The sequence below is a fragment of the Primulina tabacum genome, chromosome 9 (genome assembly GCF_025594145.1).
Source record: "Primulina tabacum isolate GXHZ01 chromosome 9, ASM2559414v2, whole genome shotgun sequence".
NCBI classification, from domain to species: domain Eukaryota; kingdom Viridiplantae; phylum Streptophyta; class Magnoliopsida; order Lamiales; family Gesneriaceae; genus Primulina; species Primulina tabacum.
The window spans coordinates 33,235,330-33,296,277 of NC_134558.1; the positions used below are offsets into that span (position 1 = coordinate 33,235,330).

Below are 60,948 nucleotides of genomic sequence, written 5' to 3' on the forward strand. Positions count from 1 at the left end.
TTGCCAAGCTTTGATTTTTCATTTGTTTGGTGGTGTAAATCAATTCGTATTGAAGTGTGTTCGAAATTACATTTTTTATAATAAAATTCTTAGATGCATCATGCCGCAGCTCCAGTTTTGTTGCTCCTCAGCATATTACTGTAGCTGAAGTTAATGATGTTCCTCCAAAGTAGCGATTTATGGTTGTAATAGTAAAGTTTATGCAGACCAAACCAGCTGTTGGTTACGACAATAAGTATGTAGGGTTCTTGAGATCTTGCAATAGAGATCTGGTAGGCCATGTATGTTTACAGTTTGACAGTGTATTCATTCGGTGTTATATTGTGTCTCACTTGGGTTCTAGTTGCATATTTGTTTGTTTCCTCAAAATTGCAAGGGAAAAAAAGAACGAAAAGACAAGGATAAAAAACTATTAGATAATCGATGAAACTTGAATCTGGAGCATGTTATGCTTGCTTCTTATCGAAGTTATGTTGTGGATTTATTTAACGTTTCCATGAACTAGAACTTAACAGGAAGCTTATAACATTTTTCTTTGTGAGGCCTGAGGGAAGCTTTTGTTCTTTCATGTTTTTTTTATTGTTGAAATAAAAGGTGGCTGCCTTGAAATTTATGGTGATGGGGATGATTTTGATTTGGGTTTGTACTTTTAGTTCCCTGGAGTCCATAACGAAATATTGACAACTTTGGGTTCGACTGACCCTTCTGACGGAAAAACTGGAGAGCAGAAGGTTGATTTTTTACGTGCAGTTGTCTCATTTTCATTTGATATAGAATGTAACTTTGTAGTGATTGTTTTGTTTGTTTCTGTTGCTCTTTTTTTTCTAGGTACTTCGTAGGCTGGCTCAGAACCGGGAAGCTGCAAAGAAAAGTCGAATTAGGAAGAAAGTATACGTTAATCTATTGAATTTATTATCCTTTATGAACAAGAGTTCAATTAAGTAGGGAAAAGCTCGGGATCAGGTTTATTTCCCTGTCCTAATCTTTGTGTTTTAGGCTTATGTTCAACAACTGGAGAGTAGCCGACAAAAGCTTACCCAACTAGAGCAGGAGTTGAAACGAGCTCGACAGCAGGTGCTTTTCTCTGTCATATGCAATGTGTTGATACAAAATAAAATTGATTATACACAATGTTAGGATTATTTTGTCCGACAGACGATCGAAATAATAAGAATATCAGAATATGATTTAAAATAGTAAATTCGTGTTTTATCAGAATTAAATGTTGTGCCAGATGTTACAACATCTCGGACAACATGCAGCGGAATATTATATTTTGGAACACAAATTCACTTTAAATAAACAGATGGACGAGATTAAATATGTACAAGTATAAATACTTGTGCGGTGCCTTATGGCAAAAATTAATCACTAAAAAACTCTAATCGTTTACAAAAACCTAACACTAGTGATTATGACAAAAATCAATTTCCTCAACAAGTTGAGAAAACAAATGCTTTCTAAAACAAACAACCAGAATAAAACTATAACAAGAAAGCAAAAACGTGTTGCCAAACAATAGATCCACGAGAAGCAATCTTCGGTCAACTTCTTCTCAGATGTTGTCCGCAGATGTTCTCAACATTCACAGCAACACTCTATCACCCTCTTCACAGCACGTTTCTCGAATAAGGGTTTTCTCTGAATTTCTGAACGTGCACACAGAAGTGAATATTGACCGGGGGGAAGAAGCCGCAAGAAAAACTCACTAAAAACTCCAAGAAAATCTTCTCACGTGATAACTCTTCACGAAAACTTCCCACGAAAAACACTTCGACTTCACGAAAATTCTACACACAAACTCTCTGAATTTTTCCCACGAAAATTCTTTCTTTTAAGCTCCCAAGAAAATCATCTCCACGAAAATCCTACACGTGAACTCCTCCACTAAAACTCTCTCACTTCTTTTTAATCTTCATCTCTCTTATTTATAATTCACTTCATCTCACAAGGAAATCTACAAAATAAAGAAATCAAGAGTTAAATCAATAATATAATATCTTCAAGATCTTTATCATAAATATAATATCTAGAAAAGTAAAATCCAATATTCCACATAATCTTATCAAGAATGAAATTAGACATAAGGAAGATATTATATCACAATAAAATCTTAACATAATTATCTAGAAAAGCAAAACCATAATTAAATATTATACTCAATCAAATCAACCAGAAAAAGATTATATTTGGAAAATCAATTTAATATGGAAATTATATTTTCCATCACACAACGCCTTCATATTTAAATGCAGGGCATCTTTGCTACGGCTGGATTCACGGGAGATCATAGTCATTCTAACAGTGGAAATGGTTGGTAAAGTTGTGAAATGATATCATCTTTCAATCAATTATGAAAACAATTCCTTACTTTTTAGAAGCGATGCAATTATACTTTGTGTAGGGGCTTTGGCATTTGACATGGAATATGCTCGATGGCGCGAAGAACATCGAAACCTGATAGAGGATCTGAGATCGGCTGTGAATTCTCACGTGGGAGACAGTGAACTACGGCTTATTGTTGATGCGGTGATGTCCCATTATGATGAAGTGTTCAGATTGAAGAGTGTAGGTGCGAAATCCGATGTGTTTCACATGCTCTCTGGTATGTGGAAGGCTCCTACTGAAAGGTGTTTCATGTGGTTAGGAGGCTTCCGTTCCTCCGAAGTTCTCAAGGTGATTCAACTATTAGTTTATCTGTCTGGAATCTTATTTATTTTGTTCTGACATTCTTTTCCGACGAAATGTAAAGGGAGGTCGCAGTGGATATGTGGGGCGAAACATAATCTTACTTGTATGATTTATGATGTGTTCTAACTAGGATGAGTTGAAAAAACCTTTTTAATAGATGGCTTTAGGATCGTGGGAAAATATGCTCAAGAAAACTCCATAATTTTGTTGTGTGTACAAAGTGGCAAGTCTTGATTTGTTCTAACCCGTTCAGTTTTTGGAATTTTAGATACCTGAAATGCAAATTCAGCCATTAACCGAACAACAATTGATGGGAATCCGAAGTTTACAGCAATCTTCTCAACAAGCTGAGGATGCCTTATCCCAAGGAATGGAAGCTTTGCAACAAACACTCGTCGATACATTATCCTCCATCTCCTCAACACCTTGTGACTCTGGATATGTTTCTGATTACATGGAACAAATGTCTAATGCCATGAGCAAACTCGCTGCACTCGAAAATTTCCTCCATCAGGTACAATTAATCTATCCTACATATGGTTTTCCAATGATGCAGCAATCATGAATCTATGATCATGGATCCAGTAAGGGGGGTAAAACCCACTCGAACAAATTTTTTAAAAAATATTATGAGTAATATTTTTTAAAAGAGGCAAGTCTAACCCCAAACCCAATCCCAAATCAAGAATTATCACCCACCTTCATCATTACAAATCCTACGTCCAACGTTCGAACGCTTACTTGAGTACATTTTTGAACCTGTATTTCCGATTTATCAAACGTTAAGAGGTTATGTATTTGATACTTGACAGGCTGATATCTTGAGACAGCAAACTTTGCAACAATTGCAGCGAATCTTGACCACCCTTCAAGCTGCTCGTGCTCTTCTGGCCATCAATGATTACAAGTCAAGACTTCGGGCCCTGAGTTCTTTGTGGTGGGCACGCCCCAGGGAATGAACTCTTCCTTGTGTTCTTTTCACCAGATACGACTTATGTACGTTAATCTTTCTGTTTAGGATTTCTTGACTACAATGGAACCCCGGGTTGCTAGTGTACGTTTCTTTTTTATTTTTTTTAAAAAAACTATTTTTGGTTATGTCTAAGATGAGTTTCCTATGTGAAATTTTGTTATCTGGGATTATGTTGCCTATGATTTCATGCTAGTATAGTAAAATGTATCCTTATGTTATAGAACTACCCTCTTTCGGCATGCTAAGAGTAAAGTATAGTAGATGTGTAGTAATAAAAAGCTCGCAAGGCGTGCGTCTAGGCTCAAGACCAGTGGAGGGTCTGCGATTGTGTCTTGACACAAGGTATGCCGCAGTCTTCAACCAAGCCTGTGCCTTAACCATAAAGGCCCGGGGCCACTTGTAAGTGCACCTTCGATGTAGAGATGATAAATCAACAGTGAATTGCAAGATAACAAATATCCGATACTCCCGATGATATATTAAAAATATTTCTCTAACTCCTCTTTGATAATCTACAAAATATATATTGGGTTGTATCTTACTAAATTTTCTGAGAGGATATTTCGAGTTAATCATTCTAGGGTGGTGTTTCACTTCAATTGGATGCCCAACTCGCCTTGCGCCTTGGCTCTATGGCACTTATAAGCCATGCCTCGCGCTTCTATTAACACGTTTTCAACTCGGAATCTTTGAATTTGTCTATTGAAATTACCTACAATCACCCAGAATTTTTGGCTCGCTTGTATGTTCTTCCCTTGTGATTCTTCTTCCTTCCTGCAGTGGCCACATGACAATAGAGAATTTGTCAAGGGCTTAACAAAACATGAGCGCAGTGAGCTGAAGTAAAATTTTCTATGAACGATCATACTTGATTCGGTTTTCTTCTGGGGTGAGTGATTTGTGGTATAGAACCCCAGTCCCATTACCAGCTACTCCCCACAAGTTAATCATCCAAGAAGGAGAAGCACATTCCTCCTGGTTTCCAGGCCAATTATAAACACCATATTGGTTGCGAAACATGCGATGATGGCCCTGTGATTAGGGCTTTGTTTCCGGGCTCCGAGTATTTAGTCAACACCATCATCATATTCAGCTATCAAATTCCTGACTTGCCGCCTCAGCTCAGTATAGGAGACATCATATTGATTACAATGCTCCAAATTCCGATTGTCTTTACTGGTGGATATGTGACGTTCAGGGCCCAAGAGGACGGGGTGATCGCTGGTGCTATGAGGTTGCATAGACAATGAGCGACTCCTGGTAGATTTCTAGGGAAAAGAACATGAATGAACTGATCTCATACCAGAATGAGAGAGATTCCAAAACTATTTAGATATAGAACTCTGCTGTTGAGAAGTGTTTAAAAGATTTGATAGGTGCATTAATCATATCACAAGGTGCATTTTCTTTTTAGGAGTTCATCACATAAAAATTATAAAATTAAGCGTGCTTGACTTGGAGTAATTCTAGTATGAGTGACCTACTAGGAAGCTACCTAGTATACGTGTCTACGAGGATATAAACACGTCGGAAAGACTCGTTTTGGTACAGTGTAAACAATCAACGAATATGGGACGTCAATAATCCAATTCATTACACAAGTTGCCATGTGTTTCATGCATTTCTTGTTTGTGTTTGATGCTTTCAAATTCGGATCATTGGGGATTTATAATGTTAAGGGTCTTATGCGGAACTTACTTTGATGGTGGTCATTTTTCTCGAAGACAAGTGGAAAGTAGATATATAGTGTATTGTAAATTGTTTCCAATTGGCAGCAAATGCAAATATTCAGTTCATACAAATTTTCCCGTCAGTTTATCTTGAATTTAATTAAAGTTGGTATTGCATTTTCTCTTTCATTGGACTTTTCTACAAGATTGTCTAAAAAATTTGAGTTCAATTCTCAAATGCTAGCTTTTTTTATCAGTAAAGAAAATGTTGTTGCAAGATATATCGAATGGTATATTACAAAAATATATTGACAGAAAACCAGCGAAAAATATATTGAAGAAAAAAAGTAGAAAAAAACTTAAGATAAAACAAACCAAGGCCTGTATGAAATATAATGTCCTTAAAACAGATTCGTCACATCGGTATGTGCTTCAAGGATGTACTTGGACGTCTGTTTCCCAGGATATAACGGAACAACTAGCAGTAACCTAGCACGAGGCACCACTACAGCGAACTAAAAACGTACCTTTACTTTATCACCGAAATTTAACGGAGGCCAAATGAAAAGCTAAGGCATGCAAGAGAATACTTGAAAGAAATAAGATTTTTTCATATGTTTGAAATGAGGAAGGGTCATGCAAGATTAATTAACTCAATTAATCTTCCTATTAAATCAAGAATATGAAGAGCCAAAACTCTTCAATTAACTCAAGAATGTGGAAAGTCAAAATACACTTTCACAATAATGAGTCACAACTAACTCAAGAATGTGGGAGCTAAAAGACACTCCCACATTCATGAGACATAATTTTTATTCAAATTTCCAACAAATGTATTACTCAATCGAGCATATACAAATACACTAGGCATATCCAGACTAAATTGTACTCAACAATTATGTTGATATTCCAACCTTTAGTAATCGTAAACTCTCTCTCGAAAGTAAACTTTTATTTCATTCCCTGTCTCCATTGATTCCTCACAGAAATCGGCCTCCGGTTGATGTTCAGAGGTCCTGAACTCTCAGTTCTCGTCACAGATGCTGATGAATTTGGCTCGGTTTTAAATCCAGCTCTCCATTATGTTGCAAGAGTCCTGTAGTAAGAGGAGTAGTTGAATTGTTGCCACTCCCTTCGGTAACTTCATCGTTTTCATCATCACTTTGATCGAAAACTACCTCTGTTGCCAGTGGCTTGGAATCAATATTTCCCTCTTCAGACGAAGTTTCCATTTCCTTAATGTTTTCAGCTTCTAAATCCGCAGTTGTACCAGACAAGGACCTTTTATAGCCTGTTTTGTTCTCAGTTTCAGGTACCCAATCATGGCTTTGAATGGGGTGAACTTTTTCAAATTTCAGCTTATCTTCTAATGAATCCTTTTCATCTCGAGTAGGATGAAATGTGGCCGATGATAATTTTGTTGGCTGATGATTTGGAGGATCTTGGTCGTCAGTATGGGTTGATTCAGATCGAGAGAGCTTTACAGCAGCTCTGGCGGCAGCCGCTGCGTATGCTGCGGATTCGAATGCCGCTTGTGCTGCATGAGCGACATCTCTGTATTTTACCCTGAGTTTTGGCGATTCTGTGAAATCCATTGCTTCTTCTACATCATCATGTCTTTTTGAGTTGTTTTGCCGATTCCCTTTTCTTGAATCTTCATCTTTCTGATGGGGTGATAGACTCTGAAAATTCAGATTAAAGTTTCTTATTGAACTTGACGCTTTTTAATATGTAAACAGATGAAAAGAATTGTGTGAGACGCGACGTAATTGCATATATGATATACTAACACTTTGAAATTTCGAAATTGCAAAAAGCTCTCATTAAAAAAATAGTGTTTTTAAATCTTGAGCATGCATATTTTTGTCCGTATACACAGAATTAATGATTTCGAGTTTTCAGTAATATCGTAATTTCACAGTATATTTACTCAACTCATTTTTAAAAGATTTTACGCGCGTAATTTTGAGCGAATTATTGAGTTGAAAGATTAGCTAATTTACCAGTACGATCGGTGGAGCATTCGTCTCGTTTGGCATAACAATGTTCTTTTCTGTAGCAATATCTTGAAGCACCTTCATTTTACTCTCCAAGGTTGGCGTTTTTGTAGAAAACTTCTGTATTATCTGTTTGTAGGAAACAAATTATGTACGAACTAGAATATTAAATTGATTATTGTTTACGTTTAACTATAAGTACTTGTAACATGTGACAACGATACAACTCAAATTTTTATAATTCGGCCGAATATTTAGTATATATACCTTAGGATTCACACCACACTTGTTGCGTAATTCAACTGCCCGAGCCACGAAATCCTTCCCATAACGAGAGGAGAAAATCTTGCGAATTTCTTGAAGTTCTGGAAAATCACCACATCTTGAAGCAGCATAAATCAAGCTTGATGCAGCTTCCACAATTTCATCAGGACATTCTCTGCATGAAACGACAAAACTTGAAATATATATGAAGAATGGAAAAGAAAATTTGATTTCGAGCAACAAAATTCTCAATCGGCAGTTAAGAAATCAAGAAAACAGATGAGAGAAGAAAACTAACTTTTCTTGTTCGATGAGGCTGACTCTCTCAATCAACAAATGACAGTATCCTTCCAACATGGCATACACATCCAACATATTTTGCTCCTTAATCACTTGCTCAACCTGCATATCAATACATAAAAAAATAAAAACAATCAGACTATACAATTCCATAAAATATCAATAAACCACTCGTCTCAAAAGAATCCAAGACTCGAGTGTACATGCTGATTGAACATTAGGTAGAAACAGCTTAAAAAGTTATGCAGACAAGATCGGTTCGATGAACTAGACCACAAGTTATCAAATTATACCCCTGTTTTGATGCCATATTAGGACATAGTAATCCAAAAAATAAAAGTCCGTTGGTTCGTGAGATGAGACGATGAACGACGTGTAATCAGGAGATGATATATATAATAGAATGATACAAAAATCTAATCATTGTAGAATTTGAGTCCAGCAACAAGCTCAATTCTTCCATGAGATAACGGGTCATACGTCCGATGAAAGAAGAAAATATCAGCTATAAATGTCTTTTCATTCGCATCAAAAGGGTGTATCAAGAGTATAGGAAGACACTGAAAACTAATGTCATTTGCAAGCATTAGCAACACACTACAGAGTCGCAAAATAAACAAATATATTACCCTTAGAAGAGCTCTCTCATGGTAGCGGAGGTTAAGGAATTCAACGACGTCGGAACATGCGACGTTGCCCCGAGCTTGCGCGGGTTCTTTAACACTGCCAATCTAGTAATCACCAAATTCAGAGTCCCTTTGAATTTCGAAGTGTTGAAGCCTTTTCTCATTAAAGAATACAGTTTTCTTCTTATGCCCATAAGTAATATCTTTTCTTATTTTCTTTCCAAGAACTTGAGAGTATCTAGCTGTTGAAGAGCAGGGTCTTAGAGTACAAACAAGCGGTTGCCGATTTGCACCTTTTGCTGGTGACGAAGGGAAGAAGACTGATGGCACCTTAAACAAAATTTGGAGATTTTATATAATAACTGCCAAAGGACGTGTGGGGTTATTTAATTAATTATGAACCAATTTATTTATTTATTTATTTTATATTTGTATCGTAGTACCAAGAAAATACAAAATAATAAAAGAGATCTTTAGATTAAGTCTGAGATGTCACGCTTCGAGACCGGGTTAGTCGACACCGACGTTGTTTAGCAATCACACAGTCACGTCTCAGGGACGTGGTTAGTCGACACCGGCGTTGCTCTCAAATTTACATTTGAAAACAACGAGTCTAAGAAGTACAAAAGTTCATAAACCAGTCTTTTTATTCATAATACTGAAAATTTCATTGTCTGATACAAACTCAAGTAACTAATGTATTATGACGGAAATGTAAAAACAAGACAAAAAATGTATTAACAGATGCAGCGGAAAAACATAAATTAGAACTGAGAAACAACAGTCTTCTTCACCAGCCCCAAAACTGATTTTGATCTTCTTCTTCTAATGTTTCTTCTTTGTTCTTATCTGAGATGAGTTTGGTGGGTGAGTGATTTGGTCGTCACTCAATAAGCGGGGACAGGAATAATTCCCAGTTTTCAAAACAATTTTCAACAGAAACAGTAATACAAATAATATACAGAAACTCTTACTTTCAGAACATGAATCGATATTCAGGAATAACAGGTTTCAGAACATAAATCAGAACTTAAAATTTAGCAAGCAAGCACTGAGCATGTTTGTGAATTTCATGGCTAAAATGATATCAGTCCCCTATATGTTCTCTCCTCTAAAGGGTGAGGCCAGTAATCAGTAATCAGAATTCAGTAATCAGGAATGTTTCAGAATATATATTCCTACCATTAGTTCACTAGGTTTCAGTGCTTCAAAAATCAGATATCACAAATACATATACTTTGCTTCAAAACAGAATTATCAAACTGGTTTCAAGATATTTATACATAAGCTCACTTACCGTACTTTGCTAGAAATTTTCGGTTGAAGTCTGGAATCCGCTTGCTCTCTCTACTAGATTTTTATGCTCAAAAATAGCACTCTCTTAGCTCGAATTTCAAGTGATAACTCAAGATTTGTGTAACACCAATTCAGAGATTTGGGGGTGTTATTTATAGGCAAAATTCTGATTGTTAGCCTCCCAATTAATGACCATAATATGTCATTATGTGTCATTAACAGCCTTTATTCCATGTTAAATGCTTCAGTTACAAGTCATAACCAGAATCAGTAGTTGTGTGCTGGAATATCGCTCTACTGAATTCTTCTGCTGCTGAATTATATCTGCTGAAAAAATACCAGCTTCTGAAATATTAATTGCTGCTGGAATTGTTAGATTCTGCTGAAATTTTTGTATTACTGCTGAATATTGTTAGCTACTGCAAAATGCTAGCTACTGCTGAAAATTCGGGTTCTCACACACACAATTGAAAATAACCAACCTCGTAACACAGTATAAACCAAAATCAGTTTATATCATAATTTGAAATGAATAACAATGTCTTTACAATCCAATAACCGAAAAACGATCGAATTTAATGTGGAAACGTTACAAATAAAATAAAAGCTTAAACTTAAACTAAAATCTCGAAATTCACCAGCCCCAAAACTGCTCCGACTCGTCTTCCTCGAGTTGATCCTCAGGTTTATCTGGGAAAGGATTGTAGGAGGCGAGTGATATTGTATAATGCATTAGTCAATATATCCGAAATTATTATTACTTACATAATTCGAAAATAATATCAATACAAGTCTGTAAATAAAAATAAAATTTTAAAACTCCCAAAATATTTGGATTATCACATTAGACATCAAATATAATTTAGGATCAGTTTTCGTGTTGGAAAACTCAGTTTGAGCCTCTTGACCCCACATGTTATTATCATTTCAGTTTCATGGTATTTTTTGAGTCCAAATAGGTACATATAGTTGAAATTGTGACATAAATTCATGAGTTTTAATATCAGTAAGTTTTAATTTAATATAGTATCTATTTCATATGTAAGATAAGAAAACTAAAACCATAAACATAGATACAAAAAATTGAGATAGTAGCAAAAATGTACAAATTTTTAAGTATAACCTAAATCAAATTAGATATATAATTTTTAGATATGGAATGTTAACATTTTTTGGGACAATAAGATTCATAATGTCGAAAATAAGGTACAAATCTATGCATTTCAGATACAAAATGTTTGGATTTTTAAGTTCAAAGAATTTAAATGAAAAACATTTTCAGTGTGTTAAAATTAAATATTTCTGATACGATGACTGAATCATAACTTGAGTTTGGAGTGTAAAGACTAAAACCCAATTAACCCAAATAATAAGGTGATTACTGGAGAGGCGAAGAATGATTATTGAATTGAAATATCATATAATATAATCTAAAATAAGAGGAATAATTTCTATAGGAAAACAAATTCCAATATAAAGTATTTTTCAGTAGATCAATCCGAGGAAAGAATAATATTCATCTTAGTCCCTATAGTTTTGGGGTTTTCCCAATTCAGTTACTATTGTTTGCTTTTTTACCAAAATAGCTTCATATTGCGATTTCTTACCCGATTTAGTTTCGGACGTTATTATTCTATATTTGTATCTCATTGTTATTTCTGGCATTCACTTGTTGCATATGAATTGAAATAAATTGGGAATAAATACCCAATATGTGTCTCACAAATGACCAAAATCGTGATCTACTAGCAAATCAGAGGTAATTCCAGATTTGGTCCTTGATATTTAGACAATTCTCAGTTTAGCCTTCTTTTCTTTTCAGTGTCCTAATTTAATCTATTTTGTTTAGAAATTTTTTCCTATTCTATCATTATTCCTATTTTACCTTTATTTTCTATTTTTATTTAATTTTCCTATTTGGGCAAATTTTTAAAACATAAAGGACTAATTTGTGGCAGTTGCAAGAAAAAAGGATTGCGTTGGATTTTGTTAATCTTTAAGGATCGAATTGGGTTTTTTTTCCCAACAAATCAATAACAAAAAGGACTATATTGGGTAAAAAAATTGTAATACGAGACATTTTTTGGAACTATATTAAGAAAAAGAAGTAAACGGGAGAACTCCTACACTACATGGACTAACCCGAGCGAAATATAGCTTATAAACTCACACGGGTTGGTGCAAAACAAAGATTAAATAGAAATTTGAGTAGATCTTTGTGAGACAATCTTACGACTCTTTATCTGTGAGACAGGTCACCGATATCCACAATAAAATGTAATAATCTTAGTATAAAAAGTAATATTTTTTTCATGGATGACCCAAATAAGAAATTCGTCTCATGTAAGTTTTTGCCAATAAATTTTTGGGAGAAACTCAAGCAGTCAAGCTAGCGCATAGGTCGACTACTAGTCAATTTTATTTTATTTTATATAAAAAAAATATTCCTAATAGTGTTTGTTTGTATCATTCACAATCTTCAATTTAAATAATGTTTGCAAATATTTTGAAAAGTGATGATTGATTTTTTCTATAAAAAATTTGTAAATAAAATTCATAATCATTTTTTTAACATTTCCAAATACTACCTTAAGATCTCGTATTTCACACACTTGTATAAAAGTTAGTGTGTGTATAATATAGATGATAACCTAAAAGAAAAGAAATTGGGATGCCCACAAAAGTCAGAGAGTTTGTTGAGCTGCTAATATCAATATAAATATTATGTAAGAATAAAAATTAGATTTTCAAGTTGCAAGTAATTGTGTAGGAATGTAAGTGATACAAAAGCAGCAATAACTTGAGATGTCTGCATAAAATTTCTAAAGTCATAAAGAATATTTAATTGCTTTTAAGTAAGGATAAAATTGTTATTTTCTTGATTGAAATTCAGATCACCAATCGATCAAAATACTCACTTCGTCTCAATCGTATAGTTCGAGCTTCTTCTTTTTTGTCGAGTTTAGGCTTTTTTTTTCTTCGTTCGTCCCAAATATATAATTCAAGTTTTCACATTCAATAAACTGTTTTACTGATATACTCTTGTTCATTGTTTTTTAATTATATTCAATTTGAATAAGGTGTATAATAAAATTTACATGTACATAATGTTTTCCCCATAATTTTTTTAGTTTGTGTTAAAAAACAAAATGGATTATGTAATTGATACGGATAAATGTTATTTTGCATAATCAAGTATATGAAGTTTGGATTCGAGTTAATTCCAAAAAAAAAAAAATCGATATTATAATTATAATATAATAAATGTATATATTATATATTTTCTCCACTCCTAAGTAAATGGTTTCATTCGTATATGGCATACATTTTATATGGCTTTTTTTTAAAAAAATATATTAATTAATTTAACTTATTGATCAGTGCACTAATTGTACGTACATATAAACCCTCGAGATCTTTTATAATATTAATTAACTAATTAATAGTAATAACTCTTAAATCATTAATTCAACATTTCGTCAGAAGCGCTCAAAGTTAATTTATCAAAAGAAAATGAGCACCAAAGATATACCCAAAGTTGTGCTTACCAGCTCCAAAAAAGCATGAATAAATGTTTGATCAATAGTAAATATTTCGATTCTCCCTATCAACACTTTATAGTGAGTTTGTCAAACAAAATTTTCGCAGTTTGTTTTATCTGACTAGTGTGGTTTATAAATTATTAGTCCAGAGAGTTATCTAATGTGTATCGAAAAATAGCAACTGCGGGTTTTCAAGACATTAGAAAAAATTATGCACGTCAATCAAAAACAGAAACATTAACAAAATGAATGGAGTATGACACAAGATTTGTTTAAAATTGATGGATAGCAGCAACATTAGCATAAAAACACAAACAAATACAAACGAGACATGCGTTTCTAAAAAGTTTCGTACTTTCCTCACCACCATGTCAAAATTTTTATATCGATAGATTTTGAGGCCATTTTGAAAACTTACACTGCATTACAGATTTAATAACCTTCATATGTAATTATCAAGTTTTTTTATACTAACTACGTTCCCTCTAAATTAATTTTGAAAACGAAATCAAAGTCATTATGGAAAGGCCCTAAAATTAGAGTGCGAATGCAACAGAAATTCTTTCGTATACACGCGAAGTTTCCTAGCAATTTAATGCAAAAATTCAAGTTGTACAAGCAATCTTAAAATACTTACAAGTAGTCCATTCTGAGATCGACAAATTTCAACATCGTCTAGCAGATTAGAAGAAGCGTTCTAACAAGAAAGCAAAATCAAAGAATTTTATGAAAAAAGATCTGTGTTTTTTGCGTCTACATCATTGAATGCGCTTATAAATGTAATAACATACGGCTCGACATATCTAAGAATAGATCTCGTGTGAGACGATTTCACGAATCTTTATCTGTGAGACAAATCAACCCTACCGATATTCACAATAAAATCAATATTTTTTCATTGATGGCCCAAATAAAAGATCTGTCTCATAAAATACGACCCGTGAGACCGTCTCACACAAGTTTTTGCCATCTTAACACTTTTCAAACTACAATATTCATATTAGATTAGCCCACATGTTAAATCACTCGGACAACAGTCCGTCTTTCAAAACATTTAAAAATATATTAAATTTTCAACATTGATGATTGCCACATGGGCAAAATTTTGACAGAATTCTGTCAAAATTATACAAGGACGAGAATCGACCATCTCATCGTTTACCATTTCTTATTTATTTTGATTTCAACGACATACGACGTACGTTAAATATCATTCTAACTTACAGCAATCGTGTATCGTAGTTCAAATGGGAAGATTTCACTCTGTCGCAAATTAATCAAGATTTTCAGAGTTACTGAAAGCATTGTTTCTCAATCTGAGTCACCAGTGAGAAAAATTATCTAGACTCCTACTCGTTACACGCCACCCCAATTTCTTTAGTCCGCCACCAACTACTACTAAACCATCATACTAATAAGAAAAATTATATATACAACTTTCATATTAATTGCCATTATTTACTCGAGAGGGTGAAAATAAAATAATAAAGAATGTCTGTAGTCGTAAAAGGAAAGTGGGTTAAAATCTCTATTTCAAATTGCAGTTCATAACAAAGCCATAGGAAAGCCATTGGCGTAGAACCTCGTGAAAGGATAATTTAACTTCAAGAATACAAAAACACGACAAATCTATGGACTTCTCAAAAATTCATGCCAACCTCACTAACAATGAGGTGAAAGCACTCCACGAGGTCAATAATAAACAAGTATATTAGAGCCATTGATGAAAATCTTCCAACCTGCAGAGAACCCTCCCATTTCCAAAACACTAGCACTCCTAGCGTAATCAACATAGAAGGCAGGCAGGCAGGCAGGCAGGTAGGCTAAAAGATCTCATGAACCACCAAGAATTGCTCCTATGGGGGAATCGATAAGTAAAACGCTAACAAGGCACTCTCTTGCATGTCACATATACAATCTCTTTTTTGCAAAGGGCCATAACAAGGAAATGTGGTTAGTGTAATGTTTTAGCTAGCACACCGAGAACCACTATCAACCCTTCATTGGTAACGTAGTATGAGCAAATCAAATTCTTCCTTGTAAACTTAAAATAAATAATAAACAAACTGGTGGCATTTAATATTTAATAAAATCCAAATAAGTAAATTCTGTTATTAGAATTGAAATCGCACGATCACAAAAATGTTTTTACAATTTTTACGGGCAACAAAAAAACTACAGACACGAAAGTAGGACGGACAAACACATTAATTGATCAAAGACAAAAAATCGTTGCAAAGATAGAAGAAAAAATTAGGTCAAATTAATGGTTATCAAACATCAAGGTACTTGTTATAACTCAACACAAAAACTGGCTGTGAAAACCGTCTTCATTGATCCTTGCGGCTTAACTTGGCATGAAAATCAATCAAAGCCCGCCCACTAGATTGGTACAGGGACCGATAAACCGGAAAGGTTATTTAGGGAAAAGGTTGTATGACTTTTGGTCTTCCTTTGTTGTAAATGTTTTTACATTATATGCAATTTGTTTTCCTGAATGGCAATCAGCTTCTGCTCTACAAGTAACAAGATTATTTTAAAAATCAATCCTTATTACAGTACATTACACCACCTGTCTAGAAGACCCATCAAAGCATGCAGTTCTTCCCCAAACAGTAGGTAAAACTTGATTGAAGTCAAGATTTCATTCATAACCACATTTGTCCCTTCGGAGTACAGGTCTCGTGAAATGACACACATCTGTTTAACATGACGATAATTCCACATGCCTTTTCTAATAAGCATCATTTACAAGTAACAGCTATTCTCATGAAATGAGACACACCAATATACCTGTGTAAGACCAAAATAACCCCGCATCCAGTTCAAGTAACAACAGTTTGCAAACCTAGCAGATTTGTTTTTATATCTGGTCCTGGAAGAAACTAATCTACACTTTGAAAGTTAGAGAGGACAAGCCTTTCCTTCAACCTCCAAAACACCACATGACAACGAATTCATAGTCACTGAAAGCTACAAATATCCACACAACATTACGTGTTTCATCATTTGACTTCCTATATATGCACATGAAAAATTATAGACAAAAACTATTCGATGCATTCGACTTCATTGATTTCAAAATTTGGTGGTGGTGCCACATTAATTTTTGTCTACATCACTAATTGCTTATCTTCCGCAAATGAATACCACAGAAACGATAAGCAAATTCTTACGTGTCTAACATCCAAATGAAAAATATTGATACAAGAGAAGGGAGCAACAAAAAGTGTAACGAGGGAAATTGGAATTTTGAATTCCACCTGTCACAAGTTTAAATTATATGATGACTTGAAGAACTAAATTGCACTATTCAGTATGCAACTAGATTAAATCAGGAATGGCGACCTTTATTGCTTTTTCAAATTCAAAAATTTGTTGCTTTGGTATCACTAAATGATGGCCACTCATTTGAAAAGACCCACCCTACAATTGAACCAGTTCTGCAGTTCAGAGAGTAACCTCATTCATTGTATGATGCTCATAAACAAAGTTTGATTGTAAGTATTATATGGTGTGGTTGATAAGATAATTATAAATTGTTTAACCAACAACCATCTCACACACCAAACACCATATAATAAGTGATTACAAAAATAAACTTCTTTTACCATTCATTAAACATCAATAACATTTAATCATCATATATCACGAATCAAACGGTGTCTACGAGTTCCAATAGTCTATAAACCAAGGATAAACCAAAAAGATTGATGTACTGATAAGTGATAAGTGCTCCTGTGGCACAATATACATGGCCAAAAGATAAGCAGAAAACACAAAAACTAAGTTCCGACAAATCAAATGGTAACGACTTTGGATATTACATAAGGATTTGGAAGACAAACATCAAAAGACTCGCACAAACATGAGCACCTTAGTCTAACCACGCCAATTTATAAGATCATCATACGACGCAGGACAATATTCAAGATACAGGAGATACTTACCAGAGTTGTGAACGCACATGTGAGCTCAAATTCTATCAACAAAGAAATGCATGTCACAAACAATTGTTGCGATATCATTTGACAATGAATGCTCGAGAAAATAAAGTCAACAAAGTCACATGGTTTACCCACCAAAGAGTTTCACACTTTGAACCAGCATATGAACACCTCCTAGTCCAGGGCATAGAATCCTCCAGAACAACCAAACCATGGATCAGATGCATAGCAACTCAATAGAAACATACATACATAAATAGTCATAGTTCTAAAACCCAGCACCAAAAACCATGCATCTACTATCCAAGGAGAAAACAAAGAAGGAAAGAAAAATATAATAAGTCATGTTGAAAGTGTAGCCTATAATCATTATATAAGAACTAAGGACCAAAAAATGGCCAGGAAAAACACCAGGAGAGATTATTCTCGATAATATATTATGTAAGCTAACTACTGTGAATCAAAGAACGAAACTCTGGACCAAACATCCAAATACAGAATACCTAAAATCATGACTGATGAATTGAGAAACCAAACGATGGTCAATGAAGCAGCTTCTGGAACCAACTGATGTATTGTAAAAGGTTCCACACACAAACTCCTAATTAACAAACCAAGGTACCTTCTCCAGAGTGTCTTTTTAGCATCTAAAATCACTGAATGGTTTCCTCATAGCACAGGTAGATTTCCTGAATGAAAGGTTACATCAGAATCTCTAGGAACCAAAATAATCTACAGCAGGTTACAGACATAAAATAAACAATGAAATAATCCCGTGGAATTAATTATCATGGATTGAAAAAAAAATTAAAAACAAAAACCATTTCTTAAGCAGAATATCTGGGATGAGAATAGAATATGTGGGGGATGAAACCTAAAAAACATTTCCCAACTATCCCAGGAAATTCTGTAATGTATCATGACTATAATAACAGAACATGTGTGCACATGTATGAAGACAATAGTTCTATTCTCTCTTCAACAAGATAAACAACACCATTCTATTTAACCACATGGATCGGTTGCAGAATAGGAAAGTGATATAAGTAAAAATATGATATCATTATAAACTTTCTTAATTGTCCCCAATAATAAATAGTACAAACAGGCTGAGAAAAAAACCTTTGGCGGGGTTATCTTACAATAGACACTGTAAACAATCCAACGAAAGAACTCCTTGTTAAATGCATTTCCCAAGATCATCTCTAAGAACTTCTACCGTGCGCAGTGAAGGTCTCCCGAGTTCTTGCTCCCACAGAGAGAACAAAGACAAATAATGTCCCCATTAGACAATTGATTTAAGTGAGATCTCATGAAAATGTACAAGTATTGAATGCAACAGCAGTTCCGTAGTCAGAAGCAGCATCAGTGTTTCACTTGCCCGTGATGAAAGGATGGCTCAGGGCTTGAGATACACTCAACCTCTTGTCTGGATCCAACACAAAAATTTTTTCCATAAGGTCTTTAAAATTAGCTAACATTTTTGGATCCTCACCAGGAGATCCCAGAAGTAGTGTGCCAAAATCTTTTGGCTTCACGTTTACTATTAGTCTCCTAATCCCCTACAACAACAGAGCAAAAGCTCAACCAAACCGTAGGAATTCATAGTAATCACCTTGAGACAGGAATTTCAACTTTCTACATCTATAGAAATTAAAGTAATATTAACTTCCTACCTACCTTCTTCGTGACAGGGTCCTCCTCTGTAGCAAGAAAATTTAAATCCTGGTCAAAGTGTTGGTCAGCAAATGCTCCCTGCACAATATAGCTCTAAATCATAACCACTAATATCATAGCTGAAAAATAGAAGACATGCAGACTTAGAAGAAAAAAGTGGTACAACAAGGCCAAATCACGCCAACAGGTTTCTTACCTTTCGAAGCATCCTTTTGGGAAATGAACCTTTCAGTTCCATGTGAAGACGGAGCATGTCATTATTGGTAGGACCAGGAAATAAAACTTTCCCAGTGTAGAGCTCAAACAAACAGCAACCAACTGACCAGATGTCCATGGGGTGATCATAAGGCAGGCCCAAAACTACAGAAAAGGAAAGAGATAAGCTACACTATAACTTTCTGATACTGGACAAAAACAAATTCGAAAGAAATAAAAAGTAAAACCTACTTATCTCAGGGGAGCGATAAAAACGGCTGACAAGGTATGGGGTGATTTCATTTTTACCAGCAAACATGGCATTTCCAAAGTCACACAGCTTCAATATATTTTTAGCTTCATTCACCTAAGGAAGAAAATGCACAATATTAGGTATGGCAGAGAATGAACTCAGAAATAATTATGAGAACTGAAGAATGACTGGCATCATACCAACATGTTATCTGGCTTGATATCACAATGAAGAACACTGCAGTTTTTCAGATGTTTCAGCGCAATTAATAGTTGCTTCGCATACGTCCTCACAGCAGTAAGCTTCAGACCAATATTACGACCAAATTTCTTAAGAACCTCACGTAAGTTCATATGCAGAGATTCAAAAACTAAACATAGATGATTTCGATACTTGAAGGTGGAAAGAAAGCGAACGCAGTGGCGCTTGTTCTCGGGATCTGCTTTGACCAATTTCTTAAGAATTACCAACTCTTCCATACCTGCCTTATACCTACATGGCAACACCTGGACTTAATCACAGTTAACTATCATTTACTGCATTAAATGAGAGACTTGATATTTTACCCACATTGTTTCATTATTGCGGATAATCTTAATTGCTACTTCTTCAGGGTCACTGGAGTTAGCTTTGAGATCCTTTGCTCGAACAACAGTAGAAAAGACTCCTTTCCCATGAGCAGCAATTATTTCATATCGACCATCAAGTATTTCTCCAAATCGGTAGCCTGGATGTTGGGGAAAAAAGGAGCCTAGGTGAGTAACATAAAAACACAATTTGAAAATAGGAATAAAATGACAAAAATGTAGACTTTTATCAAACTTAACATTCTCCGTTCTTCAGTTGATGGCACCATTAAGCTATGTTGCAACCTCAAAGAGCTAGAGACACTGTATTGACACCTATGTATATACTACATGCTTTCGAGAAAGTGAAAAGAACAGATGGGCTCTTCAAGTCCAACTTGAGCTATCAATATCTGAAAGGATGCACATAGAAACAGATCATGATATTGATGGTGAGACACATACCGTAGTACCCTTCTGCATCATCCCAATTGTCATGAAGCTCACTTCTTTCAACAGCCACATTGTCTGCTTTTCCCTGATTAAGTGTTTAGTTCACAAACAAAATTTGATTAATAGAATTGTTACTCTCATTTAAAGTCAAGTGCAAACTGGCATGTAGGCAAAAACTTAACTGCTTAACCATAAGGTGAGCGTAATAACCAGCATGAAAAGCTTAATTTTTAAAAACAAATCATTGAACATTTCCCGCATGTTCTAATGTAGACATAGCTAATGAGAAGGCTGTGTTTTGCCAAAAGAGATGAAAAAATGTTAACTCATCCCAGTAGATGTTGAGAAGATGTGAAAGCGGTGGAGAAAAAGAAACCTCAAAGACAGAGAACAATGATATATAAAGCAACAATGAACTCCTAGGATGTTGAATCCAGATTGTTCTAACAGGAAATTAAAAGGTAAAAAATAATCGCATCAGATTTAGCACTGACCTTTTTCCAAGTAACAGCAGGTGACTCTCCAAATATATCATCACGGAACATATCAGCCGACCTTTCACTCTGCACAGTTTTATAAATAATTTCAATCATCTCCGCAAGCCAAATCAGAACAGAAAGAAGAAATTAGGAGAAATCTTAAGGTAATATCAACTTAAAAAGGTACATAAATATGCCATTTATCCAATTATGTCGTACTAATAAAAGACAATGTACACCATCGCGTGGTGTGAGAATCGAAATGTAGTGCATCAAGGGCAATTGAGGTTAGCTTACCTTGGGGGAACCATCACCTAGTCCACCAGTTCCAGTTCCAGTTCCAGCCGGCCTCTGAATAGCTAAAAGACCATTTTGCAATGGTGATTTCCCAACTGAAAAGTTTGACTCAGGGACGAAAATTTCTGAGCCTTCCACCTGATTGTCAATACAATCCACTGCAGCTTCTGAAGATACCACTTGTTCAGAAGACCGTCCATCTTGCTTAACTGGCCATGAGGCAAGTATTAGCCAAGAGGGGAAAATCAAAATAAGACATGAAATATTCAGTAGGTGCATTCAGGAGCGAGATTTGGTGATTGTTCCCATTACTTGTTTCTGCTTATTGAATATACGGCTTTTATAAGAAAAAATATACAGGTGTTGGTTTAGAAGTCAATATTTTTATTACCAACAAAAATAAATACTACTTGGAGATACTTTCTAAAAAGTTTATTAAGTAGTACTTTACTTTTTACTTACCTTATTTTAAAAGCAAAAAAATAATTAATAATGCAATTAAAAACTAAAGCAGTAAAATTTATGGTTATAAATATTCCATTAGAATATAAAAAATAAATAGGAAATAATTAAAAGAATATCTCAAATAAATTAATAACATGTTGGAGAAAAAAATTTAATTTATAAATTATATGAACATTGAAAAAATAGTTTGGATAATAAACCTGATAAAATAATATAAAAAAAGAATGGGAAATTACTAGAATAAGTAAAATGAGTGGACTATGGTAAAATCTGAAGAACCAGACAAATTTTTTATTTTGGAGAACGAATAGAAACAAGCCCATAAACATTTTGCGTGGTACTTCTATTTTTCCATTTCTACAAACACAGATGCTCCACAGAGGATATGTACCTGCTTATTGTTTCAGGAAAAACAAATAAACACAAGCAAGTTCATGATGCTCCAACAGGACCGATATCAATGAGAAGTTTAAATGATTCATCAAAATTATAAACAACGATAAAAACAAGCTTTTATCAGAGTACCTTTTAACCCATAATATACTAATTTTAATAATTTAAATTAATTGTGTTCAATTCTAAAATGATTACATTAAAATTTTATTTCCCCAATATTTCTCCAAAACTTCCAAAACAAGCCAAACAAGCTCTATAAGTTTCAACACCATTATATCAACGAGTAAGAAATCCCAGAGTACTTTATCACATGAGAACACCTCAACACTAAATTTTGTACTACAAAAAAAATGACAGATGATTTTGCAGAATTCATACAGGTAAATGAGTACCATAACTCTTACTTGTTTCTTCTGAATTCAGTTCATTTTTTTGCAAGAATTTATTTTTATGTTTTTCGAGGATAGCTTGCTTGCGCCTCCTACTTTCCTCAATTCTCTCAAGGTCATCTTCTTCTTGTTCAGCAAGTTGCATCACAATCTTATCTTGATAATCCTCTTGTATATCTTCCTCCCTGATACCAACAATAAACAATCAAAGAACAAGAACTCCTCAAATTTTAATATTTGCTCGAGGATAAATGTACCTCTTAATATTCTCACCATCCTTCTCCCCTGACTTACTGCCCATGTTCTCCAAATCACTTTCCCTTGATCTCTCTCTGGGATAATCTTCAACATTCCTTCTATGCCTGGATTCATTGTCCCTATTTCTGAAACTAACCTCATCATCATGCATCTGACGCCTTCTGAATCTATCACTCTCGTTATCCCTATCAACTTCTCTGCTTCTAGGCCTGTCACCATCTCTATCTGTTGTTCTACCTCGAGCAATATCCTTGTTCCTCCCCTCTCCCTTTCTCTCCCTGTCCCTGCCCCTCACCCTCACCCTCTCCCTCTCCCTCTCCTTGTCCATCCTAACTCTATCGTGATTTCTGGCCCTTTCCTTTTCTCTCTCCTTCTCTTGCTCGTTCTCTCTGGTTCTATCCGTATCCTTAACCGAGTCCCTCTCCATACTTCCCTTCCTGTGTTTGTCATGCTCATCTCTCTTATAATACCTCTCTGTTCCTTCCGAATATCTGCTAGAATGGTGTTTAATATCTTTCGACCTCATCCCATCCCTGCTACTATCACTATTGTTTCTGTCAGGGGCAATCACCCTTTCATCGCCAGGATTATTCCTGCGATTTACCTCTACAAGATAAGAGTCTTCCATAATTAAAGGCTCACGCAATATACTTCGGGACCGAGACCTTTCCCCAGTACTTACAGGCGACTTCGACAAGCTTCTAGAAGAACTCCCATTCAGATACTCTTCATGAGAGTGAAAGGACGAAACAACTCTTTGCCTTTTCTCAGATGACGAACTTTTCCACTGATCATTTGGATAAACCATATAATCCAATTTTCTAGTCCTCTTAAAATCCATACTAAAAACCATATGCACATCTTTGTGAATTTTGTGTGAATAATGCCTGTTTGCTCGATCATCCAAACTAGATGCTCTGTCCTTATCCAGATCACCATTCACTTTGATATCCTCGCCATCATTATTTTTCCTTGAATTTTTTTCTGCACTTTTCGCATTGTCTTCGCTAACTTCCTGAAAGATGAATTATAGAACACCATCAAAATCATAACGGCATCCATGTAACCTAAACAATATATGCAGAAACTTGTAATCAAGGGACCAAGTCCAACAAATCAACTGAAACCCACCATCTGTTCAGTCTATCAGAACCTTGAAATATTTGTGGCAACTTTTCTTGCAGCAGAAAAAAAGTGTGTCAAGTTACCTACTGATAATTGCCGTGACTCTCTAATGCAACTAAAACATTTGCAATAAGGCTCATCATTCACTTTTAGTTCAAGATGCCACCAAAAAATCAAGGCAGTAATCACTCAGAGCAACTCAAAGGACTAAGAGGTAAGTAGTCCAATTTCAGAATTTTTTCAAAAAGTTCCAAAATAATTTTTTTATCTGATAAATGGTACATAAAATCTCACGTGACCTAAGAATAATAAAAGGTTACAAATTTTTTTGGGAAAGTGGCTATCACAAACAAACAAAACGATTCGGCTAAGACCTCTAAGAAATTAAGTTTTCATATTCCATGTATTTAATTAGATTAACTTGTTGTCCAACAGTTCATTCACAGGGAGGCTGCAATAGCAATATGAGTAGACATTTGAAGAGTATAACCTTTATGCATGGTTTCAAGACATTTCCTTGAAGAGAATAAAAAATCCAAAATCCCGTAATTCATGAAATAATTTTTAAGAAATGGTTATTGTTATAAAAGGGAAGAATTAAAACACACCAGGTAAGAATCATTGTCCTGAAGATTTTTTATTTCTCCCGACTCCAAGTCGGAATCCAAATTCTTCTTCGACTTGTCAAACTCACCATCGACATAACGACCTAAGTCATCATCCTCAACAATCTCCCCTTCCTCCATTTCGTAATCTACCCCAGTAAATTGAAATCCGTTCGATACAACGACATCAGCGACCGCACCGCTCTCATCCTCACCATTTCCCAGTTTCCTATCTTCGACCTCATTATTTTCAATTCTTCCTACTTCCAGTTCATCACTCGGAACTTCCTCCTTGTCTTTCTTGCTCCTGTGGCGGTGGTGGCGATGGCGATGATCGCGGTGCTTGCGGCGCTTTGAGTGCTCGTCGGTATTGTCGAGGGAGGAAGACCGGTGGTGCACGCAGCGTGTGGGTTCGGAATCGGTAGCCATTTGGTACAAATTACAGCAAATTATAGTGGATATCGATTTAAGGTAGGGTTAGGGTTTCGACAAAATCAGTCGATTTGGTATTTCCAGGCACTTGCAACCAGGTACGTCAATTTCGATATGATGAAATTATCGATGGATCCCTCAAGGTTTGGATTATTCAATTAAGCCCCTTATCGTTTGACATATTTCAGAAGACTCCCTCATGAAAAGTGCTACTTAGCAGTTGACACCCTGTTTTATTTTTATTTTATGATATAATTAGTTTTCATTACTCAATGATATATATTTAACTTAAAACAATACCTAATTTCATTAGTTTTACAAATTTGAAACAATTTTACCCAATTTTCAAAATGATAATCTATTCTATCTATTATCTATACTATATTATTAAGTGTGAGGACATGATAATAACTACCTAGAGATGACACCATCTTTTACTTTCGATTTTACCCTTATATGATACTAATATTACATTTTTTTTTTGTTTTTTTTTCAATTTCAACACACAATCTTCCAATTTTACCCTTATATGATAATAATATTACACTTTTGTTTTAATTTTTTTCCAATTTCAACACACTTTTTATTTTTATTTTTTTTTATTTCAACAATTCAAATATCAATTTAGTCCCTCTATAATTTGTCAAGTTTCAATTTAGTCCATCGATAATGATAAAAAAAAAATTGTACACACACGCATAGCGTGTGCAAAGTAACTAGTATTTTATTAAGGGTGATGACATAATATTAAACACTTAGAGAACATCAACTTTTTCTTCCAACTTTACCCTTATATGATCTAATATTACACTTTTGTTTTTTTTTTTTAAATTTCAACACACTTTTTTTTTATTTCAACAATTCAAATATCAATTTAGCCCTCCATAATTTGTCAAATAATTTCACTTTGGTTCATCGATCGTGATAAAAAAAACTATACACATGCGATGCGTGTACAGAGTAACTAATAATAAATTAATAATGCTATAAAATAAACTTGTATATAGTAAATGAAATTGTTAAAGATTCGGCTCATATACTCTGAAATCGTCTGATACACGATACATTTCCCCTATTTTTCCCAAATCGAAGAACAGTAGGTTAAACGACACCAAAACGAAGCACAAAGATTTCGGAATAGGGTCGTCGGTAAGTAGATTGCTTTCGTCTCAATTTTCTTCGTTTTCCAGCTTTTATTCGTGATTTTCAGTCATAATCCAGATTATGTTTTATTTTGTTAAATTAAAATATGGATTTTCGTTTTATCTAGACCGTGAGGTTGAAAGAACAATCAAACAAAAATAAATGCAGACAATGTGAAGCTGAAATCGAAGGCTATAACCTACCTTTAGCTATTCCAGATACCATTTGAGCTACTTCGTCATCAACCCGTAACAATTTCTACAATTATTATTTATTTTTTTAATGATTTATTTTGTGTTTTAACTATTAGTTTATCCTTGTTTGTGAATTCTTTTCCCATTGTATAGTGATCGAATTTCTGCAATGGTAATTTATTTTTTTAATGATCGAATTTATGTGATTCATTTTTTATGTTGTTTCAAACTATATTCTACTGAAAAGTAAAGCATATGTTGTTTCTGTTGGGAGAAATAAGAAGAAGATAGTGTATCAGATGATCTAAAAGGAGCTGGGCCGAATCTCAGTTAATTTTTAAAATGGAGATGATGGGTTATGAAACACGATGGATTAATTTGACGGCCCGAAAATAAGAGGGATGATTTCGAGAAAAACAACAAACAAGAAGAGCCAAAACTAATATTAACCCAAAATTAATTGTTGAAGAGTAGTTCTCTTGTGAGACGGTCTCACGAATTTTTATCTGCGAGACGGGTCAACTCTACCGATATTCACAATAAAAAGTAATATTCTTAGCATAAAAAGTAATATTTTTTCATGGAAGACCCAAAGAAGATATCTGTCTCACAAAATACGACACGTAAGATCGTCTCACACAAATGTGCTCCCAACTGGACGAGTCAATTACATGAGCGTCTGAATAAGGCATACATGGATCATCTCGGATAGGGTCATTCATAGCCTTTAATTTATTGTATTAACTAGCTAGTACACGAACGACGAAACAGCCGCGTCCATGAACTTTGGTGGGCTGATTTAGCTATATGTTTAGCAGTAGTTGAGTAAGTACACACCAGTGTCACCTTCTTCTCCAGCACATTAATAACCACAGATTGAATATCTGCCGAAAATGAGAAAATTAAATTAGAATATTACACGCATTTGATCGATACGAAAGAAGTGATCTTATATATTCATTTTGGACCATCGATGTACAGGTTAAAAAAGCAATGCTTGCCATTCATTTTGGACATGATTTTAGCCACCTTCTGTTGGCACCTTTCGCACTGGAAATCAACTAAGAACACCACTTCTTGAACCTACTTTCAAGCCATAATCAACAATATTTTGATGTATTTAATCAAGAGGGAAACATATTTTTTATATTCGAGAACGAAAATGAAGAGAGAGAGAGAGAACTCACTTGAGGTATGGCTAATGATTCAACTGCTGCAAGGCTAGTAGCGGTAGTTCGTGGGGAAGGCGCACCGTCTAACATGGCGGTGTTAACCAGCTCATTCTTCCTCCATCCAAACATTGTCAAACTTCTGCATAGATATCACAAAACTATAATGTTTAAAACAGAAGGCTCATATTCATCTTGTGATGCTCGAATATCCAAGACTTTTGGCAGTTCAGTATGAAAAGGATTTGACACACAATCCGCCCACCAAAATGATAAAAGGGACTATATATATTACATTTTTTTCTATATATATATATATATATGTATATGTATATATATATATGTATGTTACTTTATTGTAGTATAGAGAGATGAGCACTAGAAAACCACTCACCGGGGTTGGTATGTTGGAGAAAATGGAGATTTAGGAAGAGCAAAAAGTTGTGAATGAATTGGAAACTTCGAAGTTGACAAAGATGGCTTGATTACAATTTGTGAAAGCAGGCCCCTCAGTTTGGCTTGCTTAACATACAATTATTGTATTAAAGTTGCTTCTAAGACTAAAATCTCGATTGCTAGACTGACTGGTTGGATTGATCCGATCAGGATTAGTGTGATAGTAGCCCACACAAGTGTTTCTTTAGTCTTCTTCCATTTTATAAACTCAATTATGAAGAATAGTTATCCTATCACATATTTTAATATATAATAATAATAAATAAATAAATAACCCACTAACGAATCAAAATGGTAGCTTTTAAAAAAGTTTATTCATTTTAATTAGTGAAATTTATATAATAAGGTTTAAAAATTAAACATGTAATCGTTATTTGAAATAGGGGTCACATAAATTTTAGGTGGTTCATGAATAAACAAGGATGGATTGTGCCACCATGACATATATTAAGAATAAATTTAAAACAAATAAATAAACATGTAATAAAGAGATAATTATGTTTCGGTTGACTACTCCAAACACGTCTTTACGTTGTGCTAGATGATAAGGCTAGTTTGAACAAATACCAGCCGTCTAAAATTTGAAATATACGAGCATTCACAAAGTAAGCCAAAACATTGCAACATGTTTTATTTTTTATTTCTACCGAAAAATCTATTTTCTTAATGTTATTTCACGTTTTCTATTTTTGTCTTGCCATCGTTTTATATACAGTATCAGTCCATCAATTTGCATTTATTTAGTTTTAAGTGTATTTTATCGAAGTGTTGACGTGATGTCGATAAATTATGTGTCACCGAAAATTACTGACGTGGTGATAGACAATTTAAGCAAATCTGATGTCACGACAACCTTCATTGAAGAACGAATAAATGTTTTTAAAAAAACATAAGTTAAATAGACAAATAGTGGGTTGATCGATAATATTAATCTTAAATTTTTAAAAAAAAAAACGTATGTAAAGGAAATATCATCCCTATTCGAAGAATGATCTAACCGAGAAAAGTTTGATGTCTCTACTTGTTATAATGGCATTGGTTTTACCATGTTTCTCAATCATCGTCGATTAAAATATATACATTTACACGTACTTTTGTGGATCTTCATTCCACAATGTGCGCGTATGAACCTAGATGAACTCAGTGTGATTTAAATATATCTATTTTGGCGAGTAATTGAAACTTTAATGTTACATAAGAATTTTGGGGGGTTTTTTAAAACATGTCCAAAAATTATCTTTTTGGCACCCAATATTACGACATTCAGTCAAATTTATATTGAAAGGATCAAAAGTACAGCTCGTGAGATAGCGCCAACTTACTTCACTGTCCTTTCATGTATAAATAACCAGACATGCTTCGCAAGCAACAAGAACATACTTATTGACAAAATACAGTGCTGCACTAAAAATCAATTCAGTATACATGAGTGAGTGACTCACAAGTAAAAAACAAAAACATGGATGTTAAAAAAGGAATGTTCTAAGCAGAGATTAATATATACAATCCTAGAAACTTTCAGCTAAACATGAAATCACCTAAAAGCTACTCCCAAAACTGCTGCTCCAGCCAAGATCACCAGCTAATGTAGACAAATCGGGCGACTTTGTTTGTCGCGTCACCTTCCTACCGTAAGCAATTTCCATTACGGAGAAATTCTAAAGACACTAGCGATAATGTACAGATGGATGAGATACGAGACGTTGGAGTAACAAGATTTCAAAAAAGTCGTCTAGACATAACCAAGCTTGTCATGGAGGAGAGAACTGATGAATTAAGGTGAGAATCATTGGAATATTTGCAGTTGTCTGGATCGAACTTCAAGGAGGGATTGACTAAGAATTTCTCAAACGAATGCATTCCTAAGTAATCACAATTTGCAACATAACACGACTTATTAACTGGGCTCCGGCTACGCCTTCTCTTACCAGATGATTTCCATCTCAATTGAGTAAGCAAAAGATCTTTTGAGAGATCTCGTATGGTTTCTAAATCATTCGGCATCTTGATATCATGGATCTCCATAGGGCCACAAATTTCTGAAGCCCTTTTTGGTAAATCATAGGTATCCACTGGAAGACTAAAATCATCTTTACCAAACGAACCAGCCTCCAGTTTAACATCAGCGTCTTTGTTTGTACTTACCAGTGTTTCTTGCTCGAGCAACATTGAGATGATCTCTGGCCTGTCCTTGAAATTTTTCCACCCATTATCAATCCATTCTTGTGACCTCCTCAAGTCAAAAACACTAAAAATCTGCTCTTTCGTTTCCCCTGCAAATTAATCAGGACAGTTAAGTCCAAGAAGAATGATCCGAGGTATTAAACGTGAGAGACAGAACAATTTCAGAAATCCAAAGTAAAGATATGCACCTGGGAAATAAACATGGAACTTATTTACGGAATTGTTCTTGATAACCATTCCTTCCCACCATCCATCATGCCACCAAGCATCAACTACGCTTCCAACATTTACTACGGAGGATCCACTTCTCTCATCAGATAACGGGGTCGGCCGAACAATGGCCCTTCCAGATATCCGGATACCTAAAATGTCAGGTGTAGCTAGTCGAGATGCCAAGATCCACTCCTACAGAATGAAAAAACAAAACATGAGAAAATAAAATAAATAATGCAGCTACGCTTTTCCAACAAAAGGAGAGAAAATAACATTATACCCACCTCAAGATTTTTTGAGTCGTCAATTGCATCCTTAACATCTTGATATCGCACTTTCACCTTATCTTTGTGCTTCTTGATGATCAATGCCCTGAACCAACAACCCCTGACCCCGCTATCTTCTGAGAGCAATTCGACTCGAGAGCCAACAGTCAAGTACTGCCCACAATTTGATAGCATAGCATCATCTAGCTTAGAAAAAGATGCATGGGAGCAACCTTCTTCCCAACTGTCAATTTTCAAGTTTCCTTTTTGATCAACAGAACCTCCAGAGCAAACTTTTAGATTTTCGCCTTGCTTTCTTTTGTTAGAAGGGTTTGAGAATATTTCACTCTCTTTAGACAAGCGAATTCTCTTGTTGGGTCTACATCCAACAGTGTCATCGCCAAGAGAGAACTTTACTTCCCGATCCTCGTCAATTGGTTCAAGTACTGAAGGAGAAGAAATTACCTTCAATAGTTCCTGTTTCCAGTAGCCTTTTATGATTGTTACGTCAAATGGCTTTACATCATCATTATGAAACTGCCTATAACACACAAAAGGCTCCAACCCCATGCTCGAATCTTTGCTCATAAATTTCTCATAATGCTCTGGACTGAGGACCGTTGCTTGTCCATCTACGCATTCAACACTGAGATCTCGAAGACAAAGAGAAAAGAAAATCTCTCTGTCATTATAATTATGAGGCAAAACAAAACCAACCTCATCAATTCGGTGAAACCATCGTACCACAACCATCTTGTTGCCTCGAAGGTCTTCATACATATCATCCAAGTAAGCAACAAGTTGTCTGCCTTCTTCTGCCAATACATATACAAAGTCTTGAACCTGCAAGTCACAGAAACATGAAACCGGTTAAAAAGAAGCACAACTAAAATAGTTTTAAGCCAAAAAGTACAAATAAAACGATTGAGAGGATTAGCACTGATAGAAACTCACAGATATTACAACACCATTGCGACAGAATGATTCATAGTGCCTCCTGTCTTTTTCGGCAAGTCCATGGGGAACCTATCCACATGAACTCAGTCATATACTGACTCAAACTCAGTGTTTGGGCATCCTACAAATGTTTCAGAATAAGAATGGTAATATAAAATGTATTGTATAAGAAAGGTAATATAAAATTTATTGTTCATCCTGGTATATTACAGGAGAGAGTGACTGGATCTAAAGAAAATAAAGAAAAGAACTTATTCTCTAACCTTAATATTGTCAAGGTCCAATATGCATTCCAGGTCATCTCCAAACCGCCCAAAGTAACCATCAGCTCGCTCACCTGAAACCGGATTCACAAAAAAAAAACACCATCCACATCAACACTAAGGTATGGAAGCATGTTTAACGCTATTTGACAGCATCGTAAGAAAAACAAAGAGTGGAATATAAAATAGCAAAAACAAATCATAGATATCAAAAAATCGTACAAGTCCTGAGATAGAGGAGAAAAGTGACCAAGGTTGCAAAAGTTTCATATAACTCTAAAAAAAAAACCTCCATCAAACGTTATAATACATCTGATGCACTAAGGTTTTCCTAAAAAATAAAAAGAACCTTGTAGTCGTTATAAGTCGAATAAGTATTCCGCTATTCCTCGAGCCAGATAAATGAAAAGAGTTGAGAAAAGCCAAACGTCCCTAGCAGAAGTACCAAAAAAATCCAATATAAGACTAAAATTAAAGAACCCTCACAAAATGCAATGAACAACTAATCGAGAACAATTAACAAATTAATTCCAGGTGAAAGTACATTTGACTGCAGATTAACATTAACCTATTTGGAAATAAAACATTTCGTGAAACAGGGGGAGATACAGGTCTTGAATTGTCTTCTAAGAAAGCTAAAAGTGTCCTCTAAAACAAGAAAATGATTTTTTTTTGGCCAACATTCGGCCTCCCAAAAGAAAAATATCCGGGTTAGGAAACAACTAAAAGAAGCTAAGCTCCATTGAAAAAGAGAAAAAAATTCAATTCCAGGAGTGGTTTTTTTTTTTTTTTTTGCCCCAGGTCAGGAAACAACCAAGAGAAGCTAAGCTCCATATAAAAAGAGAAACAATTTAAAAAAGTTTCATTTCCACGAGTGATAAGAAGATGGCAAATTTAAAATTCGAACACAATCGCATAGACAGTTCAACGTTGAAAAAATCAGAATATAGTGCACGCACAGAACAATAATAACGCTTAAAACCGACTTAAAACAAGAATATCGCTTCTACTTTTACCGAATTTCATTTGTAGATCAATACGAAAGCAAAACGAAATACATCCCATCAACGGGATTTCATTTTTAAAAACTCCCACACGTGCACGGTTTCATCACAGATCTAATCAGAGAAACCCAAAATCACCGAAAAATCAAATCTTGGGAAAAAAAAAGATTTAAAAATTTACCACCCCAATTAATAAATTCAAATTTCACAAATAACTAGAGAAACGTAGGAAGAACCGTGAAAACAAGAAAAACTGCTCTCCCCGTTGATCCTTAAACAAAAAAACAGTATAAAGTGTGATAACTACCTGAAAGAATCGACTTTAGCAAATCAACAACTTCTCTTCTCGACCTCAGCTCCAAGATGGAGACACGCTTCAAATTCGAAAGCAAGGCCTTGTTATCTTTCATCGCATAAAGATAGGACATATGCCTGACGCTCTTCTCTTTTCCTACCACCACCAGATCCGCCCCCCCACCGTTGCGCTTGAGGTAGTAATGGACCTCCCGCCGCCCCTTCTCGCTCGACACCACCACCTCCTCCCAATCCACATATGAAGCCGTTGAATCATTCGCCATCGCCCCCATCGATTCAGAAGTAGAAACAGCCGGAGAATTGGAAAGAGGGATGAAGATTAGAGCGGAGGAATTTCCGTTCTTGGATTGATTTATTTTTCTTTTTCCAATTCTAACGTATTTTCTGATTTTGAACGTGAAATTTATAGTGTGCGGCCTAGGATTTCGCGATTTGGACGGAACGGTGGTGATTGTGTTCTCTCAAAAAAAAAAATTTAGTGTTTTATAATATAAAAAAATTTAAAGTATGTATTTAGATTATATTTTTATAATAATATTTTTAAAAAATGTTCTACAAATTTAAATTTTAAAGAGCAATTGACAAATGTTATTTGAGGTTTGTAGAATATAAAAATGTGAGTTAAACGAAAATTAAAATATTTTTAAAAAATATTTATCCAAATACTTTCTAATTATTTTTAACTCTAAAATCGTTTTTTTAATATAGTTTTGCAAACACATTTTAAACTCTAAAAAAATTATAAAATAGGTATCCAAATATATATTTATTCTTAAAACAAATTTTAAAATATTTTGTAAAAATTTATAAAAAAATATTTTATAAGTAATTGTCCAAACATAAAATAATTAAAAATTATTATGATAGAGCGTTTTTACTCAATAAATTGCACACACAAATGAAAAATATTCATTTTTTTTCCCATAGATTTGAATTTAATGGAGGATAAATATTATGACACCCATATACAATGTATTGCATTATAATATTCATATTATCTATCATATTTAACAATTATCAATATAAATTTTTTTTAAATATTATTTATTTAATAATTTTTTTATGGAGAGTAACTTACAGCCACTATCTTTCAAACGACAACTTAGTAATCCTCAGATATTTGTAAAATCATCAAATATTTGTAATAGCCTAAAAATCACATTCTAAAAAAATCTGCAGAAAGTCATAGATAGACTGAGGGACATATTTATTGTATGATTGATATTATGGAAATGTACAAAAAAAAAAACTAGATTTTTAGTAATTATTCATAAATTACCTGTAAAATTTGAAAATTCGTTCTTGTACATGGAAAAATCTAAGTACAAAAATTTAAAGGTTTCAAAATATTTTTGTCCGTCAAACTCTACGTGCACAAATCAAGATGATATTAAGATATCGGATTTACGGAATAATTATTTATAAAATGCATTTTACTCTACTCTTTGGCACATCCTCTATTTTTACGAAAGAATATTTGAACTATGATAATGTCGAACGAGAAAAAAATTTGAAAAATGATTGAAATTATTTATTTATATTTTTTGTTGAAAATCATGGGTTTTGTGCTGGTGTCGATGTAAACAATGTGTTTTTGGTTTAGTGATTTTAGTGGGATAGTGTGATTCGAATTTAGATATGATTTGTGGTTTGTATTTTTAGTGGTGATATATTTGAATAGTGGTATAATTGAAATATTATGAGGTATTTTGATTTGATGTAATAAATGTTATTAAATAGCTATAGAGTATAATTGATGTGACATTGTAAGTACCTACAACTTGTTTGCAATATTATGACCATTATTTTTTGGGAATAATTTGGTTATTATTTTAAAATAAATGCTATGATTAAGCACACGTTAAGTATTTTTTTTGTATTATTAAGTGCATTTGGTTCAATTGTAAGCAAAATTTGATACAATTCAGGTTTCCAAAAACCATTATTATGTGCGTCAATTATTATGTTTTTGCTTAATAAAGTGCGATTTGGTGAAATTATGAACTGAGATCCAAAAAAATTGAATTGATATTCACATTATTATTAAAAGAAAGTTTATTAAATTTTACAAATAAAAAAATTTATGATTCACACCTTATACCATATTAGCTATTTTATACAATATTCGTGCAATATTGTATGTTCAATAGACACTTGATCACGTGATTAATCATCAATATGGTGACATTTGCATGACTAAGCATGATTGTTACTTAATAAAGTATGAATTGTAAGACTCAAAAATGATTTGATGTTAATCGAGTAGGTATTTGGCCTACTAGATAACCATATTGGAGCAATGCATCATTAAAAATTATACATGCCCGACCCTCATTTGTGTATTATGAGAGTTGATACAACATAAGTACAAAAATATAAATGAGGATATATTATGCGAACCCACCACGAATCATATTTTTGAAGAAATACGATTCTCTCCGAGACAAGTTCTTTGCTTTTGTGGAGCCGCCTGGATTGCCCGATCATCCTTTTTCTATTCAGCAATTTCATATCATATCCATACAGTATTGGATGTTCAATAGACATTTGCTAACATGGTTAGTCGTCAATAAGGTGACATTTGCATAAAATAGGTATGATTATGATGACATAATGAAGTGCAATTTTTTGCGATTCAAGAATTCTAACAAGTAAATCGAGTATGAAAATATATAATTAAAGTACAATGAGAGTGGACACAACATAAATACAATGTCTCATTAAAAGTTATATATGTCTAACCTCCATATGTGTATCATTAGAATAGGCACAACAGAAGTACACTAGGATGAATGAGGACCTACTATATGACCCTAACTCAAATTGTGGATAATTAATTACCATAGGGAGATATTTAATGCAATTCAAAAATTGTGAATTGATATCAACTAAATGTGGACACACCCATAAAATACAACTTATTCTCAAGTCAATGTACTTCTATCAGCAATTTTAAACTATATTCATGTAGTATTGGACGTTGAATAGACATTTGGTCATGTTATTAATCGTCAATATGTGACATTTGCATAAAATAGGTATAATTATGGCTTAATGAAGTACGATATATATTGCCTGATTCAAGAATTATTACAAGTAAATCGAGTATGAAAATGTATAATTAAAGTACAATAAGAATGAGCACAACATAAGTACAATATCTCATTAAAAAATTGTACATGTCTAACCTCCATTTGCATATCATGAGAGTTGACGCAACATAAATGCAACACTAATATGAATGTTGACATATTGTACGACCATAACTCAAATGGTGGATCATCAATTACCATATGAGATATTTGGTACAATTCAAGAATGGATAAAATAATATCTACTAAATGTGGTCATGCTCCATAGGATTCACATTATTCTCAAGACAATGTATTTCCATCAGCAATGTTAAACCATTTTGTGTAGTATTGGACGTTCAATAGACTAAGTGGTCGCATGATTAGTCGTCAATAGGGTGATATTTTCACAAACTAGTTATTATTATGGCGTAATGAATTGCGATTTTGCGCTATTCAAGAATGATTACAAGTAAATCGAGTACAAATTTTCAAATTAAAATACAATGAGAATGGATGCAACATAAGTATAATGTCTTATTAAAAGTTATACATTTATAACTTCTATATGTGTCGTGAGAATGAACACAACACAAACCCTCGTCCTCCGGGTTGGTCGGAAGAGTTTTACTTATCTAGTTGACTTATTGGGATTCACATGAATTTGAACTCCAAGAGGCCAGATTGCGTGGATTATTTTGCTTTACTACGGTGCAAGCAAAAATTGATGGCTCAAAGAAATGGGACAGAATATATACATTACCCACACTATGAGATGTCTATACTATAGATTTGCAACCTCTAAAACCAACAGATGTTACAAGGCGTTGGAATTACATGTCGAGTTTATCACATATAATTACGTACAAGTATGAAAATATCCGAAACACACGCAAATATATAGCGTAATTTATCGTACAACGAACTTGAGGAATAGATGAGAACTTAATTGCCTAAAAATGTCTAAATCCCAATGAAACTCTAATACTTGCTAAAGGCCACTCTCCGAGGATGAGAATGGATGAGGTAGCGCGTCACTATCATTCTCCCAAGTTAACAGTTCTCCAAAATAACCACCATTAAATCCTTCAAAGTTACTATAGTCCATGAGGTTATCCATAGGAGGTGAAACAGCCCCGAAGACACCATTTTCATTGTACGAGCTTAGCATCGATGAGCTCGTGAAACTGGAAGGATTGGGACGTTCTTGACTAATTGCAGGCACACCTATGCTTTGTCTTTGATGCAACAACTTGGGTGATGATAACTCGAATTGTGTCGAAGATTGGTGGCAAATATCGGCATTCGAATTTCCATCAGGGGAAGAAATTGTCATCGTTTCCTTAAAAGTGTTACCTTCTCGATCTTCTTCGCTCTCGATTGATGAGCTCGACATAGCCATTCCCGATGAAGAATTTGATGTTGTAGAAGACATCATTAGCTTTCGCTTCTTTTTGCTGTCAATAAACAATAGATGCCTTGTCTTTTCTTTATCAAGCATCATCCGGGGTAAAATATCAGGGTCGTCTACAATTTTGTACAAGAAAGTCATCATTTGTTGAGGTCGTTTCTCTGTTGCCTCAAGCCTACGAGTCAAGCTCTCCAGCTCTTGTTCTAGACTCTTTTGCTCTTGTCTTAGCTTTGCAATCTCCAACACTAGCTCCTTCTCATCACAAAATTCACCATCTTCGATTTTGTGATGAGAAGTGTAAGTTTTAGTACTATGCTTTTTCCGAACAATGTTGCTCAATATCTGTGTTTGACCACGTAAGAACCATTCATTTGCAAACTCCCAGTGATCTGGATCGACCTTTTTGAATCCCTGATGGAAATTAAAGGTTAAATTAAAGGGAAATTGTTTTTCGATCCAAACAAGACAAACAGAATTCAGTATTCAAGGACCAAACTTTAAGCCACAACTTACAGAAAATACTAGGATGAACTCCACATCAAAGGGAAAGTCATCAATACATATCATGAATAAAAACAAAAAAAAATGAAACACTTCACTTGGATAAGTCATAAATCAATACAATGGATGGGGGCCTCGGTATATCATTCACTTAGAGATTATATCTTTGAATCACATGCAAACCAGATTTGAGTTGTACATAAGTGAGCAGAGGGCAAAATGAAACATTTCCACCACAATTTTTACTAAGTTCACAAGAAAAAATTCGCCAAAAATAAGAAAGCTTGAAGCAATGGTAAATAATCCGAACAGGTATAGCCACTGTGGCCATATATGATTCGGCATAATTGCATTGTGTGATACAACAAAAGTGTGCTGTTTCTCAGAAGCTCTAGAAATATAGATTTATTGGATTGCTGTTAATCAATTTTTATCCCACAAGACAAGTCAAACTTAATTTCCCTACTAACATGCGTATAACAACGTTAATCTTCAAAGTAAATAACACTGAGAAATTCCTCTGTGACCCAAACCTTTTTGGGAAAACTCCCATTTTATTTACCATCTATCCACGACAGAATCAGCCAGGACTAGCAACGATTCAACCTGCTTTATCTAAGTATAATAGAATTTTAGTGAGTAAAGCACAACCGAGAAGCTAACTGCGTGAGATGAAGAAACCCTTTACCTAAAATATACTAAATCACTTGACACCACAAATATAATTAGCGCAAGTCAAGAAGCATTACAAGTTGGATGGATACACACAAAAAATGTGTCAAAGCCCTCTCAAATGAGTTCTACTATAGAAGCTTTCAGTAGAGCCTTTATAGTTCTAGTTTTCATAGTTCATTTTGTAGTAGGTCCATTACAACACATCTAGATAGATTGAAATGTTCATATGAGAGAATAATAAGGATCAGATAGGAAAACGAGAAGTAAAAGGGGAAGATAACAACAGAGTCAGATATATAGTCTTGATTAGAGGAGAAGAGACTGAATCGTTGTCTTTCTTGTTAATCCCCTCAAAATGAGCAGTACGGTCTATTAATGTTTGTTGTAATCAGATTAGTTCCCCTAACAATCAAAACACAAAGGACATATACTATTTTGACATATTTTGTTTGTTTATATCCAACTAGTATATTCTTTGACTTGATGTTTCACCTCTTTCAAAATCATCTCGTCTTCAAGGCGGAACATGGACTAAAGATGTCAAAAAATACCAAACATTCTCAAGTAACTCCTTCAAGTAGACAATCTAGCCAATGAACCCAATTCGGTTCAGCTGCTGGTATTCCGGTAGTGCAAATGGTAATGGGATGCAAATAGGTGTGGGCCAAGTTGGCGGCATACCAAAAAGAAGAAAGAAAAAACTTCATGAAAACTCGAAAAAGAATCGCAGCTAAATCATGTTTCTCGGTCAAAGATTGTTTGCTACAAAATAAACTGCTCCACAGTAATAATTTTATATATTAATTTAAGACTATCCTACTGTTCATCCATGGCGTTATCCATTGACCGATCTGAAAAAATCGACTAGTTTCTCGAGTACCCGAATTCAGAACATGTGGGCAAAAAAAAACTATACAAAAAAATCCCACAATACAATCACAGATTAACAATTGAAAATCCCACAAAATCCACCTCTAACTCAGAAGCAATCAAATCAGAAGCTCACGAATCACTCACATATGTATTGAGCTGACGCACGAAACTAGCGAAATTGCTGTGCTTGAAATACACAGGTAAAATCCTCCGCGAGAACTCCAATGGCTCCAAAACGATAAAGCTGTTGTTCCCACTACCCCAAGTGATCAAAGTATTCGTCGACGCATCATTCACCATTTGATAAGTCCTCATCACAAACGGCGTGGTCACACAACCGCCACTTCTACCAACCCCCTCCATCCCACGCAGAAATCTTGCCCTTCAATCCAACCCACCAATAAAATGGAACCTTTTCCAGTAACAGAGTCAAACAAAAAAAAAACACGGGGCTAAATCTTGATGGGGAGAAGGTGAGGTGGGGTGGGTGCCATTACACAGTGGAATAAGTGGTAACGTGGAGCTCAAAAAGATGGGGTTGAAATTTCATGGGGGATTGGATTTTGGGGTAAGAGCTCACTCTGATATGAGATTTTAATTAACCATTTGTAGGGGGTTGTGAGACACGCGACAATAGACTGAGAGTGACGTTTGTGGCCCAGTTTTACGAAGGAGCCACGTGTGTGAGTCTGGGTTGGCCAGCGCGTGGGAATGGGGTGAGCTGGACGATACAGCGCAGCCATTTAAGTAATAGTAAGTTTGTATGAGATGGTTGGTTCTACTTATAATTGTGAATAAATTATTATTTTTTTAATAAATATGATCAGATCATATATTTATTTCACAAAATTGATTAATGAAACAATTTTATTAAAATTTTATGAGTTAAGCTCAGTTCTCTAATTTTGCATAGCTTCATGTGGCAACTTCAAACTAGTGGACATCAAAAAAAAATTTAATTTCATGTCGATTTGTTTAGTTAGAACTTACGGCGTGCTTGAATAAGCAATATCCAAATTATTTGAGATTGTTGGCTCTGCAACTGTTAAATGAAATGATTTAGAATCAAAATTAGACTCGATATACAATCATTTAATCAGTATGTCCAATTTCATGATATGTCGAAATAAAAATTTACTCTGCTTTTATTTTAATATTTTTGGTTAAATTTTGAGAAATGATGTTGCCAAATATAAAACAAAATATAAAAAAATGTTCGTAAATACCTTTTTTCTTTTACTATATTAACATCATATAGAATTTTCTATGTTGATATTATTATATATTTTTAATGATTATTAAAATTGATAAATTTTGGAATTTATTACATATTTACAATAATTGAGTAATATTGAAAGTAATACGAAGTTTAAATAAAATGTGGTAAATATATATTTTCTGAAAAAATGAGCAGTATAAATAATGTTTTTCGCAAAAAGCATGGTATTCATATGTCACACATATTATAATAATATATTCAATCTCTTGCATTCATTAACACTTGTTATTTGTTCATTTGTTCGTCTTTATTTTTATTTTACATTATTTACTACGGTTAAATAAATAATAATAATAATGTTACATTTTTGTTACTTAAAATTTTACGAATATGATTTATTTAAAATTAAAATTTTATTATAAATTTAAAATGAAATATTAAAACGTAAGATAAAAATCACATTATGATACGGCAAAATAAGATTCTAGAGAAAATATTTTTATATTAGAATAATGTGTTTGTTTAATTAGGGTCGAGAAAAAATGCCAAAAACTTCGGTATATTGTATTTACCATAACGAAGTATACTGCATATATCGATAATAACGGTATACCGAAAATTTTGATACGGTATAATACTGTTAGAAATATAATTTCGGAGTTTGACAAATAAAGCTTTTGAAGATTGCAGAACTGATTGGCTCAACTGAATTAATTTAATCTTAAACTACTCAAACTGAAATTATCCGAACTGATAATTAATTAGCTAAATAATCTAACGCAATCGAACTGATCGAACCTAGCTGAATCTGCAAAGATAACTGAACTATCAGTTAGAACTGATCAGTTATACAGTCAGCTCAACTGATCGGCTATATAGTAAACTAATAATCAGTCTGACACGTCATCAGTTAAAGTGTAGCCAACAACCGACAAATTATATAAAAGCAGACTGTATCTCATAGTGGGAGCGCCATATATCAGACTACCACAGTGTACTATTTTCAGAAGAATGTTGACACATTCAGAAAAGAAAAATCAACTGATATAAGTCATTTAATGCATACAACGTTACCGTTGGAAGCAAAGCCTATAAATAGCCATGGAGTTCAGCTGAGAGAAGAATTTTGAATCATTACTTTGATTGATTTTTGAATATACAAAGTTCAGCCACGATATTTTACAGAAAAGCTCACAATTAACAGAAGTATTCATAGCTTCCAGGCCATTATTTGAGCAAAAGTAACTAGCACATTATATTGTTGTATTCGATCACTTAAAATCAGTTGTGCTAATAAAGAAGATTAGTTGTATACTGATAAAATGTAAAGGAACTAAGAGTTTCAGTTTGGCAGTTTCTAAGTCCAAAGTGAATTGAATTATTACAACAAATGTATTTAATCAAAGTCTTTTAGTGAAAACCATATTCTTGTTATAGAAGGGATAATGTAAGAGCATTTGAAGTCTCCGAACATCCATAAAATCTTTGTGTTCTTTATTTCAGTTATTTGTTGGGTATTCAATATATCAGTTAGTTTATTTCCGCACTTTAAACTAGTTAACTGACTGATATCGACAGCAAGATTCATGGATTCAATTTATCACTAAACTGATTTACCTTTATCAAAAAAGTCAAAAATATTATAGTGTTTATTCAACTCCTCTTCTAAACACTTCTACCCTTCAAACCGATCTTAACAAATATCGTACTGAAATTTTTAGTATCGATATCGGTATGAATTTTTTAAAAATTCGGTATTTCGGTACCAAACAAATTCTTGTAATAAAATTATTTGGGCAAACTTTCACTTATTTTGTTATCATTTGTTGTGCTTGTTTTTAAATTTGATAGTTGGCTGAAACCAATAGTCAATTAGTTAAATAACTTGTCACTAGCTCGACAAGAAAACCCACCCTCATCTTAATCATCAGTTTGTCCTATAGCGACAAGAAAGAAAACCCTAAGCCTCATTTTCAAGGAAAAAACCCCAAACCTCACTTTTGAATCGAAGAAAATGGTAAATTTACACAAAATACGAGAAATCGATGATTGTTAGGGGGAAATCATTTTTTTATCTTGACTCTTTATTGATTTACTTGGATGAGAGATTGAACTTTTTGATTTTGGTTATGACACCACGATGTGTATGTAATATATGTTCTGTCATTGATTTTTCTAGTGTTCCGAAAATTATATTTTTCTACTGTCCACAATTGGATACGATTGAAAATAATGGTGAAGTAGACCTTCATCATAAAATTTAATCAAGCTCCATCCGAAGTCTCCGTAGGTTGCAAAAGTAATTGTAGTGCCAGAAACAGTGGTGTTTTGTGCTGAAATGTGATACTATTTATGGCCATGATTGATCTTTTCTGTATTTTGAAAGGTAGCATAAGATTATATTTTTCTGCCATCCCAGAAATTAATTTTTTTTTATAAAATCGTTCGGCGAGACTGGGAAATACATAAAGAAAAGAGAAGAGAAATAATAAGAAGAATCACCTTTAGTAGTTATACTTTGTTGTATAAACATGAAGAGTATCACTCTATTTATTGTATTTATCATACAACAAATAGGGATATGAAAATATTGCAAAGTTAATATTCCAACCGTTTATGGAAGTACTAGTAAGTTAAAAAAAAAACCACTTAGTAAAGAGGTGTAAGTCGAGTCCTCTCTATGAAGCGAGTACACATGATAAAAATCAAACTATATTGTCGAATGAGACTATGGGACAATGAAGTGTCTTGGTTCCTCGTACTTATAATCAAAAAAGATGTGAGCTAAAATTGAAAAGGTATGTGATTGTTGATGAAGTGTCTTTTAGGGTTGTTGAAGGGAGGGGGTTTGTCGAATTATTGCATGAATTACAACCGAGATTCAGAATTTCTGATCGAAAGAAAGTTGCAATTATGGTTTATGATATATTCTTAGTTGAGAAAGCTAAGATACAAAGTGTGATCATAGACCAAAGGGTAAGTGTCACAATTGATATTTGGGACATCCATTCAAAACATAAATTACATGGTAGTGACAGCTCATTTTTTAGATTGTGATTGGAAGTTACATAAAATAATAATTAACTTCACAAAAATCATTATTCATGCCAGGGAAGAAATTGGAAAGATGGTTGAGGTTTGTCTGAGAGATTGAGGGATAGAAAAAGTCTTTTCAGGTTGTAGTCAACAATGCTTCGTCTAATGGCAATGCAATTGATTACTTGAAAAGAAGAATGAAAAGTGAAAACTCATTGTTGTTTGAAGGAAAATACTTGCATTTGAGGAGTGCGTGTCATGTACCTAACTTAATTGTTGAGGATGGCTTCAAGGAGCTTAATGTTTCAATTAAAGCTATAAGAAATGCATTTGTTTTTGTTCATTCTTCACCATCAACGTTGAATTAATTTAGGGACTTTTCCATGCTAGCCAAGTTTTCTAGTACGTCAACAGTCCCTATGGATGTCAAAACTAGGTGGAATGCAACTTATAAAATGCTTAAAGTTCCATTAAAGTGTAGAAGGGTGTTCGAAATGATGACCGAAGAATGGTTCCCTTTTATGAAGTATTTTTTGTGAAAAATATGAAAAGAGTTAAGAAAGAGTAGGGCCTCCAATTATTGATGATTGAGAGAATGCAAAAGCTTTTGCACACTTTCTGAAAAAAAAATTATGATGCCACTTTAGAGCTAAGTGCGTCTGAAAATCCTACATCGCAATTGATTTATCAATCAATGGTTGTGCTAAAAGTTGAGATTGAGATAAAAAAATTGATGATTCAGATCACTCTTAAAAAGGTAGCATGTGCAATGAAGTTAAAGTTTGACAAGTATTTGGGGAATTTGGATGATTTGAACCCTTCGATATTTATTGAAAATATTTTCGACCAGAGGAATAAACTTCAAATGATAAAAATCTGCATAAAAAAATTGGGAGGTACTCCTACAAGGATCCAAAAGTTCGTTGATAAGGTCAAACAAAACTTGGTAGCTTTGTGTATTGAGTTCAAGGGAATACATGATGTATTGAATGTTGAGAATTAAAGTACGCAAATAGAGTGTGATGGTGGTACTAGTAGTGGTAGTGGTCTTTGTGATGAATTTTGTTGACGAGCACAAAACGAAAAAAAAACAATGAAGTGGATAAGTACCTAGCCGATGAGATTGAAAAACAATCTAATATCTTTTGGAGTGGTGGAGAGGAAGTGAAACTAGATACCACATTCTTTCACTGATTTCCAATGATATTTTTTCAATTACATGCTCAACCATTGCTAGTGAGTCCGCTTTTAGCTTGAGCAAAAGAGTTGTGGATCCTTTTAGAAGCAATTTGAGTCCTAAAATGGTAGAGGCTTTGATGTGCACCAGTGATTGGCTAAGAGATGAGGAGTTCAATTTTTGGAAAGATCCAACAGATGATGACCTTGAATTATATGAAGAAATTGAAAAGAATAAGAATTTTTTATTTAATTAAGTTTAAAGTCATATAATATTGTCATTATTAATCTAACATGAATTATTATACTTCTTTTTTCAGCTGCAAATGCCACTCAAGACCCCGCCAACTTTTCATCTCATGCCTCCACTTTGGTTTAACTTAAAGAGTAAGACTATATTTATAACTAAATTTAGTTTTTTATTTTGCAGGTTTTTTGAGATGTTGGAGTTTTAAAAAAAATGTTGTTTTGAGACATGAATTTGTATTTTTTTCGACGCTGGACTTCTGTTTGAAAATGATGGATTTAGTTTACTTACAATGACTTTAGTTGAATGTGTTACGATGCAGAAAAAATAATTTTGTTTCAGTTTTGAAGTTGCATTCGAGGAGTGTAGTGACCCTCACATGTGAGTCGCCCGCCGAAGGCGGCATTTGCGATGTTTCTTTGGCTGGTACAACTCACGTTTCTAAGGTAATCTACGTATTTTTCTTTTCCAGTTTGTCATTTGTTGTGCCAACGATGTCTCCGATTTCATTATTTGGCAATAACATTGATCATCCTATGCAATTTCAATGGAATAATCTATCATTTCAAATTCCAAGTATCCAATTTCCTAGCACCAACCTTTTTTCGCGAATTTGTTTTACTAAATTGTCCTTACGACGCTTCAGCGTAGCATATGTACGTACGAGAAAAAAAATCTTTGGAGTTGGGGCATATTTTCCTTTAGCTATATGTGAAGAAATGGAGATTAAACGAAACTAAAACAAACTTGTTCGTATTTTCTTGTCATTTGTAGAAATCTTGCCAATATGTCCAAGCTATACTCAATTTCTTGAAACATCGGGTACTTCTCACTTGAAAGTAGTAATTCTTGTTTGATGGATTGAAACATCACATGACTGTACTCCTTTATGGTGTTTTAGTAGATTTTATCGATTGGTTGTTTTTGTTTTTGTGTTTTTCCCAAAATGTGGTTAAAGACAGCTTTTTTAACTCATGTTGAATGTTGATGAACCTCTTTTAAATAACTGGATTGGAATGATCCAAATACGCTAAAAACTGATCACTCTCTCCTTGACATTTGTGAAATATTGGTCCATCTAACTTGAGTATTTTCCCAACGTTAGTTGGAAATAGAACTCAACAGTTTTTTTTTAATGATTTCGATATAGACGGTATTTATCGATACTGTACCAAAAATCGGTATACCAAATGTGTTGGTAAGAGCGGAATGAAATATATATCATACCGAAATTTCGGTACGATATCGATTTTTTTTTTCTTGGTACTAAAATTTTCGATACGGTATACGATTGTATTGAAAAAATCGGTATACTGTACCGAACCAACTCTAAGTTTAATAAAATAATTTGTGAAGATTGATGAGTATTTGTCGGTGAAATTTTTATTTTTATTTTATCAAAATACCCGTTAGAATATTTATGTTTCTTTATAATTTCATATTATTATTATTATTTTTATTATAATTTCAAATTATAGAAAACTTTTAGAAAAATGAAGAACGTGGGCCTCCCACTCTACACCCTTTGAGGGCGCGTAGAAGCACGCACTTAGCTCGGGCCATCTTCAATTACAAAATTTATTTTGGTGCAAATTTTAGACTAAAATAGTGCGATTTCTGCACCAAATACAACATTCATCTCCAACTCATTTATTTCAAATATTACATCAAAAAGAATATTCTCGAAATATTTATTTTATTTTACATATATTAATTATTATATTTTATTTAATATATTTTTAATTATGATTCAATGTTTTATTATTAATATTTTAAATAATATTTAAGTTTATAATTTAATTATTATATTTTATTTAATATATTATTAATTGAGACGTTTGGAAAATATTTGGGTGATTTTAGAGCATTCGGATCAAATTTACTAGTTTGTTTATCTTCTAAATGTATTTTCTTTATGATTATTGTCTTTGTATTTATATTTGTATTTGAATTATTTATTTCAAGTTGCATTTGTATTTCAATTATATTTTCATTTTAGTTATGAATTGTATTGTTAAATTATTTTTTTGTATTTGTATTAAATTATATTAATTAAAAATCATAAAAACAAATTAGTTTTTAAATATTAATAATTAAAGTAAATTAATAAATATTTTAAAAATCAACAATTATTAATTTATAATTTTTATGATTAAATATCTAATTATTAAAATAATAAAATAAACATTATATTATTATTTAAATAATATTTATAATTTAAATAAAAGTATGTATAATAAATATAAATTAAAAAAGTAAAAAAATTATAATAAAAAAATAAAAGAAAAGAAAACCCCTGAAATGGCGCAGGGGCCTCCTCTTGAGAAAGAGGGCTGCGTTATTTGTCCCATTGGAGAAATTAAAGCTGCACCAAAATGGTTTTTTGGTGCAGTTTTGGAGATGACATCAGAGCTTGACTACATTGTTATGTGTTAGGCGGCTAATTTTAGGTGCTGACACTTGTTAAACATTTCAGGCGGCTAATTTTAGGCGGTGACACTTGTTAAACATTTCAGTTAATATAATAATAATAATAATAATAATAATAATAATAAGAATAATAATAATAATAACTAATAATAATAATGCTCTCTTTAAATAGAAAAGTCTTATGATTTGACTTTTTAAAAATATTCGATATTTTAATATAATTTGAGTAAAAATATTATCATAAAATTTGATTCCTCGACCATGATTCTAAATTTAATCGACAAGACAAAGACTACTAAGTAGATAAAATATTTTTTTTAAAAAATATATGTATTTAAAACAGTCATCCAACAAAATGATGGATTAAATTTTTAAAAATTAACAAGTTCAATCATCACCGAGCATTACAATTTAGAAAAACTCATATAAAATCAAATATTCTTTAAAACCATATATTTTAAAAAAAAAAACAAAATAAACTTATCAGTTTTAAATCTGATTTATAAAAAAATGAAAATATAATTTGTTTTATAAGGATTACAATTTGCCCAATAATATGTGACCTTTCCTATAGTTGAACATATTAAATCAAAGCTAATGGTGAGATCTTGACAAACTATTAGCAGATTTAGACTTAAGACATGTTCATATGCAAAAAGATAAAATTGTAAACTGTTTTAATTTGGAGAACATAATTGACCTCTCTTTTATTTTTTTCCCCTGAAAACCCTTACTTTGGATCATGAAATGGAAACAAGAAAATTGTCTTAAGGAAAACCAGAAAGTGGTCATAGAGGGAAGTGTTGGATTTAATGGTGTGATATCTTTATTGGACATAATTTCATCACAACTTCTGTGCAAAGGAATTCGGAACATTATTTGTAATTGACAAAATTTCAATTCAAATCGAGGATATTTGACAAATTGGTTTCACACACAACATTGATGTATGTGAGAGCCCAGTTTCTCATCAATCTCAGCTCATTTCAATCTATTTTAAATACATCTCATTTAATGAATTGCGTACACCAAAGAGATAAATCTCTACCCATCCCTGCAACCTGTCGCGCCACCATCCTATTTTTGCAGCCCTCGCACAGCGCCGCCAGCAGTCGGAGAAGTAGCGCAGCAGCCCAGCAACCTTCTTCCTCCAGACTTAGAGTCTCTTTCCTGCAATGAATCGGGAAATTTCGAGCTCGATCGGCCTTGTTTCCAGCACCTGTGCGCGTGATCTTTGATCCGATTTTAGGTAAGATTTTGGCTTCGATCCTTACTTGTTCTTGTTGGATTATTTTATACAAGCGAAGCCTTAAGTTTTCTCCTGTTGTCCACTTGTTTTCTCGTCTTGAACAGTATTCTCGGTGAATTTTTCGTCGAGCCGCCTCCATGAGACAACCATTGCGCATTTATGCTTTGATTCTTGAGCTATTACGCATTGAAATTCCATATTTTAAATCGGTTTATAGGTTGTTGGGAATTCAATTTTTAACTGCTTCGATTTAATTTGTTTTAGTCATTGAATGCATTATATCGAAGTATATAACAAATTTATATTGTAGATTCTATTGTTGGACGAGTTTAAGGTTTCAAGTCATCAGAATTATTGTGGTATTGTAAGTTTTATTTGAGGTACGCTCAAACCTATATTATTATGACGTCTATATCGGTGTGTAAAAATATCCAGTGGATATTATTTGCTATTATGTGCCTTGAATATTTTATCTGATGCATTCATGCGTTAATTATTTTGACATAGTATGTCGAGCCTTGACTCTTTTGACGATTTATGTTGAGATATATTGAGTCATATAGGGACGAGTAGTGAAATAGAATTAGCCACATTCTCATATGACAGCTAGGGACGACGACTTAGCTAATCGTATTCCCGAATGCTACGTGCATAGACGAGCGACGATTTGATGCTGCATTCTTGGCACGGGTGACCACTGTTACTATTGTCGATGCCATATGTTTGCACTCCGTTTGATATTCGTTATTCCATTGTCACAATTCATGGATCGCATAACATTGAATTTTACTTGGTATTATTATATGTCATTGTTTATGTCATAATTTTACTGGTTTGTTGTACTGAGGTCTGATGCCTGTATTTTTTTATGTTGTGATTGTTTTTTATGTCTTAACATGTTATTCAAGGGATTTGATACGTCTGGTGGAGCGTCATCGAGTGATACCCAGTACTTACGTCGGTTCGTATCAATTCCCCAGATATCTATATATATATTATACTGATTTGATACTTTTCCCAGTGTGATGCCATGTGTAGCTATATTGTGAAGTTTTTAAGTTTTTTTTTATTTGTTTGTGGGTATGTTGTGTCTAGTCCTGGTTGGATATTGGTTTGGTTGATTGTGAACTTGATGTTATTTTCGAGCGTATATTGTTGTTTTGTTTTTTTGAAATTTTGGTATGAACTATTTATGGAAAAGTCATGTCAAAATTTATGCAAGTCTGAATGAACATTTTTTTAACTCGTTTTCGTTGTTTACATTAATTAATCTTTATTGTTTGATAATTAAATATTAATTAGAACCACGAGCTCTCACATAATGTGTGACAATCATATCTAAGATACAAATTTTTCTTTATTATGATAATAGCACTCCAAATCATAAAAAACAATCTTTTAATGTTTTTTGAACTCTCTAAGTCAGAGTAAAATATAGACAGCTGCACCAATACGTGTTCATCTACAAGACAATGTTTCTCATTTCATGCTGAATAATTTCATTCAATTATATAAATTTTAACTAAGTGCAGCGAGTAAACATGATGAACATGTTTACTTTAAGTTTTTTTTATCTAATTTTTTTAAATTAAGTAGGCGAACCCACAACCACTTTTTTCGGTAGATACTAAATAAACGGACTAATCAATAATCTATAAACCACGTTAACCAAGTAATCAAACTGTCCATTGATTTGATTTTAACGAAAGTGAATACAATGAAGAATATAAATATGAATTTGATTGTACACAATTTCTTTTATGGATAATGTCATTGTTGTCTCGCGGCTAGATGGATTTCTGTCCATTTTATCTAAAAGAAAATCGTCTAGATGGATTATACCAAAACCTCTATTGGAAAGTGATTATATGATAAATAATATTTTATTTTATACATTTTACAAAACTACAATCACATTTCCTTCGCATATGAATCAAGACTTCTTGTAAGATTTTACAAAATATCAAGATTAATGTATCCAACGTTCATTCTAATATAAATGGATCAAATTATATATATTTTAATTCAAACAATTTTCTTTCTTCAAAAAATATAATTTATGCTCATAAACAAAATTGATATAATTGAAAACTATTTTAATAATGAGCCTACAAACTTTTTAAAAGTCAAGTTGTTGAGGATTGAAGAGGTCCAAACAAGGCATCCGGGCCTTCAAGCTCAGTCAGTCGACGATGGGCTGCCGTAATTCGGGTCCATAAATAGGCGTAGGACATTAACGAGATTCTCTACAAATTTTTTAAAAATAAATATATAATTTTACATCAGAAACATTTATTTAGAAATCCAATTAATACAATTTATATTTTTTGATGCTTTTTATTTGGACGAAGAGATTTGATTTGAAGGAATGTGATTTGAATTTCTATATAATCACTATTAAAATTTATTAACTAAGTAAAAAGCGGATTCGAAATTCGACATTCAGATTTATTCATCTAAACACACTTTATTTTTAAATTTTAAGAAAATAATTTAAAATCATCAATTCTTCTCTAACGAAATTTTGAATATGCAGGCTAGAAATTCGATTATTTTTGTCAATACTATATCGGACGATGAGTAGCACGTGATTTATGTCATTTGTAGACTATTATGTGTCATATCAAATTTATTCATCCAAACACACTCTATTTTTTAAATGGTAAAAACTTGTGTGAGACAGTTTCACGGATCGTATTTTATGAGACTGATCTTTATTTGGGTCATCCACGAAAAAGTATTACTTTTTATGATAAGGGACATTATTTTTTATTGTGAATATCGGCAGGGTTGACCCGTCTCACAGATTAGGATCTGTGAGACGGTCTCACATGAGACCCACTCACTCTTTTTAAATTTATGAAAGTAATTAAAAATCATCAATTCTCCTCTATTGAAATTTTGAATTTGCAGGTTAGAAATTCGATTATCTTTGTGAACACTGTCTCGGACAATATGTCACACATGATTTATGTAATTTGTAGATTATTAATTAACACGAGTTTACCAATAATCATTAAAAATAATAAATAAATAAATAAAATAAATAAATAAAATGGAAATAGAAAGTATTTGGACATTTTTATCCAGTGGGCCATTGGTCCTCGGAGGCGGAGTACTCGATGCCAAGTCCGAACGAAGTGTCCCCTCGTCTTCTCCACCCCAACAACTATACAACAATACAATCCCCCACACTCCACTCCCGATCACCAATTACTCCTCTACCACATCCTCCTCCTCCGCCGCCATGGCTTCGCTTGTCTACCCCGAAACTCCATCGCTCTCCTCCTCGTCCTCACTCTCCTCCACCGCTCCGTTTCTACGCCCCTCCATTTTCTTCCTCCGACCTAAATCCTCCTCCTCTCGCCTCCCCACCGTGAGCGCCAAGATCCGTGAGATTTTCATGCCTGCTCTCAGCTCTACCATGACCGAGGGTAAGATCGTCAGCTGGATTAAATCCGAAGGCGATACGCTCTCCAAGGGGGAATCCGTCGTCGTGGTGGAATCTGATAAAGCCGATATGGATGTGGAGACGTTCTACGATGGAATTTTGGCTGCAATTGTTGTTAATGAAGGTGAGACGGCTCCGGTTGGCTCGCCGATTGGGCTCTTGGCTGAAACAGAGGATGAAATCGCCGAAGCCAAGGCTAAAGCCGCGTCGCAGTCGACTGGACCTCCCGCCAGTTCAGCTCCAAAAGTCGAGGATTCTACTTCCGTTCCAGTTCCTGCTTCTGCGTCAGCTCCGGCTCAGACAGTGGCTACCTACCCCGCTACTCCGGGGAAGGTAGTGGCAACACCCTATGCGAAGAAATTGGCCAAACAACATAAGGTTGATATTAATAAGATTGTGGGCACGGGTCCGTTTGGGAGGATAAAGCCGGAGGATGTGGAGAAGGCTGCAGGAATTACTACCACCCCGAAGAGTAATGTGGCCGTGCCTGCTGCGGCTGCTCCTTCATCTCCGCCAAAGGCTGCAGCTAGTTTTCCGGAGATTCCTGGATCGAGTGTGGTGCCGTTCACTACAATGCAAGCAGCGGTGTCGAAGAATATGGTGGAGAGTTTGAGTGTGCCCACTTTCAGAGTTGGATATCCTGTTGGTACTGATGCCCTCGACGCTCTCTATGAGAAGGTACATATTTTTATAAGAAGTCATCCTGTTGGAATTAGCATGATTAACATTGTTTATTTGGAATGAGCTGGATCCCCAGTTGTTGAAGCATTTGATTTAAATTTATCATCGTAGGGAATGTGTTACAAAAATTAGAGTAAATTTAACTGAGCAATGGTGTTGTTGCATGGATTTATTGCATTCTTTATGGATGTCGTATAACTTCTCATAAGAAGTGATGTCAACAATAGACATACTGAAATGGGAGTTTAATTATTGGATTATGGTATGAATTGTTATGAATTGGGAAAGAGTTTCATATTTATGCTAAGTTGGGTAGAAAACTTATGTAAGTGGAAATATGAGTTAAATATTGCACTTTTATCCACCCTGATAGGTGAAGCCGAAGGGTGTGACCATGACAGCCTTGTTAGCAAAAGCTGCAGCAATGGCGTTGGTTCAGCATCCTGTGGTGAATGCAACATGCAAAGATGGAAAAAGTTTTACTTACAATAGCAGTATAAATATTGCAGTAGCTGTGGCGATCAATGGTGGATTGATCACCCCTGTTCTTCAGGACGCGGATAAGGTAACATAGGAGTGAAATTTGATAATCACTGTCCTTGTTAGCAGTAGCTTAAGAGACATTGAAGTTTTTTATGATCTTGACTTGTCTTTGCTTCATGCAGTTGGATCTTTATCTGTTGTCTCAAAAATGGAAGGAGCTTGTGGAAAAGGCTCGTGCAAAGCAACTTCAGCCCCACGAGTACAATTCAGGTACTTAAACAATAAGAGTCGTTATTGTACAGAGTAATAAGGTCATGTACGATTTTGAGATTCATGGTTGTAGAATTACTGAGTTATAAATGGTTTTTGACCTGTAGGGACATTCACATTATCAAATTTGGGTATGTTTGGAGTGGATAGGTTTGATGCTATTCTCCCTCCAGGCCAGGTGAGAAATGAGAGTGTATAACAGAGATAATTTTGTCCACATGATATTTATTGCATTGTTAAAAGTACTTCGGATGGTAATCAGGGGGCTATTATGGCTGTTGGTGCATCAAAACCCAATGTCAGTGCCGACAAAGATGGATTCTTTAGTGTTAAAAACAAGATGCTGGTAAGTTTAAAATTTGGTATCAAAAGATGTGCTTTGTGTTGCATATAATTCAGCATATCTCATTTTTATGCTGCAGCCTGCTGCTTTTCTCTGAGTGACATTGCTATTTTCTTTTCCCACATTTACGATCATTCATTTCAAATATATTACTTGCCAGTGATGTTTGACCTGGGAAATCACTTGTGCGGCTTTACCCTTTCCTGGGACATGTTTATTAGATACCGACTTACCCAAATATTAACTGGGAAATTAGTGTTTGACGAGGTAGATCACCGATTCTGTGATGCTGTAAAAACTGTTGTGAAAATTTTAAGCATGTTCGATCTGTAAAACATAAAATGCCTATATTAAATAAGACAATGACCTCTATTCCTGCACCCAGGACCTCATTAGATATGGAAATTTGGTACCTCAGCCTTTATCATAGACAACATATGGGTAATTGTTGTAGACAAATCTGCCGTGCTAGTAGGTTTTTATAATGGATATTGAATAAAAGAACTTCTGCCTAACTCGAAAGAACCACCTTGTCAAGCTGTAAGACATCTCTGTATTATTTACCATTTGAAAATATCAGCTTTCCAATAGAAGTGGTGGTATGTAATATTTTTTCTGGGATACAATGTTAAAGGATTCGTACCATTTTCAGGTGAATGTGACTGCTGATCACAGAATCATCTACGGTGCTGACTTGGCTGCTTTCCTTCAATTATTCTCAAAGATCGTTGAGAACCCAGAAAGCTTGACGATGTAGAACACGGTTTAATTTGTAGAGACGTGTCAAAGAGGTATTTTAATGAACCAGATGCGGCTATTTAGATCTCAACGCTGATTTTTTATTTTTATTTTTTATATTTCACTGTGTTCTTTCTTTTAGATATTATACTGTGGAGCAATGACGAATTTTGAAACAAAGCATATAACTTTTGTTAAATTATTCTCATTCCGAATACAATTCAGGGCATTAACATTGTAGGTGACTTTTATCTTTATTCTCACACGCACCTCAAATCCAAATTCTGCTAGAATAAGAATGAGCTTGGCTTTAGAATGCTTCGTGTAAAAAAATAATGTGTTCGACTGTGCTTTTCTTTTGAAAAAGCACTTGAATATTTTTCAATGCAATCCAGACCCAAGAAGTTCAAAACTTGGATTTTATGCTTTTACTTTTCTTCTCTTTTTAATATTAAAATAAAATATATTTTTCCATTCTTATTTTGCAGTTTCTATTTTTTTATATAAAAAAACACGTAAACAATCTCTGCTAAAAAAAATTAAGAAATTTGATGTCCAAAATATTATTATTTTTCATATCAAATTGCTTTTATAAAAAATCATTGAATCTGGTTTTATTTTATTGCAAAATATGTTTCCACGTGTTTTATTCGATTTTCGAACTTTATCTTTTTTAACAGACGAATTTACAACTTTTGATAAAGTTAATCTAAAGTTTATCTAAAGTGAAAGTGAGACGCAAAATTGAACAAGTTTGTATTTAAATAGATAAATTTTAAGTTCATAAACTTCAAATGTATTTTTGTATTTTTTTTAAAAAATAATAATATATATTTTAAGTCCACCGATTATATATTTATATAATGTTTTATGTTAATGAATATAGATTTCAAGTTCATCCAATAATAAAGATATTTAAAAATTATTTTATTTTATATGTCTAATATATAAATAAATAATTTATAAATTTAAGATTTTTATTATTAATAATAAAATATAATTGAAATTCATGACTGTAAAATGATAAATGAAAACTAAAGTAAATTGTAATGGAAAACGTGCACAATTTTTGGGATTGCAACTTAAGCTCAATTTGCTTGAAGGTAACTTGAAATTGGTAAATTTCTTCTACTTTAATAAAAATCAACTAATATCTGTAAACTCTTTTTAGGTAAAAATGATCGAGACTGATTTGGTAAACGTAAAATCGTCAATAAAATTTTATCATCCGCCCAGTTTAATTCTAAGCTATACCAACTGTCCAAACTCTAACAAGAACGTCATTAGCTAACCAAATCGGGCCAAAAATATGTTATATTTCACAAGAAATATAGAACTAAAAACTCAGTGTGGAGCAACAAACACAATTAAAATGGAATGGAGAAACACCTCAGTCCTCACACGTGTGTAGATGAAAAACAATCCCCAAATCAAGAATATGTCCGTCACGTCAGCCCGTTTTGACATGAATAACCTCGCACGTGTGTAGATGAAAAACAATCCCCAAATCAAGAATATGCCTGCTTTTCTCTAAAACGATTCACTCGATCGTCTCTCTCTACTGCCAAGCCCTTGCTGCCGGACGAAGCAAGTCACCACTTTCTGGATGATCCATGGTCGAGGGCTCGGCAAGAAAGAGAGAGAGGGAGACAATCTTCGCTCGGGAGAAAATTGATTTAAAGACAGATGCTTGATTTAGTGATATTTTCATCTGATTAGGACTTACACCGGTGTAGAACGTTTCTCAGTTTCATTTAGCTTCCGTTTGGATTTTTTTTTTAAAAAAAAATTGTTTTAAAAAATGATTTTTAAGTTGGCTTTGAATATATATTTTAAATAAAAGTTTTGTTATTTTTGTGTTTGGATTAAATAACATTCTTTTAAAACTTTTTAGAAAAGTTCCAAATTACAGTTTTTTTTTATAAGTACTAATTTCTATTTAATTTAAGTGATTTTAGAAACACTAAAAAAATCATCCAAAATCATATCAAATTATAGAAAAATTACTTTTAAGCAAAACACTTTAAAATTCAAACACATTCTTTTCTTGATTCACAATTATTTTTCATTAAAATACTAAGAATATGTTTGACAAAGCATTAAAAAATTACAAACAACTTATAAAGTATTAAAATAAATTATTTCACAGCATATAAAATATTTTGAATAAAATTGAAATACACTATTTTTTTAAAAAAATTCTTATTTTAATATTTCATTTTTTTAAAATATCTTATTAAAATTCAACTTTATCCTTAATTTGTAAATTTTATCACTTTTTTTTTATTTTATCAAATTTAAAATTACTTTTGTTATATATATACGTATATAATTATGAAAATCAAAATTATTAAATTTTATTGAATAAATTAATAACTAACATTTTTTAATCAATATTTTACTTATATATTAAAAAAATTCAAACAACATTATTTTTATTAAATATAAATATAAAATAGATTTATTTTTTAAATATATATATATAATATTTATATTAACTTATATACTTTAATAACAATTTTGGTAATAAAATTTTTTATAATATCAAATTTATTATATTTAAAAATTATTAAAAATTAATTTATCCAAATATTTTAACGATTTATTTTTATAATAACATATTCACAACTTATAAATTCTTAAAAGAACTTATAATATATAAAAATTTATATAAAATAAGCTATAAACTAAAATCATAAGAGAGCAAAAATTTATAAACTATTTTAAATAAATTTAATCAAACATCTTTGTTTTTGATTTGAAATTATACGTGTTTCTAAGTAAATTAAATACAAAATGTAGAAACTAAATGTATTTTTGTCCCTGGTTCTCTGAAATAATAAAGAGTGAAAAAAAACACCACAACCCTTTTTCTCCCACAACTAATCACCAATCAAGCTTATATCAACAAATATTCTTTGCCTACATATTTCCAATCTATTGGGCCGGTAACCTTTCGGGTCTCCACAAAAAGTCACCCAACCCGAAGCCCATATCGGAATAGTCAAACAACCCGTCAATGGCTACATATCCACTGTCACTGCCGTTGAATTTTTCCGTTTGAACGAACCCATATCCGTCCGAATCATAACCCGGGATCTCCGGTTCGAACCCCCAGAAATAGGCTCCCAGCTCAGATTTCTCCGCCGTATCCGGAGACGAATTTGTGGTCGGTGGCAGGCCTAGATCATCGTCAGAAGCCTCCCACAAGTACCCGAACTCCGGCCGAGACTCGTCGGAACCGGAAACCAGATCCACCACCTCCACCTCGTCTCCGCCGTCGGGAGCAATCTCCTTCTCGAAGCTCTTCATGAACGAGTCCAGATGCGAACTCGCGGTACTAAACTCAGCCTCGTCATCGTCTTCGTCCAAACTATCCAGAAGATTCTCCCTCAGCCTCTTCACCTCCGGCGAGTCGACCACCGACCCGGGATCCACCGACTCATCCCAAGACCTCTTCTTACCCTTCAAATCCTCCATTAGCAGGTAAGATATGCTTCTCAAAGAACAAGAAACTGCAACATAATTATAATTTTCTAGAGAGAAGATTGGTATGCTCCGACGAACAGAAATGAGGTGAAATTTATAGGGGAAAACACACAAAAACAGTAACGATACTTTTCAAATATTCAATTTTTTTCCAAAGTAAATAATTTAAATCATGCAAAGTCAAATTATCGTGCTTTTTGCCAATGAAAGTTATCAAATATTAATTTAAATTAAAGTATTCGAAAATGGACAAGTTCGATGAAGAAAAAGATTGAATGCCTTAACCGCCCTGTTCTCTGGTGGAATATAGTAATCGATATTCATTTAAATTAAATGATATAATATAATAAACAAATGAAATATAAAATGGGGGAAAAAAAGGTGATGTTGACGTATTTGAGTCGATTCGATGGGACCAAAGTGTGCGGGCAAATGTAGACGAGGCGGCTGTGTTTTTCATTGACGTGGCTGCTCATATTCTTTGTGTTTCATATTATTTATATTACTATATAATAAATAAATAAATATCCTTCTGGAATATTGTGCAGCGTGATTAATTGGATTTGAATTTCGAGTTGGAGTCCGGGTGTGGTGGGGTCCACATGGGATCGAATTTTCCTTACCCGATGTTTTAGGTTGTTTGTTTGTTTGCCGGGTTTGGATTTTTGGTGCGTGGAAATTAATTTCACACCTGCCGTCTGCACCGCTTAACCCTTTTCTTCACGTCTTTTCGTTTAAAAAAATATAAAAAGAATATGTGATTCATGCGGTACCCTTCGGATAAGGTATGACTCTCTGTGTGTGTAGATTAATCGAGTGGGTTCCAAAAACATTCTAAATTAAATTATTTTGTTTAATATTTAGTATGTTTTTATATTATTTTATCAATAAAGTGTATTTGTATATTGAATAAATATATACCAAATAAATAAATATATATATATATAATAAACCAACACACTAACAGATATTGAAATATTTTGGGGAAGTTGATGGAAAATCCCTAATCAGAACATTTCTTTGGGTTCACTCCCTATCCACAAAATTGTGGTACTATGTCATACAAAATTTGGTACACTTCATGTGAAAATGTGGTACACTTCATGTGGAAATGTGGTACTAAAAAAGTACCCAAGGACTGAACACAAAAATAATTAACGGCTGGGGACTCAAGGTCAATTTCCCGAAATATTTTTGAGAGCAACTTCAAACGAAATATTTGGTATATATTTATCCTTGAATGGCGTGAGCCGCATGCGGGGAGACCCGTACGTAGGGTTTTAACGGGGATCTGGTTAACTTGCTTGGTGGGCGTTGGACGAGCGCATCGTTACGCGGGAAGCTTCATGCTCTTCCTCCGAAAGTACGGAGACGGTCAATTTGTAAACGTGGTTCGATTATTCAGGAATCTTGAAAGCTAGCAGTAAACTATGATCAATCCATCGGGTCTAAATCCTGTCCCGACACTATTAAACATCTCGATGGGGCGGGTTTAGAATCTATTAAACGTGTTCTAAGATAGTCACGGGTTTAACCGGACCCTCTTCGTAATTATATTTATATAAATATATATTCATATATCATAAAAAAAATAAAATTATATTTTTCTTAGATTGAATAATAATATCATATCCATAATGTTATTTTATAATATTTTAAGATTTCAATAATTTAATTCTATTATAATGTATTTAATATAAAAATATATGATTATACATTTTATTTTTTATTTATTGGATAAAAATTGATAGATTTAAATTTGTGATAATTTTTTTTCATAAATATTGTAAATATAAAGTTGAGAAAAAATCTAAATGATTAATTATTTTTTAAAATTTTATTTTGTTCTTAAAAAAATTTAAAGAGGTATTTTTTTTAGGCCAAATTTGAAAAAAATACATCTGCACATCTTTCATTTAAGATTCAGTACCTAGAAGATTGTTTTTACAAATTAATACCTGACAACACTACAAACTTAGTTTTAACTACCTACAAAGATAATTTTACAATTTTGCCCTTTTACTATTTAAATAAATATATAATTTTATTCACCAAATTAATTGGGTGTTTTCTATCTACCAAAATATTAGTACCTATTATGTGGTTTCAGATACTTTATTTTGTTATTTGAATACTTCAAATGTGTAAAAAATACTATATTTTCTAACAATCACCATAAATTCAGTCGTTGGTTTTTCATTAAAAATACATTATGATGACTTATTCATGTCATTTTACTTAAAAAAAAATATAGTTCATCAATCATCATTAAAATAAGATTAAGTACTTATTTTGACATAAAAATATCTATTTTTAAGTTTCAGATACTTGATTTGGCTCTTTAAATACTCTAAATATGTAAGAAAATACTGGATCTTGAACGATCACCATAAATTCAGCCACTGTTTGTCTTTTCATGAAATATGTATTTGAATGACATATTCATCTCATTAAATATTTTTTTGTAAAAAAAAAATCAAATTCCCAACTGAGCATGTAAATTTTAAAATACTTAGTTTTACTTGAGAAATACCTATTTTCAGTT

At 33.4% G+C, this 60,948-nt stretch overlaps 6 protein-coding genes, 2 long non-coding RNA genes and 1 pseudogene across 17 annotated transcripts in view; 2 read left to right on the forward strand and 7 right to left on the reverse strand.

The window, feature by feature from the left end:
- LOC142555325 (transcription factor TGA2.3-like) overlaps nt 1-3,829 on the forward strand; it is a 6,433-nt gene extending 2,604 nt beyond the window's left edge. The window contains exons 5-11 of the mRNA XM_075666147.1: nt 654-731; nt 829-888; nt 997-1,074; nt 2,256-2,313; nt 2,405-2,676; nt 2,960-3,205; nt 3,504-3,829. Coding sequence (XP_075522262.1) covers nt 654-731; nt 829-888; nt 997-1,074; nt 2,256-2,313; nt 2,405-2,676; nt 2,960-3,205; nt 3,504-3,650 — 939 coding nt within the window. The 3' untranslated portion in view covers nt 3,651-3,829. The remainder of the gene's footprint in view (nt 1-653; nt 732-828; nt 889-996; nt 1,075-2,255; nt 2,314-2,404; nt 2,677-2,959; nt 3,206-3,503) is intronic.
- Nucleotides 3,830-6,108: 2,279 nt separating this feature from the next.
- Nucleotides 6,109-10,550, reverse strand: LOC142504433 (uncharacterized). The gene is made up of 7 exons (XM_075617301.1): nt 10,456-10,550; nt 8,791-8,851; nt 8,525-8,626; nt 7,894-7,997; nt 7,599-7,770; nt 7,338-7,460; nt 6,109-7,016 (listed from the first exon to the last, which is right to left on the reverse strand). The coding sequence occupies exons 1-7, from the start codon at nt 10,548-10,550 to the stop codon at nt 6,369-6,371; spliced, it is 1,305 nt and encodes a 434-aa protein (XP_075473416.1). The 3' UTR covers nt 6,109-6,368.
- Nucleotides 10,551-15,989: 5,439 nt separating this feature from the next.
- Nucleotides 15,990-25,148, reverse strand: LOC142555326 (uncharacterized). 10 transcript variants are annotated; one of them, XR_012822379.1, is made up of 16 exons: nt 24,468-25,148; nt 22,734-23,749; nt 22,492-22,661; nt 21,227-21,435; nt 20,945-21,013; nt 20,463-20,535; nt 20,002-20,158; nt 19,632-19,923; nt 19,431-19,545; nt 19,180-19,343; nt 18,987-19,061; nt 18,802-18,868; nt 18,449-18,551; nt 17,929-17,995; nt 17,442-17,500; nt 15,990-17,341 (listed from the first exon to the last, which is right to left on the reverse strand). XR_012822379.1 is itself a non-coding variant. In XM_075666150.1 (14 exons), exons 1-13 carry the CDS (start codon nt 24,891-24,893, stop codon nt 18,487-18,489), a joined length of 2,898 nt encoding a protein of 965 aa, XP_075522265.1. In that variant the 5' UTR covers nt 24,894-25,148; the 3' UTR covers nt 15,990-17,995; nt 18,449-18,486. The 10 variants fall into 10 exon arrangements, 3 of the variants coding, with proteins under 3 accessions (XP_075522265.1, XP_075522264.1, XP_075522263.1); XR_012822377.1 differs by having other exon boundaries at nt 15,990-17,500; XR_012822378.1 differs by having other exon boundaries at nt 15,990-17,500; nt 18,429-18,551.
- A 1,731-nt stretch (nt 25,149-26,879) lies between these two features.
- LOC142556580 (uncharacterized) lies at nt 26,880-27,738 on the reverse strand. Its single transcript, XR_012822654.1, has 3 exons — nt 27,421-27,738; nt 27,235-27,316; nt 26,880-27,117 (listed from the first exon to the last, which is right to left on the reverse strand). It is a non-coding gene; the product is annotated as an uncharacterized LOC142556580 (long non-coding RNA).
- Nucleotides 27,739-29,182: 1,444 nt separating this feature from the next.
- LOC142555327 (uncharacterized) lies at nt 29,183-31,599 on the reverse strand (annotated as a pseudogene).
- Nucleotides 31,600-36,907: 5,308 nt separating this feature from the next.
- LOC142555329 (heat stress transcription factor C-1b-like) lies at nt 36,908-40,176 on the reverse strand. Its single transcript, XM_075666151.1, has 2 exons — nt 39,736-40,176; nt 36,908-37,953 (listed from the first exon to the last, which is right to left on the reverse strand). Exons 1-2 carry the CDS (start codon nt 39,952-39,954, stop codon nt 37,123-37,125), a joined length of 1,050 nt encoding a protein of 349 aa, XP_075522266.1. The 5' UTR covers nt 39,955-40,176; the 3' UTR covers nt 36,908-37,122.
- Nucleotides 40,177-52,006: 11,830 nt separating this feature from the next.
- Nucleotides 52,007-55,154, forward strand: LOC142555330 (dihydrolipoyllysine-residue acetyltransferase component 4 of pyruvate dehydrogenase complex, chloroplastic-like). The gene is made up of 6 exons (XM_075666152.1): nt 52,007-53,077; nt 53,454-53,645; nt 53,746-53,833; nt 53,941-54,011; nt 54,096-54,179; nt 54,829-55,154. The coding sequence occupies exons 1-6, from the start codon at nt 52,196-52,198 to the stop codon at nt 54,931-54,933; spliced, it is 1,422 nt and encodes a 473-aa protein (XP_075522267.1). The 5' UTR covers nt 52,007-52,195; the 3' UTR covers nt 54,934-55,154.
- A 1,056-nt stretch (nt 55,155-56,210) lies between these two features.
- LOC142556622 (uncharacterized) lies at nt 56,211-56,654 on the reverse strand. The gene is made up of 2 exons (XR_012822662.1): nt 56,396-56,654; nt 56,211-56,310 (listed from the first exon to the last, which is right to left on the reverse strand). It is a non-coding gene; the product is annotated as an uncharacterized LOC142556622 (long non-coding RNA).
- Nucleotides 56,655-57,602: 948 nt separating this feature from the next.
- LOC142555331 (uncharacterized) lies at nt 57,603-58,477 on the reverse strand. Its single transcript, XM_075666153.1, has one exon. It carries the CDS (start codon nt 58,392-58,394, stop codon nt 57,852-57,854), a length of 543 nt encoding a protein of 180 aa, XP_075522268.1. The 5' UTR covers nt 58,395-58,477; the 3' UTR covers nt 57,603-57,851.
- Between the last annotated feature and the right edge of the window lie 2,471 nt (nt 58,478-60,948).

Excerpts from the sequence above, each read along its gene's own strand:
- LOC142555326 (XM_075666148.1), bottom strand. The coding sequence starts at position 24,893 with ATGGCTACCGATTCCGAACCCACACGCTGCGTGCACCACCGGTCTTCC. Across the intron at positions 22,662-22,733 it reads GATGGTGAGAATATTAAGAG|GGAGGAAGATATACAAGAGG; the intron begins GTACATTTATCC and ends TGTTGGTATCAG. Across the intron at positions 19,924-20,001 it reads ATCCGCAATAATGAAACAAT|GTATAAGGCAGGTATGGAAG; the intron begins GTGGGTAAAATA and ends GTTGCCATGTAG.
- LOC142555329 (XM_075666151.1), bottom strand. The coding sequence starts at position 39,954 with ATGGAGGGGGTTGGTAGAAGTGGCGGTTGTGTGACCACGCCGTTTGTG. Across the intron at positions 37,954-39,735 it reads TGCGTCAGCTCAATACATAT|GGATTCAAAAAGGTCGATCC; the intron begins GTGAGTGATTCG and ends AATTTCCATCAG.
- LOC142555330 (XM_075666152.1), top strand. The coding sequence starts at position 52,196 with ATGGCTTCGCTTGTCTACCCCGAAACTCCATCGCTCTCCTCCTCGTCC. Across the intron at positions 53,078-53,453 it reads TCGACGCTCTCTATGAGAAG|GTGAAGCCGAAGGGTGTGAC; the intron begins GTACATATTTTT and ends CCACCCTGATAG. Across the intron at positions 53,834-53,940 it reads GCCCCACGAGTACAATTCAG|GGACATTCACATTATCAAAT; the intron begins GTACTTAAACAA and ends TTTGACCTGTAG.
- LOC142555331 (XM_075666153.1), bottom strand. The coding sequence starts at position 58,394 with ATGGAGGATTTGAAGGGTAAGAAGAGGTCTTGGGATGAGTCGGTGGAT.
- LOC142504433 (XM_075617301.1), bottom strand. The coding sequence starts at position 10,550 with ATGCATTATACAATATCACTCGCCTCCTACAATCCTTTCCCAGATAAA. Across the intron at positions 8,627-8,790 it reads AAATCGGCAACCGCTTGTTT|ATTGGCAGTGTTAAAGAACC; the intron begins GTACTCTAAGAC and ends GGTGATTACTAG. Across the intron at positions 7,771-7,893 it reads AGCCTCATCGAACAAGAAAA|AGAATGTCCTGATGAAATTG; the intron begins GTTAGTTTTCTT and ends CGTTTCATGCAG.